This window comes from Copadichromis virginalis, linkage group LG22 (assembly GCF_057382275.1).
Source record: "Copadichromis virginalis isolate Kocher_CV1m ecotype Utaka linkage group LG22, C_Virginalis_male_GT1.1, whole genome shotgun sequence".
Taxonomy (NCBI): Eukaryota; Metazoa; Chordata; class Actinopteri; order Cichliformes; family Cichlidae; genus Copadichromis; species Copadichromis virginalis.
The window spans coordinates 11117229-11189317 of NC_140638.1; the positions used below are offsets into that span (position 1 = coordinate 11117229).

The following is a 72089-nucleotide window of genomic DNA, read 5'->3' on the forward strand; positions in this document are numbered from 1 at the left end:
GTTTGTAGATTACAGCTCAGCATTCAATACCATCGTTCCCTCGAAGCTGGACAGGAAACTGCAGGATCTAGGACTGAGCAGCTCCCTCTGCAGCTGGATCCTTAGCTTCCTGTCTGACAGACGCCAGGTGGTCAGACTGGGCAGCATCACCTCATCCCCCATCACACTGAACACTGGTGCTCCACAGGGGTGTGTACTGAGCCCTCTCCTGTACTCACTCTACATCTACGACTGCACAGCCACTAACAGCTCCAACATCATTGTGAAGTTTGCGGACGACACTACAGTGGTGGGTCTTATCACCAACGGTGATGAGACGGCTTACAGGGAGGAGGTCAGCGCCCTGACCCACTGGTGTCAAGACAACCATCTCACCCTCAACGTCGCAAAGACAAAGGAGTTGATAGTGGACTTCCGGAGGTGCAGAGAAGTACACACCCCCATCACCATCAACGGCGCTGCTGTGGAGAGAGTGAGCAGCTTCCGGTTCCTTGGCGTACACCTGGCTGAGGATCTTACGTGGTCAGTACACACAAACAAAACAGTGAAGAAGGCCCAGCAGCGCCTCTTCTTTCTCAGGAGACTGAAAAGATTCGGCATGAGCCCCCGCATCCTCAGGACCTTCTATCACTGTGCCATTGAGAGCATCCTCACTGGATGCATCACCACCTGGTATGGCAACAGCACCGCCTACAACTGCAAAGCTCTCCAGCGAGTAGTGCGGTGCTCTGAACGGATAATTGGAGGTGAGCTTCCCTCCCTCCAAGACATCTACAGGAAGCGGTGCCTGAGGAAAGCGGGGAGGATCATCAAGGACTCCAGTCACCCCAGCCATAAACTGTTCAGACTGCTTCCATCAGGAAGGAGGTTCTGCAGCATCCGGTCCCGTACCAGCAGACTGAGAGACAGCTTTTTCCATCAGGCCATCAGACTGCTGAACACGTCATAGACACCTCAGCTTCACTACTGGAACTTCAACATTATGCACTCCACACTGTATATAAATGCCACTTGTTTTGCACATATTCAACTCTGTATATTTTATATATTTTATTATTATTATTATTATTATTATTATTATTATTATTATATTTTATTTTTTTACTATTTAATTTGTAAAAATGTGTATACACACACACACACACACACACACACACACACACGTAGGAAAATATTTAGTATACACATCCAGAAATGCATACACTATTATATATTGTACATATATTTATTAGTTTCAGGTTGGCCATTCTTGTATTTTGCTCGTTTGTGTTGTTGTGTTTGCACATCTCTGTTGCTTGTGGGGCTCGCACACAAGAATTTCACTCGCATGTGCTGTGCCAGTGTGCCTGCACATGTGATGTGACAATAAAAAGTGATTTGATTTGATTTGATTTGATTAGTACCAAGTCAAAGGCTGTCTGGGTTACAGGTCAGAGGTTTCTCTTCTTCAAGGAGAATTCCTCTTCCTGTGACATACACAAGAGAGTTTATTCCTGCGAATTTGAGTCATATTCCCACACAAAGGACAGCAAGAGCGTGGCCACACTTAGAGCACCTGGCTGAAGAAATCGCTCCACTGATTGAATGTGACGTAGGCCTGCTCATTGGTTACAATTGTTCACAAGTGTTGGTACCCAGAGAAGTTGTGGCGGGAAAAGATAATGAACCTTTTGCCCAAAGAACAGACCTTGGCTGGACAATAGTTGGAGGAGCTAATCCATGTGTTGACTATGGGGATGCCATAGGATGTAGCCACAAGATCATTGTCAAGGAAGTGACACCCAATCAGTCAGCTGAGCAGTTGGTCAAAGAAGTGCAATACGTCTGTCGCACACAAGTCAAAGAGGTGGTCACATCTGCAGATGTAATTAAAGTGCTCGAGTCCGACTTCAATGAAAGAAAGGTGGAAGATTCACACTTCTCACAAGAAGATTTAAGGTTCATCTCCATAATGGAAGAAGGAGTGAAGATGAAAGCAGATGGACACTGTGAGTTACCTTTGCCATTTAAGGAAGACAGACCAAGTCTGGCAAACAACCGGAGCTGTGCAGAACACAGACTCAAAAATTTGAAGAGAAGATTTGAGAAGGACAAGCAATACAACAAAGACTACACAGAGTTCATGAGAGAGACTATAGAGCGTGGTGATGCAGAAAGAGTTCCCTCTGTAGACCTGGACAAAGGCCCTGCCTGGTACATTCCACACCATGGAGTGTATCATCCTCAAAAGCCTGGCAAAATAAGAGTGGTGTTTGATTGTTCAGCAAAGTACGGAGGGGTGTCCTTGAACGACTACCTGCTTACAGGGCCAGAGTTAACCAACTCTCTAGTGGGGGTCCTGTGCCGATTTCGGAAAGGTCCAGTTGCAGTGATGTGCGACATTGAGCGCATGTTTCATCAATTCAGAGTCAGAGAAGAAGATCAAAATTACTTTCGCTTCTTGTGGTGGGACAATGGAGACTTCAACTCTACTCCATCTGTCTATCGCATGCGCGTACACTTGTTTGGAGCTGCTTCTTCCCCTGCCTGTGCGAACTTTGGTCTCAAGTATATTGCTGCACAAGGTCAAGGCAAGTTCAGTGAAGCTACCATAAGATTCATTGAGCGAAATTTTTATGTGGACGATGGTCTTATCAGTTTCCACTCAGAAGAAGAGGCAATTCGTTTGGTGAAGGAAGCAAAGGAACTTTGCAGCACAGGAGGCTTGCGACTTCACAAGTTTGTTTCAAACAGTAAGCAAGTGCTTAATTCGCTACCGGAAGAAGATTGTGCAGAAACAGTAAGAAAGGACTTGTCACTGGGCGAGCAACAAATTGAAAGAGCCCTAGGTGTCAAATGGTGCATCGACTCGGATTATTTCCAGTTTCGAGTAGTTGTGAACGAGCAGCCACTTTCCAGAAGAGGAGTGTTGTCCACAGTAGCCTCTATTTACGATCCACTTGGCTTTGTGGCACCTTTTGTTCTACTTGGGAAGCAGATACTACAGCAAATGTGTCGAGAGAAAGCAGATTGGGACGAACCACTCACAAGCGATCTGAAGTCACGGTGGGAGTCCTGGTTGTTGGATCTAAAAAATCTAGCAGATGTCAAAATTGACAGATGTTACGTGCCAAAAGATTTTCAAACAGTTCAGAAGTACGAGCTTCACCATTTCTCAGACGCAAGTGTTTCAGGGTATGGTGTTTGTACGTACCTGAGAGCTGTCAGTGAAGCAGGACAAGTCCACTGCGCTCTTGTCTTTGCCAAGTCCAGAGTAGCACCCACGAAGGTTACTACGGTGCCACGATTGGAGCTGTCTGCAGCAGTTGTAGCAGTGCGGATTAGTGACATGCTCAAAGCAGAGTTGGAGCTAGAAGATGCTCAAGAATTCTTCTGGACAGATTCTCAAGTTGTCTTGGGATATATCAACAACGATGCGAGACGTTTCCATGTTTTCGTTGCAAATCGCATTCAGCGTATTAAGGAAAGCACTCAACCGATGCAATGGAAGTTTGTGGTATCAGATCTCAATCCAGCAGACCATGCCTCGCGCGGACTGAAGGCCAAAGACCTCATTACCTCCAACTGGTTTAGTGGTCCAAGTTTTCTTTGGCAAGAGAAACTTCCCCACGAAGAAGTCACGGTGGGGAAACTTGATGCAGAGGATCCAGAAGTACGCAAAGTTGTTGTACTCCATACAACTACAGAAACAAATTCTTTGGCAGAACGTTTTCTGAAATTCTCCAGTTGGTCAAGGTTGGTCAAAGCTATGGCAAGACTTCTCAGATTTGTGAAAGAGTTTAAGGGCTTGGAAAGGAGAAGCAATAAAGCCACTAACCTTGAAGAAAGGACAGAAGCCGAGCTTAAAGTCATATCCATTGTACAAAGATCAATCTTCTGCAAGGAAATCAAGGCACTTCAAACGCGAAAGGATCTACCCAAGGACAGAACAAATAGACTCTATCGACTCGATCCCTTCCTGGATGAGAAGGGTGTTCTTAGAGTGGGAGGTAGATTAGAGCGTTCTACATTGCAGCCACACGTCAAGCACCCGGTCATCTTACCAAAGACTTGCCATATCGCAAAGTTACTGATTGATCACTATCATCAGCGGGTGAAACATCAAGGACGGGGCATGACGATAAATGAGCTGAGATCGAACGGAATATGGATACTAGGATGCAGTCAAGCAGTATCATCCTTTATCTACAACTGTATTAAGTGCAGGAAATTCAGACGTCGAGAAGAAGATCAAAAGATGGCAAACCTACCAAGTGAGAGAATGGAGACCACCCCTCCCTTCACGTATTGTGTGATGGATTGTTTCGGCCCATTCTACATTAAAGAAGGAAGAAAAGAACTGAAGCGTTACGGGCTTCTGTTTACCTGTCTATGCTCTTGTGCGGTGCACATAGAGCTACTTGATGATATGTCAACCGACGCTTTTCTAAACTCACTGCGTTCTTTCATCGCTTTGCGTGGGAATGTACGTCAGTTGCAATCAGATCAAGGCACCAATTTTGTTGGAGCCAGACGTGAGTTTCTGGAAGCAGTAAAGGAAATGGATCAGGAAAGTTTGAAACAGCTAGGCTGTGAGTTTGTGATGAATCCTCCCTCTGCCAGTCATATGGGTGGAGCCTGGGAAAGGCAAATTCGTACGATCCGAAGTGTATTGACAACCATTCTGGATCAGTCATCCAGATCATTGGACAGTTCATCTCTAAGAACCTATCTTTATGAAGTGATGGCGATAGTTAACAGCAGACCTATCACCCCACATTTACTCAACGATCCTACTGGACCTCAGCCACTTACACCTAATCTTCTGTTGACCATGAAGTCATCAGTAATACTGCCACCACCAGGAGACTTTGTAAAGGAGGATTTGTATCTTCGCAAAAGATGGCGTAGAGTCCAGTACTTGGCCAATGAATTTTGGCACAGATGGAAGAAAGAGTACTTATTGAGCCTACAACAAAGACAAAAGTGGCACAAAACAAACAGAAATGCAAAGATCAATGACATAGTGATCGTACAAGATGACCAAGCATCAAGAAACGACTGGAAGTTGGCCAAAGTTGTTGCCATACACCCGAGTGAAGATGAATGTATACGCAAAGTACAACTGTTAATGAGTGACTCATTGTTAGATGACCATGGAAAGAGACTGAGTAAACCAGTTCTACTTGACAGACCTATACACAAGACTGTGACACTATTAGAAGCAGATTAGTTTACATTTCATAAGTTCATAGGTGGAAATCACAAGTGATTTGGTGGGAGTGTAGCTGCCGTCATAGGCAACTCTCGCATTTAAGTTCATTTTATTAGATATGTAAGGTTGAAACAATTAGTAGTTGAAATATTAAGAAATAAATCAATAGTAATTCATGTTTTGTTCATTGGATTTATATGTTTAAATGTGTTATTTTTACTAATTGTGCAATTAGATAGGAACCTTTTCTATAGTTCCGTCTGTTGTTGCTAAGAGGGTATTTTTGGCTGGCACACTCAGCAAGCTAATTGAGACGAGCCACGAGGTTTGCACGTCCACAGTAAGATAGTAAATAGTAAGATAAATAAAAGAGTGCCTTTTTTGGACCTCCCCACGATGTAAGGATTAAAGTTTTATTCCCTTTGAGTGAGGCCAATGAGGTAAATGTTTTCTTTTGTTTATTTTCGTTGTATGTAAATATGCTAGTGTTGCGTGATATTCTAGTGCAATTACCGCAGTGTGAGGTGTAATGTGTATTTTATTGATTGTTTTGTTGGAATGTTTCGCCATATATAATGCTTAGGGGCTTTATTAAGAATATTCATTTAAGTTTGTATTTCTTTTTAGTTCTGACGGCATTGTATCGGCTGTGGTTGGACATCATTACAAGTTAAGGCATGTCGAAGAATCCTCCTGTCCGAAATAAATGTCAGTTAAAACACAAGGAACAAGTTGAGCTTTATTACGACTCGAGGGGAGTAACACTGTCAGTGAATGGGGGCAAATTGGCAGTTGCATGCGATCTGTTTGTAATAACACAAAGATTACCTTTGAGAAATTGGCAAAAATCCTAACTTTGACGCCATCTACATATAATTAAGTTATAATGAAGTTCTTGACAGAACCTTGTAGATTTAAAACAGAAGTTCAGAAATAACCAGAATACAGTGAGCTGGAAACCGGTGGAGAAGAGTGCCCACATACAGTATGTGTCAGATGAGTGGCTCATTGGCAGAATCTGACTCAGATTAATTTCAACATGTTGGCAATCTGTCTGCATTTATGAAGTAGGAGGCATTTATTTGTTAACACCAATCTGTCTGAGAGTAATTACAGTCTGTCCGAGTCAGGTTGGAGGCATATTGATTCCCAACAGATGATCTGTGCAATCAACTGCTGATCAATTGGTTGCTGCAACTACTTGCAAATTGGTCTTGAACTGCAAAAAAAATCCTCACAATCACTAGGCAACCACCAGCTAGTGTGACTGAGCCATAGCTGCCCAGTTTTTGTTGAAGGAAAGAAAAGAGAAAGTTGAAAAGGCTTGAATGTTGAAAGCTTGAAACTTAGCTAAGATGAACTCTTGACAGTTTATCTTAGCTTAGTTTTAAAAATAAAAATCTGCATTAACCGTGAGCAGTGTGGTGTTGCAGTGATTAGCATTCACCTCACAGAAAAAACGTCATGGTTCTGAACATCCAAGTCAGCTGAGACCTTTCTTTATAGAGCCACTGTGCCTCTGTGGGTTTTATCCAGGTGCTCTGGTTCCAGCCCTCATTTTAAAGAAATGCTTGTTAGGTCAGTTATGGATTCTGAAGATAAATCGATAGCTGTGGATTACAGAGCGTGATTGGTGGCTTGTCTCTCAGGGTTACGCCTGCGTTACTTGATATAGATTTAACCCTTAAATCTGTGTCTGCTGGTGCCACTGGAAGCACAAAAACAATGGCCCTCATCCTATAATAGCTGATGGGTTCCTGAACAGGTTAAGGTGGATGTTTAGGTTAAAAAAAGACTCCTTTTTCCTTACCTTGAAGTGTTTCTGTGCCTAAAAGTTACTATTAGAGATGAAAAATATGCCAAATACATTTTCAGAAGTTATTACAGGGAGCTAATTCAAGAAATACCACCAAATGGATTATGTTAGAGAGATAAGAAGTCGTCATTAATTTTTGTTGCTCCAGGGCAACTCTAACTTGATGGCATACTTTAAGAAAGGAAAGCAACATGTAAAAGTAATGAAAAAAAGAAGCCAACAGTGAAAGGAGAAAATATATTCTCTCAGTTACGACATAATCTAAGCAGTAGCACAAAAGAATTTGACACTTTCAGTGCAAATCATGTTTCTCAGAATTTTTTCTTTTTTTTAATCAAACTTTGACAGGAAGTTTTTCTTGTTCTACAAGACAGATGTCCAAGCCTGGAGAACACAATTTCTCCAAAGTTCCACACAAAAGAGCAAATGATTGAACTGTTCTTTGTTTATTTTCCCCACACAGCCTGCAGCCAGTATGTGAGCACTAATGTATCTGTCACCAGAACTATGGACCACACTGAAGCGTGATGACGAAGAGAGGACCTACAGTGCAAATAACACAGTAACCTGCCTCATTCATGTGCACATTCCTCTGACATGTGTAGACCTGTAACACATCTGGTTGTTGAAGCGCGTTTTAAGGGAGAGAAAAAGAATAATATATAAATATATATTAATAATATAGTCTATAGATTTTCATAATGCAGATAGAAAAGGCAAGTGTTACATTTCACACCTAGACAGGGAAATGCTGTCAAAGGCAAATGTTGCAACAAGAGACTGATGATAGTGCAAAGGGAAAGGTCAATGAAGTCTACGAAAAGGAGGCCATGGCTTTTAGAATTTCTGTGCCCTGATTTGTCAAATTTTACAGGTCATTGCCTCATTTTCTAATATAAATTGTTCTTGTTTCCTAACTTTGTACATGTCTCTCCCAAAGTATTAAAGCTAGAGACAAATGCTGATCGTGAGTGTCGGCCTCATAGTCATAGTTGCCTGTAGACATTCTAGGCTCTGGTTGCCCAGGTAACTGATGTATTTACTACCAGATCACATGCCAATCAACGGGATTCTACACTCTCAATGCTAGTTGCTTCAGTTGCTTAGCTGGAAGTTGAGAAAAGCTAATTTAGGGCTTGACCCGCTTCCGGTAACCCAGGTGGTTATTACGCCTGTAGCTGCTTGAAGTTGCAGACTGTACAGTGTAGCGAGGAATGCCCAGACCTCTACAGTGGAGAGACCAAACAGCCACTTCACAAGCACTGCACAATATAGAAGAGCCACCTCCACAGGACAAGACTCGGCTCTCCATCTGCATCTAAAGGACAAAGGTCACTCTTTCGAGGATGCCAATGTTCACATTTTGGACAGAGAAGACAGATGGTTTGAAAGAGGAGTGAAAGAAGCCATCTATGTCCACTGTGAGCGACGATCTTTGAACAGAGGCGGTGGCTTACGACACCAACTGTCTGCCATCTATAATCCAGTTTTGAGGTCCCTTCCCAGACGCCTTAACGGCCACTCACACCCTGGGCCATCTGACCTCAGGAAATCACATGATAGGGTGGGGCTAGGTTTCACAATGAGCTCACCCGAAACCCTGGCTGATTGTGACCCACACCCGTTTTCACACCTTGGCTCATGTGATTAGGTAGAGGATCATCAGGGGGTCCTTTTGTCCCTCTTTGGGGGGATACCCTAAAACTGAAGAAGCTTCTCGGATGAGAGGTGAAACGTCTTCAAGCAACTTAAAGAAGTCCAGACACTTTTCTTTCCAAGCTCCTTGGATTACGATGACCTGGATGACTGAGAACCTTCACAGACAGACTGCCATTCACTTTCTATGGTCTCTGGTCACCACATCACTTTCAATCCAGTGTGTATGTAGCTTAAGTCTAAAAGATTCATGAACAGACAAAGATATTTGAGCACAAAGTGAAACTCAAATCATTTTCAGATTCGTTGCTGCAGAGCCACGTTGCAAATCTCCCGTTCCATCACACCCCGAAGGTCATCTATTAGAGTGAGATGTGGTGGCTGCATAGGGCATTTAGGCACAGTGAACTCATTGTCATGTTAAGGAAACCATCTTGCTGTGAGATTTGTGACATAGAGGGTTATCCAGTTGGAAACAGACAGTAAAAGGGCTGGACATGGTCAGCAGCTACTCAGGTAGGCTGTGTGATTAAACAATGCTCAGTGCCCAAGAAGAGCAGTGCATTGAGATGCTCTTCTACAAGTAGACAGGAAGCACTTAAGATTTGGCAGGAGATTTTTTTTAAAGGGGTATTAAGTTAAAAGTTGTGATTTGGAAAATAATCTTAAGTGATATGGAGCCCGGGTCCAAAACCACGTAGAGTAATCAACTGAGCGAAAGATGACACACTAAAGTGAAAGAACACACAGACCCCCTTAAAACACACATCCCCACGCAAACTCACAGGAGCGGCTGTTTTCTTGTTTTTACTTTGAGGTCCACTTTTCACATCCCAAACATCATGAAAAATAAATACGTCCAAGTCCTTTAGCGCAAGGCTTAGAGACTGATAATCGACGAAGCTGAAGACGGACTCTGCACGTTTCTCTTCTCATCGGAGTCTATTACTCCCTTTTTCCCAACAATTACTTTGACGAGCAGCAGTTGTTGTACGCAATGACACGTTTCATAAAAAAGAGGAATGGAAGTGGAATGTGCTCCTGGCTTCTCTATTGCTAGTTATTCAGATATGTCATAGAGTTCACACACTCTTTAATGGCACTTTCTGTGTTTTCAGGTACCAAGCGCTTCTCTATTTATGATAATGTGTTTCGTAGCTCCCCAATTCTCATATTACCCGAAGCAAGTGGTAACGACTGACTATAAATCACATTTGTAGTGCGAGAAAGAGTGGGTGTTAGGAAGTGAATACTCTTTTTATTCCTATACTTCGGCGAAAATAAATTTTTTCTTTCATTTCGCAGGAACATCAGATAATCTCCTAATGCTCTGCCTCCCTTGTTGCCTCTTCCTTTGGTTTTCTCCATTCCTCCCCCTTCTCTTTCTTTTGTGAAATCAAGGCAGAACACACCAGTCTAGTACTTAGATGCATCTATATTGGGATGCAGACTTGTGTGTTTCTGTCAGAAAGGTTAAAAAAATCGGGATTTTTCACTCCTGTGCTGTCAGCTTCTTATTGGTTGGTCTTTTCTAAAGTAAGCTGTGCTGCACAAACACATCTGGAGATCTGAGATGAAGGTACATTTTTGGAGAACAGCCACATGAATTTATTTTTTTCCACTCAAATGTTTTTACAATGCCACCAGAGATTTAACAAAAAAAACTAATTACACTATACTGTTTATTTGTGCCCCTGCTGAAATCATTTCGCTGTATGATATCATGTTCAATATAAATACAGAACCCAGAGTGACTGGTTTATCATAATCCTTCCAGCAGGAGTCTGAGCCGAGAGGAACTGCTGGTATGATATAACAGTGCGATTAATAATTTTGTGATGGCACTACAGCTGTGGCAACATCCTCAACAGCAATGCTCACAATATTCCTTTAAGGTCTGCTAAAAAGGGCAAGAGACAGTATAAGTACATACAGTGTTTCAGCAATAGTGTGAACACCTTAAATTTCAACATGACTGGTACTTAATTTTTTTTTTAGCTCATTCCTTAGCCATCTAGCCCCCAAGTTTTGCAACGTCTGGGGCCGAAAGTGCCAAAGAGTTCAAGTCTTTAAATGGTCAGTTCAAGCAAGTCAGTGGCTGTAGACCTCCAAACTAAAATAACCAACTTCACAACATTCTCATTTTCCCAATGAACAGTTCATTGGCAAAAAAGTAATATGTCTCACCTGTTTATATTTTTAACAAGGCTGAACGTTTAATTTGAGCATCAGGTGGATTAACAGTTAGGTGCCAAAATGGACGTCTGAACTGTTTGTGTGGTGCTGTGGCCTTTTGAAACAAATAATATGGCTTGCTGTGCATTTAGTTGACCATCCAAGAATTCTGTGCTCTGGTTTCGTTGACAGAAACGTTCTAGTGTTTTATTTGTCTGTAGCTAAGCACTAATTATCAGGTATCTGTGTCTATGCAAAGAACAGATACAGTCTATGGACACACCTTGTTAGCAAAGCCGGTGTTAGATTAGCACAAGTTCAGGCTCCAAAATGAGGCTTCATGAACTAGTATGTGATGTTATGATTTATATTGCATCTATTATTGCATTTTAACAAAGGATACCTTATATACATCTAGAAGTTGACTGTACATTACCCAGGGAGCATTCGCGATTGTTAACTGGCACTCTTAAAACAAAGCTACAAGGTGAATTGATGTGCTGAATTTCTGAAACTAAAGAAAATTTGAATCAATTCTTATGTAACTCTGTAGGTTCTTTACACTGTTCCTAAAGTCCACCAACCACCAAGCTCAGAAAAAAAATCAGTAGTTGCAGCCCTTGTGTAATTCTTTGCTTAGTTGACCTATTTATGCCCAGACACAGGTAGTTTGTCTCTGTTGAAAACTGCTGAAAAGATTATGTTTGGACTTTGACACCACCCTAACCTGTATCGCAAAATCACCCACTTCTAGCCACTCTCCCCACCCTCACACCCATTAGCTACACTCTTCTTAGGGAAAAATACATCTCTAGCTATGGAAGAAAAGCACTCTTGTAAAATTCTAGTGGCTGTTTGCAAGGGCTTATAAAAACAGACAGTGGCCTATTAGCACTAAATTAAGCGTTTACATAGCATTGTGAAACTGGAGCCCATACGCCCATTTACTTACAACACATCCCGCTGAAGTTTAAGGACAGGTAAAAAAATGATCAGTGAAGATCATAGTGTTTGTAGTGAAACAGTATTGCTCAAAAGTTTTGAGCCCCCTGTTAACCATTCCTTTATATTTTACTTCCAAAGACTCAAAAGTTCTTGTAATTTAAGTGTTCGTGAGCAACAGTTACTAGTTAGATGTTCTTGTGGTTGTACAAAGTTTTTTATAGTTTAAACAAGCATGGAATAGTATTTTTGCACAACCAAGGCAATTCCCAAAGAGCTATTAGACAAAAACTTGGGATCTGTCAGCATGGTGTGCAGTGTGCCCTTAAAAACCTGAGGAAACTGGACTGAACTGAAGTACAGTGGCAGACCTGAGAAATATCTAAAGTAGATGAAAGTTATGTCTGTGGAAAATAAAGAAATCAAGCTGTGTAGGCCTAAAAAGGACTTGAGAGCTCCTTCAGTACATTCATGTACTGTTTGCTGAAACCTCAGTAAAAATCAGTGAGAAGAGGCTAAAGTACACTAAATGACACAAGTGCCACGCTGCAAATCAGGTCTTAGTGAGTGTTTACAGCCAATCTGTAAAAGTACAGTGGAGGCTCTGTCATGGTTTGTCACTGGGAATCTTGTCAAAATTGATGAATTTACAAATTTAGAAAAATAATGTCAGTTTTTGCACTAAAAGCGTGTCTGGATAGAAAAACACACTATAGCACACAATTAGGCATGAACTGGCCACCCTGGGAGCCTGGACCTCAACATTACTGAAGCAGTGCGAGATCATCTTGACATGGAACAGAACAAAAGGTAGAAGAAGAGCTTTGAATGTCCCCCAAGAAGAACAACTATCCCTGAAGTCTACTTTTGGAAATGAAAAGAAACCTTGTCTATAAGAGAGTTCAGGCTGTGTCGAAGAATAAAGGTGGTCACACCAAATATTCACTTTAAATCTTGTTTGAATTCAGAATTCAGATTTTTTTCTCATAGCTTGTACTTCCATGTATGTTTGCATATGTTTCAATAAATCACTATTTATTCAATAAATCCAATTTTCCTAACATTTTTGCTCAGAGCATAATTACTGCAGGCTCATGTACTAGGTTGTTACTTATTTTTGAAAAGAATAAGCCTATCAAAGCTTTCTAAAAAGAACATTACTTGATATGAATCAAGTAATGTTTGCAGTATCATCCTTAGATGTAAGCACAATCAAAAAACATCAGCACATTTCCTGCCCTCATGACTCCTGGAATAATCTGGTAAAAGCACTTTGATCTCTCAAACAAAACACAACCTTCACTCTGTTTACTTTCAAAGATACCTCTGGTGTCAGAAATCTAAGAGCGATGTACTTTAACCTTCAATCCAAAATTAGAGCACAAACAAATCAGGATCATAGTTCTAAACAAATGCACACAAAACCCCCGACATAATGTGACGTCTTTTAAATTTGATGCTTCTCTAGATGTATTGGCTCTGTGTTGTATTTTGTTCCTCAACTAGATTACCTCATGCATTTCCATCAATTATCCGAGGCTCACTGCTGTGAGAGGACCTCAGATATACAAACACAGATGAGGGACGTGGTTCTATTGTTACCAGGGTAGGTAAACTGCCCGAGGAGCAGAAAGGCTCCTTTGTTTCTCCTCTAGACAAGAGATGTGGGTGAGCCATCACTTGAAACACTCCTTGTCTAGCCTGCACACCCAACAGTCTCTAATAAAGCTCTCAGGTTTTGTATTACGCCCAATCATCATGCCACGAGGGTGTGCTTCAGACACACTTGTGTGGAGAAGAGGATTGAGCCTTGGATTGTGTCTCTAGTTTTAAAAGGGAGATTCCACTCAAATTAATCCTCTTTCATCAGTGTTTTATGTCAGCACCTTGTGCGTAAAGGGTGAGATTACGATCTTAGGAGAATGTGCCGTTGGCTATAAACGCACAACGCAGGTCCTAAGGTAAATTCTATAGCTGCATTTACTGGAAGAGAAGCAAGAAAATGGTTTTGTGGTAGAGGAGGTGTCAGATAGTACAGTTTACGTGATCTATCTGTGTTGTTACGCAGAGTACAGCTGTGTTTCACATTGAGTAATACGGAAAACTTCAAGTGCGTAATTGAGAATCACTGGTATTCATGACTGTTTGCAAGGAAGGAATACACATTAATCAAGATAAGCACGGCACACAAACACACATTAAGGCCAATTTACAAACACACACAGGGATCTGGGTGCATTTTTTATTCATTCCTCTGTGACAGGCTGGGCTAAGGCGGCAGATGTGTGACAAACAGGCACGCTTTCTAATGAGGATGGATGGGAAAGCATGTTGGATCAAGCAAAAATACAGAAGACTAATGAAGGCTGACATCAGCAAAATCAAACCTGTGTGGTAGTTTTCTTTTTTTTTCTATTTCTAACCTACATTGCAGGTTATTAAACAGGATGTCCTTAAAACCCTCCTCCTCTGCATTTATCCTAATACCATTGTAGACTAACCGCAAATTCTCTGCCTGTCCTTCAGTCCTCCCTACAAAAAGGAACAGGACATTTTTTTTGCCACTTTTTTGTGATTTTCTGTGTTTCTTCTAGCTGCTAAGTTAAAATACTAAAATACTTGAAAGTATTAATTTCAGCTAAGACCAAAGGCTCTGCTGAAAGGAGCGAAAACAGGCAGCAATGCATACTTTTTTCCAGAGAGAGCAATAAAGTTTACCTTTCCCCATGAAGAGATGCTCATTTGGGTAACCAGAATTAGCATGAGTCAAGCTGTGAGTTAACTGAAACCAAACAGTGATCTTTGTTTAAACCTAACCAAGTAGTTGTGGTACCCAAACCTGAACAAATGGCAACTGAACACAAACAGCAAACCAAAATGGAACATGTAAAAATAAAACCAGAGAAAGTGTAAAAACATTGGTACCAAGAGACTTGAACTGGGGTTGTCTGAGCGACACGCAACCGCCACCACCACATCCTGCTTGTTCTTTTTTGTGGACTGTTGACTGGAAGCACCACAGTTCCCCTCTGAGAACACAAATGTATAAACATTGGGACTATTTCACAAACTGCCTGGATAAACTTTAGTCAAGGCTTCACTAACTGCCATCAGATAATTATATGTGTGTCCATGAAAACAAATCAATGGACAAAAAAATCTAAATAGTCCAAAAGTCTTGTGCCACCCTTCATTTTGTCATATTTTGCTTCCAGGGAGCCAGGCTTTCTTGTAATTTTTAAAAAGTGGTCTTGAGCAACACTTTTCCAGGCTTTCTGAAGGTCTTTTAGAGTTTTCCACAGTTTACACGAGCATACTAATAGATTTTTGCAACAGCAAGGTGATTCCCAAACAGCTATTAGCCAAAAACTTAGCATATGTCCGCATGGTGTGCAGTCTGTACTTAAAAATCTGAAGAAATTTGACTGGACTGAAGTAGAGGACAAAAGAAGAAGTGGCAGATTTAAAGCACATTTATCTAAATCAGATGAATAGTATTTAAAAGTCATGTCTTTAAGAGATCTAACTGATCTAACTACTATTTGCTGAAGGCTTATCAGAGTAGGTCTCAGTGGAAGAGTGGCTGTCAGGAAGAAAAGCAGAGAAAGGTGTGCCAAATTACAAAAGATCTGGATTGAAACTCAAATCTGTGGCAACACCAGGTGTTATGGAGAAATTAATCAATAAATGAATAAATTTGACACTTTTGGTTCCAATCATTGGCAACATGTACAATGTACAGTGTGTGATAATCTCCAGAAAGGAACAAAAACAGCCAGAATCCAAAAAAAGAGTGTTTAATGTTCTTCGAGAAGACTGGAGAACTAATCCTAAAGGCCACTTAAAAAATCGCAAATAATTACAAAAAATGATTGCTGAAGAATTCAGGCTGTGTTGAAGAAAAAAGGTGTTGAATTAAAGCTGGCCAGAACGTGTACTCTATACTGCCTTATATGCTGTATTTCTATTTATGGTTGCATGTGTTTCAACAAATCACTGCATCTATTTCCCATTTTGCTAGCAAAATCAAATGAAATCAACTGATGGTGGGTTGAGACTTTTGGACAGTGCCGTATTTCCAAATACAAATACAGCTGTTGGAGGAAAATTCAAGTGTAGCTCAGAGTCTGGGAAATTCAACTTTTCATTTGTAAGAGGATGGCTATGTCATTTCCTCTTTTAAAAGTTACTACTGGAGTTGCTGCCAAGCGAAAGATTAACCTTGCCCTCCTGTTTCCAAGAAGACAGTAGTAGCACAAAGCAGCTAGTGTTAAATAATAAAGCAGGCACTTCTACTTAGGAGCATGTGGACGCATTTTAACTTAGTTAATCTAGGTTAGAAAAATGTGGGGCGTTTTCTTGTCAGCCTATCCATTAAACCTTTTCCCTCCTTTCTTTCTCAAGTCATATTTTCATGTTTGGGCATCTTTGACTTCTTTGTTTTTAATGTATCATCAATGCATAACACATGTATACATTTTCTGCTGTATAACAGATCATTACAAATGCCATGGATTTGGGGCCTGTCCAATTCAAATACAAAGGGAAATAAACCAGTGGTGTTGAGACAGACACGAGACTTTGCTCTGCTGATTTATTTCTGCTGCTGTTTGCTTCAGAAACGACAGCACTGACAGCACTTTGCCGAGCAAGTTCTGTAAGAGACGGGGGGGAAAAAGAGCTCCTCAGCAGAGATGGGTTTTAAGTAGTTTCATAAAAGCAGCTGGAGAAATGCATCATGGGTGCTCAGTGGGTTAAGAAGCAAATCGTGTATCTGCAATGTTAAATTCATGAAAGAATAATGGAGCTGGATTCAGGAATAAATCAGATCTCTAGAGTGCAACTTTTACCCAGGCTGCTGCTGAAACACAAGGAAGGATGACAGTCTGACCTGTCCTAATTAAAGCATAAATAATGAAAGACTTGCATCTTTCGTGCATTGTTTGAAATTAATAAATGTTTTAATTCAGAGGTAGACGCTTTGAGAACTTGAATTCCTTATTAAAGCAGCGAGTCGGTGACGCACAAATATTCAGAGGAAAATGTGGCAGCCCTTACAAGAGGACGCACTTGATCTTGGAGAAGTGAGCAGCCTGCATGTACTCGGCGCAGATGAACCAGACTTGAGCAAAAACTCACCCGCATAACCTCTCATAACCTCTTGCCTAACTCCATTTCACCCATGCACAGTTTTACAGCAGCAGCAGGCGTGATTAGACCAGGATGCATTTGGCTGAGCCCAGCTGTGGAGAGCCAGCCAGTGGATGAAGAATATCAGTCTCTCATCCCGCTAAATGAAAACTAAATGAAAGGCTCTCAGATGGTGTGAGAGTTGCATAAGGAGGCACCGAGCGAGGTCCCGGGATAAGCTGATTACGTGGCAGACTCATATTCATTTCCACAACCAATCCGAGTTGAGCGACAAGGCTTAGAGAGCCCCGCTCCCCGTTACTATTGCACCCACTCCACTCCTCTCCTCTCTTAATACATATCTTTTTCTATTTTGTTGTTGTTGTTGTATGTGGCGAGTGTTTATCTGTGTGTTTGTGTGTGTGTGCTGCAAATGATCCCACATGCTTCTCTGACCGCAGGCGTCAAAGGCAACTGCTAAATCTGCTTCAGATAGTTGTGGTTACAATGCCACTAACAAAATGTACACACACGGTTGCTCATACATGTTCATGCACTTACACACACACAACCAAAGCACTATACTTGAAACGGCTTAGCCGAATGTAAAGTAGACACTGAGGCTTAGCAGCTGTGAAAGTGAAAGTGACAGGACAGCTGGGGATGTTATCCAATTGTAAGCATTTGTCCTGTTTGTTATTTTGTGTGCGTTTGTGTGGTTAGTTCAACAGTAGCGGTGCTGTCAGGAGGTCAGAGCTGGCTTCAGAGGAGAAAAGGTGGCAGTTTAATAAAGTGTCGAAGCTCAGCGTGACTTAGCAATAGTTGTTTTTCACCACGTGATGAGTGAGGGGTTGATGAGAGAGGCGGCGAGCAGAAACGATCTTCAACAGGTGGCAACGCTTGGTCTGCCTTTTTCTCTCAGTATATGTCTAAGCCCACGTGCCTCGCTATGTGTGTATGTGTAACACAGCGTCTGTTATTGTACAGCTAATCCTCCACAGAGGCCACAGCATATAAACAGAACAACTGTGCTCACCATGTGACATGCTCAGAGGACCAAGGAAACACCAGCGCTTCCTGGTTTACTTTTAAACGTTTGGGAAACAATGCCTCCATTTTGAACAGAAGAAGCAATTTGTCCTCTTCAGCAGCTGCTCTCCTAACATTTTGCACGTGTACTGATCAGTATATAAAAGTGACTTTAATTCAATTCAGTTTTATTGTGTAATGCCAAATCACAACAGCTATCGCCTCAGGGCAGTTTACATTGTCATGCAAAGACCCTACAATAACACAGATAAAAGGCCAACAATCAAATGATCCCATTTGAGCAAGCACTTGGCGATAGTGGGAAGGAAAAACTCCTTTTTAACAGGAAGAAACATCTGACTGAATCAGGCTCAGGGAGGGGCGGGTATCTGTGGCGACCAGTAGCCAGATCTCTGGCTCTCTGTGGAAGAGAGCCAGAGATTAAATTCCGTAGAATCCGTACATGCCTTACTTTTGTTAATTCCCTTAAATTAAAGCTAAAAATCTCCGCTTAGCTCACAGTTAACAAAAGTAGGGTCATTGACCACATACAGTATTTACAGACATTTGACCAGGTACACCTTGCTAGAACTGGACTGGATTCCTTTTTGCCTTCAGAATTACTTTAATTTTTCATTGCATTGATTCAACAATAAGCTGGAAATATTTTGTAATTTCTCAAATATTTATTTAGAAATTCTGGACCATATTGAGATGACAGCTGCAGTTTCTTCACCTGCACATCCATAATTACAATCTCCCGTTCCAGTATAATGGACTGAGATCAGCTGACTGTAGAGATTGTTTGTGTACAGTGAACTCACCATCATGTTCAAGAAAGAAGAAGTCGTACTTATACAGCACCTTTCTACACAGCACTCAAAGCACTTTCTACTACAAGTCTCAGTTGTCCAATCAAACACACACAGTCATATAGTGCTTTTATCTACACCTAAGCACTTTTTAAAAATGTATCATTTACAGACAAACTCCAATGACTGCATTACAGGCAACTCATGTTCACTATCTCGCCAAAGTATTTTGGCACAAGAAGTGGAGGAGCTGAGAATGGATCTACCAACCTTTTGATTGATAAATGATCCCATCTGCCACCTCAGCAACAATAATCTAGGTAGGTTTTAGCATTTAGAAGCAACTGAACTGGTACTACAGGGCCCAAAGTGGGCCAAGAAAATATCCTCCATGCACTATACCACCACTAGCATCCCAAATTTGACCAATATCTTCAGGTCTCTTGGTGAGCCTACGTGGAGTGTAGATTCAGTTTCCTGTGCTTAGCTGACAGGAGGGGGACCCGGTGTGGTCTTCTGCCGTTGCAGCCCATCTGCTTCAAGGTTCGATATGTTATGCTCTTCTGCATACTGTTACTGTTGCTTTCCCATCAGCTCAAAGCAGCCTGGCCATTCACCTTTGACCTTAGCCATCAACAGGCATTTTTGCACGTAGATACTCTAGTAAGGAGCAGTGCTATCATCCCTCAAATCGTCTCCAACACATGGTTGGTTTCATTTTAGTAGATGCATTTCCTCTTGCTCACAAGAACGTAGTTACGCTACAGCTGTAACCACAGTATATCCTGTTTAGTGAACGAACAAAGAAAACAGAGTAGATCAGAAAAGAAAAAGGGAAAGTTAATTAGGAAATGTCTGTCGCACAGATTAAGATTGTAAAAAAACAGAGTATTAAAAACATTTTATCAGAGGGCAATAATAAACTTCTGGTTTATTGTAAAGGAAAATTTAGATGCATTCAAACTTGGGTCTTATTCAGCCTTTAGTTTGACATTAATGATATTAATGGCTGAGATCAGAGCATGTGTGATTACTACATAGCCAATATTTTGGCAGTTGTTTTGCATGATGGGCTTGGACTTTTTTCAGAATTGCATTTCATGTCATCTGCATACATTTTGCAAAGAAACCCCAAAAACCAAAACCAAAACAAAATAAAGCACAAATCAAAAAAGCACAGATCAAAAATGCTGAAGAACTGGTTGTTGTGACTATATTCTCAGTATGAAAAGCAGGTTGTGTAAAACTGTATTTTCCTCATCATATAGTGGTTGAATTATTCAGTCCGCCTTATTGTTATGATAATTGAAGCTCTCGCTGTCACTTTTCTGATGCCCTAAATTCAAATTCCTCCGCATCATCTCTACTTGTTGAATAAATATTTAGGCCCACTCTGATTACGGTGCAGAGAAAATACTTTTTCCTTCCCTTTTTCAAGGTGTTTTCACAGCAGCTGACATAGTGTATGTGTTTTCTATTTGTAACCTGCCATGGAGCTAGCTTATTATCAGAGGAGTGACCACAGTGTCACAGTAACTGCCCTTATCCCCACATTCAAATCAAATCAAATCAAATCAAATCAAATCAAATCAAATCACTTTTTATTGTCACATCACATGTGCAGGCACACTGGCACAGCACATGTGAGTGAAATTCTTGTGTGCGAGCCCCACAAGCAACAGAGATGTGCAAACACAACAACACAAACGAGCAAAAACATTCACGTTCACCTTTCCATCTATTACCATTGCCCTGGTCTTGTTCCATGCCATCTGTGTCCATAGCAACTGGACAGAATAGGTTACTTATTATAGGACAGGGGCTCAGCTGCCAGGTAGTTTACAATGAGATTTGTCATATCCTCTTCCAAACAGGTCAACAGCACATGAGGTACAGAAGGTCGGAGGTAAGAGCTGTCTGTTTCAGAGTGTGAAACCTTTTCCACTGTTCGAATTTAGGAATATATGAATTCCAATAAGAATTTTTTTATTGATTTTATTGATCTCATGATCTCAGTTTAATCAGAGCCTATTATTTCCAACTATTACTCTATTGTTCCAAAATAAAGAACAATATTAACTAAGGTACTGACTAAGCATCATAACTGTTATTCTACAGAGAGGTCTATAAATCAATAGCGATATGATATTTAACATAAACTATTTTGTCACACAAACAAACGGAGAGTAAAGAATCATGGATATAGGCAAATCTGCCCAGTGTAGTAGTTTTTTTAAACAACAAGCAATGCAGTGTATGGAGTATGCAGTAAATACTTACCTGAGATAAAGTACCTCATAGTTAACAAGAGAGCTGAATGCTAATGATATAATGTTAATTATTTTTGTACCAAGTGTTTTAATAGCTTGTAGTGCTGAATATCAATGTGTTACTCACTACATATGCCTAAAATAATTTAGTGCTGAGAACAGCTAGTATCAAGTTAAAAAAGGCACACCAGTTCACCATAACAACAAGTTATGGATTTAAAGGGAAATATATCTTAATGATTTCCAGCTCTTCTCGACATTTAGTCAATATCTTCATAAGCCATTTTATTAGGTGCAAGTAGTTAGTATTTGTCCCTTTTTTGCCTTCAGAGTTGCAGTAATTCTACACGGCATAGCAAGTTAACAAAGTCCGACATCGGGTGGGCTGTCCCGGGCTCTGTGGGGCCAGGCGGCGCTGCTGTACTGGGCCCCGGTCCGGATGGGCCTGGGCCCCCTTTCCCTGGTGGGTTGCAGAGTATGGGGGTGCCCACTGGGGTCAGCGTGGGAGCTGGTCCCAGGGAGGGGTCACTTGCCCCTCCCTCCCTTCCCTCCCCATCTCCAGCTGCCTCCCTCTTCCCGCTCCACCACAATCACTCACACATGCAGGGCCTTGGGGTAAAGGTGTGTCACCAGGGTGCTGGGTGCAGTTTCCCCCTCCAGGGGCAAGGGTACCTAGACCCGGGGCTTAGAATACGCGTGGGGAGTGTGATTGTGTGTACAGTGTCTCTTTATGTCTGTCTCCACGTTGGGTGAGTGCTGAGTAATTGCATATGAGAGCATGAGGGTGGGAATGGATGTTTGTATCTGTGTGTGGCTGTATGTCTGTGTCCATATGTCAGGTCGGGTATCAGACGTCACCTCTCTGGGGACATCTCAGGCCCTCCAAGGTATGGAGGCCTATCTCCCCCTACCACCACTTCCCCTGCCGGTGGCAGACGCCCTCAGACATCGGTGCGTTGGTGGTTTTTTGTGTCCGGGGATGGGCGTCCAGGTACACACCGGCTCACTCCTTGGTGGCTGCTTATCGGGGCCTGGAGCCTGGGGCTCGCTCGGGCCACTCCGGGGGTGGGGTGCCCTCGGCCTCTCGGCCTGGGGCTCGGTCACTCTGGCACTCTTGGGGGTAACGAGTGCCACTCATGGGGTATTTTCTCTTTTTCATTCCAGTTTCTGAAATACTCAGACTAGCTAATCTGGCAACAACAACCATGCAAAATTCATAGTCACTTTAATCACCTATTCTGATGCATGCTTTGAACTTCAGCTGGTCTTCTTGGCCATCGCTACAAACCTAAATCTGTTGAGTTGCTCATTATTAGATGTTTGTGTTAACAAGCAATTGAACAGCTGTTTATAACAAAGTGGCTGGTAAGTGTAAAAAATCAAATTGTTCTTTTAATTTGTATCTGACTTTCAATTCTCTTTCAATCAAAGACAACTGTGTTTTTAATTTCATGAAACCCAACATGGTTTTGTACATATATAATACTTCTCTACTGTTGCTCAGCATTCAGTGCTTTTCCCCCCACCCCAATATATATATTCATAAAGTATTACTTTATCATTTATTCTATTAACAAAACAGCCATTATTTAGATGATATAAATCATTTGCCAAACACTACTCATATTCTCATGTGTCCAAAATATAGATAACACTACAAACGTGTGTTTTGTTCGAAACACGTCAGTTGGGTGTCTCTTTGGAAAATTCACAGACTCACAGAGAGCGAGTGAGAGAAGTGAAGGAAGAAGGGAAGTCTTTTGGTAGCAGCTGCGGGTGCAGATTGAGAGATAGCGTTGCAGATTGTCAAATTCCTCGTCTCTGCCCCTCTGTCCTCTGAAGCACATCCGTGTGGAAGCAAGCAGACTGGGACCTCAACAATGGAGGACATTCAGTCAGCTCAGATAAACTCTTCTCCTGTTCCCATTCCGTACCACCATCACTGCTCTTATCTCACTCCCTTGCCTCTCACTCCTCCTTCACTCTCCAACAGTACAATAACTTTTCTTCACTTCCCTGAACCTCCAAATCTCACCACCAGCTTGTTAGTGTCCCCGCAGTTCCTCCTCTTCCCCTGATAAACTACGGGCTGCTCTCCCCTTCACCGCAGCCCACCCTGTCATCACCCCAGTTGTTAACCTGGACCGTGACGATATTAACAGATGTGACATGTTGCAGCAGTGCTCATTGTGCGGTGCTCAGCATTTTCATTTCTTACACTGCTGTCTCCAAAAGTTGGTTCTGTTCATCTGGACGTAGCGTTTTGTGGGAGAAACGTTTCGTCACTCATCCAAGTGACTTCTTCAGTCTCCTGGATAATTGAGAATGCATCAAGACGTTACACTGCTGTCATCTTTCTGAGTTAGAATTTTATTTTAGCCACTTTAACTTTGCCTTGTTTCCTTGCACTGAAAGCACAAATATGGAGTATTATATTGGCTATAGTCATTTTACAAATGGGTTTACTCAGTGCTAGAGTTTTCTGAGGCGAAAGCTCTTCTCGTTTAAAGATGCACAACCCCTCTGTAGACATTTTGCTTTCAAAAATTAAAAGATTGAAAATTAGTCCTAAAAGGGGAAAGAATAAATAGTCAGTGTGTGACCAGAAAATACAAATTTTAATCATGTCTGCTTAGAACAACATAATATATCAACTTGTTACTGCAAAATTAAAATTGTATTGCTAAAGGCAAACAAATGAAAAGAGGTATCCCATCCTGCCAAACTCATGGATACAAATATACTACGGCCAGTTTGCACAGAAAGAAACAGAAATAAAATAGTCAAAACTAATTATTTTCAATGTCATCTATCCACCCACCCATCTATCAGTCCACCCATTTCTAAAGCAATTTATCCCCCCGCATGGTAACTGAATCTGCTGTCTCTTATATCAATTGAGAGATAATAGGTTGGAGAGCAGGACAAGCATACTCTTCATTTTAAAATGAACCACGGTTACCAAATAAACTAAACAGTCCAAATATTGCATTCAGTTGTAACAATGTGTCTAACTTTTCATACAAATAGATGAAAAGCTTGGTCATGACTCTCTATGTGAAACTGAAAGTCTGAGGATAAATCGATCTCTTCTCACGACTGACCACAATCGCCCCTCTTTTATTCATTTGAAAACATACTGTATTTCATTTTTAAATATGTATACATATTGAATATTGACTGTCACACAGCAGCAAGCTTTAGGACACGGACGATGTCTTGGCCCTGTTCTGTCAGAGCACTTAAAAGCAACCAATGAGGAAGCTTGTAGCTCCATTACCAAAATGCTGGATTACATGTATCAGTGTCAAAACTGCAATGAGCCGAATCCTCCCCATAATGAACGCATTAATCCACCCCTCCACTCTCACGTCCTCTGTCTCTGTGTTAGCAGTGATAAACCTGCAGAAACAGATAGAACAGAACCCCCTGCCTACTCTGAATTTATTCAGAGGATGTTTTGTATAGATCACAACTGATTTTTCCCTCAGGTTTGACTTATTTAACATTTGAATTTGTGCAGCACGGAAACAAAATCCTCCTGATAGTCATGCCTATAGGTTAACAGTCATGTTATCATGAAGGGTGACTTGGTTTTGTAGCTGCAGGTTGTGGAAGTTGAACTGCGACAAAAAGAGGAACAGATTTATGGAGAGTTTTTTCCCCAATGGAATATCTATAAAATTCCATTTTGATAACATACTTTTCGACTTATTACATATATGTATATATGTATATATATACATATATACATATATACCAAGCTTTAGTTCATGGTGCCCTGCTAGGCTCAGCTACATGGTCTTGCCCTCCTTTCAGCCAGCTACACGCAGGAGAGGCCATAGGGGTTTGGACTGGGTAGAAGTCAGGTGTGGAGAGCCTGGCAGGCCCATAAAAAAACAAACACCCAGCACGCCCCTGCGGGCGGTTTATCCTTCAAGCTCGGGTCCTCTACCAGAGGCCTGGGAGCTTGAGGGTCCTGCGCAGTATCTTAGCTGTTCCCAGGACTGCGCTCTTCTGGACAGAGATCTCCGATGTTGTTCCCGGGATCTGCTGGAGCCACTCGCCTAGCTTGGGAGTCACCGCACCTAGTGCTCCGATTACCACGGGGACCACCGTTACCTTCACCCTCCACATCCTCTCGAGCTCTTCTCTGAGCCCTTGGTATTTCTCCAGCTTCTCGTGTTCCTTCTTCCTGATATTGCTGTCATTCGGAACCGCTACATCGATCACTACGGCCGTCTTCTTCTGTTTGTCTACCACCACTATGTCCGGTTGGTTAGCCACCACCATTTTGTCCGTCTGTATCTGGAAGTCCCACAGGATCTTAGCTCGGTCATTCTCCACCACCCTTGGGGGCATCTCCCATTTTGACCTCGGGACTTCCAGGTTGTACTCGGCACAGATGTTCCTGTACACTATGCCGGCCACTTGGTTATGGCGTTCCATGTATGCCTTGCCTGCTAGCATCTTGCACCCTGCTGTTATGTGCTGGATTGTCTCTGGGGCATCTTTACACAGCCTGCACCTGGGGTCTTGCCTGGTGTGATAGACCCCAGCCTCTATGGATCTTGTGCTCAGAGCTTGTTCTTGTGCTGCCATGATTAGTGCCTCTGTGCTGTCTTTCAGTCCAGCTTTGTCCAGCCACTGGTAGGATTTCTGGATATCAGCCACCTCCTCTATCTGCCGGTGGTACATACCGTGCAGGGGCCTGTCCTTCCATGATGGTTCCTCGTCTCCCTCCTCTTTCTTGGGTTTCTGCTGCCTGAGGTATTCACTGAGCACTCGGTCAGTTGGGGCCATCTTCCCAATGTATTCTTGGATGTTCCTTGTCTCCTTGACTGTGGTGCTGACACTCACCAGTCCCCGGCCCCCTTCCTTCCGCTTAGCGTACAGCCTCAGGGTGCTGGACTTGGGGTGAAACCCTCCATGCATGGTAAGGAGCTTTCTTGTCTTGATGTCAGTGGCTTCTATCTCCTCCTTTGGCCAGCCTATTACCCCAGCAGGGTACCTGATCACGGGCAGGGCGTACGTGTTGATGGCCCGGATCTTGTTCTTACCATTCAGCTGACTCCTCAGGACTTGCCTGACCCTCTGCAGGTACTTGGTGGTTGCAGCTTTTCTAGCGGCCTCTTCATGGTTCCCATTCGCCTGCGGGATCCCCAGGTACTTGTAACTGTCCTCTATGTCTGCAATGTTGCCTTCTGGTAGTTCAATCCCCTCAGTTCTGACTACCTTCCCTCTCTTTGTTACCATCCGACTACACTTCTCCAGTCCGAACGACATTCCAATGTCATTGCTGTATAGCCTGGTAGTGTGGATCAGTGAATCGATGTCTCGTTCACTCTTGGCATACAGCTTGATGTCATCCATGTACAGGAGGTGGCTGACAACTGCTCCGTTCCGTAGTCGGTATCCGTAGCCGGTATCCGTAGCCAGCCTTGTTAATGATCTCACTGAGGGGGTTCAGGCCTATGCAGAACAGCAGTGGGGACAGAGCATCTCCTTGGTAGATCCCGCACTTGATGGTGACTTGTGCTATGGGCTTGGAGTTGGCCTCTAGTGTTGTACGCCACATCCCCATTGAGTTCCTGATGAAGGCTCTTAGGGTCCCATTGATCTTGTACAATTCTAGGCATTCCAGTATCCAGCTGTGGGGCATTGAGTCATAGGCCTTCTTGTAATCAATCCAGGCAGTGCACAGGTTGGTCAGTCTGGTCTTGCAGTCTCGGCTGACTGTTCTGTCTACCAGTAGCTGGTGTTTTGCGCCTCTGGTATTCTTGCCAATTCCTTTCTGTGTCCCGCTCATGTATTGACCCATGTGCCTGTTCATCTTAGCCGATATGATGCCTGACAGGAGCTTCCATGTAGTACTGAGGCAGGTTATTGGTCGGTAGTTGGAGGGGACCGGTCCCTTCTTGGGGTCCTTGGGGATCAGGACCGTCCGACCTTCGGTTAGCCATTCTGGGTGTCTCTCGTTAACTAGCAGCTGGTTCATTTGTGCTGCCAGGTGCTCGTGGAGTGCAGTCAGCTTCTTTAGCCAGTAGGCGTGAACCATGTCGGGCCCTGGTGCTGTCCAACTCTTCATACTGGAGACCCTTTCTTGGATATCTGCCACTGTGATGGTTACTGGACCCTGTTCAGGGAGGTCACTGTGGTCTGCCCTCAGATCCACTAGCCACTGAGCATTGCCGTTATGGGTTGCGTCCTTCTCCCATATGCCCTTCCAGTATTGCTCCGTCTCCAGCCTTGGTGGTGCTGTTCTCTTATTGTTCCCTTGCCACTGAGAGTACACCTTTGCTGGTTCTGTGGAGAACAGCTGGTTTATTCTCCTGCCTTCTATCTCTCTGGTGTACCTCCTCAAGCCAAGGCTGTGAGTCTTTGCTTGGCAGTTTCCAAGGCCTCAGGTATGGACAGCTTGCTGTATTTCTTAGGCACCTTATTTGTCGCACCTTTCTGCAACTCCGTTAGTTGGCTAACCTCCCTCCGTGCTACTTTGATCTTGTCCTCTAGCCTCCTTCTCCACGGAGGGTACTGCCCCTTGTGGCTGTTCAACTTGTAGCCAAGCATCTCACTGATCACTGATCAGCTTGTTAGTGTCGGTAATCGTGGTTGTAGGTATTGTCCGTAGTGCTGCATTAACATCATCTAGCAGACCTTCTGAGGGTACTTCACGTAATCTTGGTAACTGGCTACGGGGGATCCAGGTTTCAAGCTTGGCCATGATCCTATTTTTCAGGTCAGTTCCTCTCGCACTCAACGGTCCTTCTCCTATCGCTATGTACCCAATCTCGGGTGGGGGTGATGATATCTCCCCCCTGACCTGGCATCCTGACTCCTCCTTGCCGTAGCATTTGTGTTGTACCTCGTCAATCTCTAGCTGTGAGAGCAGTCCCTTCTTTCGAATGTTGGAACACTGAGCTACTAGTTGTTTCGCCGTCATTGTGGATGTTGGGTATCGAAGAATCCATAGGTCCATCATCCTATTCATGTAGCCCCTGCCGCCGGGATATATATATATATATATATATATATATATATATATATATATATATATATATATATATATATATATGTGTGTGTGTATATATATATATATATATATATATATATATATATATATATATATATGTATGCCAGGCTCTCCACACCTGACTTCTACCCAGTCCAAACCCCTATGGCCTCTCCTGTGTGTAGCTGGCTGAAAGGAGGGCAAGACCATGTAGCTGAGCCTAGCAGGGCACCATGAACTAAAGCTTGGTTCAAGGTTGGCCTGGTGGTAAGATGGTCCCCTGGCCTTCTCCTCATTGATTTAGAGGATTTCTAAATTGCTCCTGGGATCATTCCAGTGGACAAGGGTGCAGAGGGTCTAAAGAAACATAACATCCTGCAAACTGTTCAAAGACTGGTGTGGCATCGGTGGTAATGCAGAAATTAAATTATCAGTTGTGGTGACAGAGAGCTCAGGATGAAAGTGAAGTTGTCAAATTCCCAGTCAGTCTCACTCCTACCCTCATGCATGGTCTCAAGCTTTGGGTAGTGACTGACAGAAGAGGCACAAGCAGTGGAATGAGCTTCCTACATAGGATTGTGCTCAGATCAAAGATAGGGTGACAGTGATTTAGAGTAAAGCCACTTCTCCTCTACACTGAAAGAAGGAAGTTGATGTGGTTTGAGGATTCAACTAAGTTGCCTCCCGGGTGTGTCATAGGAGATGTTTTTTGGTCATGTCCTAGAAGGTGGCATCCCCAGGATAGTCTCAGAACACACTGGGAAGATTCTATCTCATGGGTGGCTTGGAAATACGTAAGTGTCTCTGAGAGCTGGAGGAGATGACTGGATAGAGAGAGGTCTGGGCTTCTGTACTTAGCCTGCTGCCCCTGGAACCTGCAGCTGGGTAAAGGACAGAAAACAGACAGACAGTATTTATATTCCATGCACTGGTTAAATGAATTCTGAGAAGGAAAATAACTGAGTGATAGGTGAACTAATAGATGTGAATTTGAATTTAATGTGCATTTCATGTTAACTTATTTTGAATTAATAATTCAGTGTTGAAGTTAAATAGATTTTTGTTATGTAGCAAAATATTTTATTATAATTAAAACTGAAATGGTTTATAATTATCAAGCTGCCACATTTTACAAGCTATACAAGATCAGAGTATAAATACAAGAGAAATTTCCATCATCCTTACATGTGAGAGCAGGTGTAGTTTAAATAGGCATAGACGCACAATGAAAAAAAAGCTGAAAACAACCTCATAAATATGCATTTTATCAAAACATGTTATAATGCACATCGCCTTTCGGGCATATTTCTCCTCTAATCATTTATAGCATTAATATTCCTCTTCTTCAATCAGCAGCTATTAGTGCAGAAGCCTTATGCTTAATTCTGTGCTCTCCATTCACAGATGGAGAATAACTCAACAGCACAGACGTTTTTCTGCAGGTAAATAGAGAAATGTTAAGGCAATATCTATATATTAGATACATATTATATATAGGAATATATTCCTGGACTATATAGACTGTGGAAGCAATTAAACTACTCCTTTAGGCTCATCTGGCATGCAAAGGCCGTTCTCTACCTGACGTTGATGACCAAACCTGTTTCTTATTAGTTGTGTTCTTTGTCTCAAACAATATCAATAACATTCACCCAAAATAACAGTCATCAGTGAAAAGTGCATTTAAAACACAACTGTAATGTAATTCTTTCACAAGACATTCCTTCTATGACATTTGATGATGGCAGAGACAAAAAGCCCCTATAGATGTCCAGCTGGATTAAGATCATATGACTTAGATCGTTTTCATCCTCATCACATCGTTCCTGTGCTCTGTGGACGGAGACGTCGTCATCTAGGAAGACTCCAATCTATTCAGCATGGAAACTTTATTGAATGTGATCACTCAGAACATCAGATGGCATGGTGAACCCAAACCATGCCAGAAAAACAGCAGACCACCCTATCCCCTCGCTGAAGGGGCCATAGGTTCATGCTTTAATTCTTAACTCATTTGTATTTAAAATGTTAGTGACAATATTTACCAAATTCATCATCTAGGTTTAGCATGTTAGCATGCTAATTAGCATTAAAGTACAGCTAGGGCTGTAAAGAACATAAAGTATTGGTAACATTTAGCTTCGCTGTTAGAAGGAGCTCTCAAGATATCTGTTCATCAGTGTTAATAAACTTAATAAACACATACATGACCATCAAGCTAAATTAACAATGCAGGCTATGGCATATGGATCTGGTTGGGGATAGCAAATTGTCGGGAAACCAGAAATGTCAGGTTGTTCTGTGACTAGGTTGCTGGAAAGCGTATTTCAAATGATTGATGTTATGCTTAATTTTGTAGCTACAATGACCCAATCAAAACTGTGCTGTGATGGTGGTGATGAAAAGAAGAAAGTCAGGAAATTATTCTATTAAATCCAAATTGGTCCTTGACTGTCTGAATCAAAGTGTATTACATGGCAATTCAACTGGCAGTTTTAAGTCACATAAACTAACGGGTCTCAAACATACTGTCAAGTGCTTGTTAAAGTGTTCGATCTCATGCCTGTAAATCATAGGAAAAGCCTGTATGGCCGTGCTGCTTCACCCTGAATACTTCTATAGGGATCATCATGTAATGACAGCACCTCTCTTAACCAGTGCATAGATCTAACACTCCCCCTCCTTTTCCTCCTTTTAATCCTTTCATCTTTTCTTCTCCTCTGCTCATCTGACTCTGATCTGCCTTGTTTATCTTTTTCAGGGACTCGTTGAGCGATGTGGTCCTTTTGTGGAATGGATAGATCTAAAGATAAAAGACAAGTTTAAAATGCCGGTGACTCAGCCGGGGTGTTGTCAAATAAATTGGGACGACACCTCTTTGGTCCCAGCAGATGCTACGTGCTTCGTTATGGCGAGCTCCGGTGAAGGTGTGGTGTTTCTTTCCTTACAAATCTCACAGTGATTTATGTAGCTTCTTCTTTACTCTCAGTCATCTGTCTTTTTTTTTTTTTCAAATCTCAGCCGCTCTTCCTTTAATCAGCCTTTGGTGTGCTTATTTGGAGTAAGTGATTGCTGGTAATGTGGTCTGGCAGTGAGAGGCCAGGGCCCGGGCCCTCATTGAAATCCATAGATTTTCTCACACTGCTATTGCTAGCTCTCTAGGTGTGAGTGATGATCTCCATATGCCCAGGCTAACCCAAATTCTCACCAATAAGGCTGTGTGTATTAGTCATGCCTGTGTACCATTATCACCATGTGTCAAGTGCACACCTGGTATGTGGTGGGTGTGCGTCTCCAAATACTTGCATGCTTAGGTATGTGTGACTGAGATGGTTAGTGTTCCAGTATACATGTGTGTATGTGCCCTGTAAGGCTACAAGACCTGGAGCCTCATACATCACCGCCTCACCTTCTTAGTTATGTTAGCTTTTTGCCACAGCTGCTCACCGCTGGCTGTTTACACTGACCCTGCTGCATGTCAAGACAGCAATTCTTGCCACACACAACAGCTGTAAATGTCACAAACTGCTCAGACAGAGGCGGCTTACAGGAAAAGCAAACAACACAGGCTTTAAAGATAAACACAGAAACTCAGCTTCTAGTTTAGTAGGTACACCTAGTGTAGGTAAACAATCCTGCAAAAAATGGTGCCTTCATGAATGGGTCTAATGTGTTAGTTCTTCTATCTTGTGGGGTTCCCCAGGGATCTATTTTGGGTCCCTGTTTTATTTATTAACTACATGCTACCCCTCAGGAAAATCCTGCTGAGACATGGCCTAGATTTTCACTGCTACATAGATGATACAGAACTCTATGAACCATTAAAGCCTGGCACTACCGATGTCTCAAATACTAGACGTTTTTCGTCTGAAGTTTTGGTAAATCCATTTCCTGTCTAAGATTCAATGACTCTAAACAGTCTATAGTTATGCAGTTGTGTTTCGTTCAGCTTAGAGACATATCCAAAATCTGCTCATTCCTGTCTCATTCCCAGAAAAGGTTATCAGTGTTTTTATTTCTTCCAGACTTGACTACTGTAATGCACTTTTCTCTGGCATCAGTCGCTGTAATTTACACAGACTACAGTTATCTCAAAATGCTGCTCCAGGCTTCCATAACACATTGAAAAAAATACCACAGTACACCAGTCCTTCCAGTCTATCATTGGCTGCCTGGTTTTAGAATGGATGTAAGATTTTATTGCTTGTTTTTAAATCTCTACAGGGTCAGGCTCCTGTTTTAATTCTAAGTGCTGTCTAATGTGAGCTTTCTGATATGGCTTCATAGTGGTTCCAAAGACTCGTCTGCTCATTAAAGGTGTCCAAGCCTTTACACCTCGCACCCCACGACTGTGCAAAAGGCCAATTAATGCCTTGTCGATGCTTTTATCTATTTTTCTTTTGTTGAATGTGTGGAATTGATTTTGTCGTTTTTTCTCCTTTGTTTTCACTAATTTGAAATTGCTTTTAATTCTGCAGACCTTTTTTATTTTTCAAATTTCCTTTTCAATTTTGAACTTGCTTTGAAAAGTGCTGTAAAAATAGGAAAAATACAAGTGAAGTAAAACATGTAAAAATCAGCTAAAACATTCACGTAAATACATTCAGGTTTCAGGGTCAAAACTGGCAAAGACGAGGGCTACAAAGGTGAATTCCTCAACCGCTATTGTTCCTTGGTCCTAGTCTCTCTGTACTGTCTATTATCTTTGTAATTGATGCTTTTTGGCCCCACTGCTTCTGAAAAATTAAAAATAAAGAAACATCTTCTTAATTTACTGTAACTAGAAGGCTAACTAGCTATCAAATCAAATCAGTTTTATTTATATAGCCCTTTTAAAAACAACAAGAACTGTACAATAGAATAAAATTCTATAAAATTTTAAAAAGACAGTAAAAGTAAGAGAAAAATAAGAATAAAAGGATGACAGACTCATACAGAATTAAAAGCCAAGGAGTAAAAATGGGTCTTTAGACGAGTTTTAAAAGTATCCGGTGTTGAAGAGGTCCTGATATGTAAAGGCAGTTTATTCCAAAGTTTCGGAGCAGTCTCAGCAAAAGCCCAATCTCCTCTGTGTTTTAATCTAGACCTAGGGACAAGCAGCATTTGGTCCACAGACCTCAGATCTCCCCGGATTATACCAATTTAAAAGATCAGAAAGATTAATAGGAGCTAGTCCATGCAATGATTTAAAAACAAGTGTCAAAATCTTAAAATCCATTCGAAAACTAACTGGCAACCAGTGTAGCGAGGCAAGTATAGTATAGTCGGCCAATAGATCACAAGGTAACACCAGAGTAGAGGCTGTTGCAAAGCTAATAGTAGCATCTCAAAACACCCAAAATCTGAAGAAGTAGGATGCTCAAGCTACTTCTAAGGTTCATGTACCTCGATCTCACCCTTTACCTAGCATCCTCTTGTGACACAACAACCCTTTGCACATCCTCCTTCACTATATTCATCTCTTTTTATTGCACATGTTCAAACCACCATAAGCTTGCTTACGTTGTATCCAAACCATTCATCCAAACCTCAGCTGTTGCTCTGATACACTCACATCAAATCTAATCTATCCTGGTCACTCTCAGTAAAAATCTTAGCATCTTCAGATCTGCTTCCTCCAGCTCTGCCTTATGTCTTTTTCATAGTGCCATCATCTCCAAACCATACATCATAAAAGGGGCTCACTGAGATCTTGTAAACATTTCTTTTCACCCTTGCTGCTTTCCTTTTGTTGCAAATCACCAAATCAGGCACTCTGCCTGTATGATCTTCTCTTCTACTGTGCACTCTGCTGCTTTGGATTTTCCACCTCCAAACACAACAGTATAGAAATCGTCAAACTACCAAAGTGAAAAAGGCTTTTCTGAAGAATCTACTCCATTTCCCAGCGATTCCTGACACTGGTGGTTTGTGGAATAAACAAAATGGGCAGTGTATCAGGAAGTGGAGGGCTAGACTAAACAGTGGTAGGTTAAACAAATCCCTAGCTGGGCAGCTTTCCAGTCCTTCTTTATTGACACTCATGTGGTCATCAATTGCAATTTTTCCTAATAACATTCAGCATTTCACCTTTTTAAAATATTATATAATCGGTCCCATGATGCTTCACAGATGTTCACATGATGTGCCATGGCTGGGCAGCTTTCCAGTCCTTTATTGAGACTCATGTGGTGATCAATTACGATGCCTTCCTAATTACATTTAGCATTTCTCCTCTTTAAATTGTTATGTAATTGGTCACATGATCTTCCACGGGCGCAGCAAGGTTCATAACTTTGCAACAAAAACCTGCTTTCTCTATTTTGATATCAGGTATCATATAAAAGTCTGCTTTTATATGATATCATTGTTAAGTGATGTGCCTGACCAAGAAACACTCAGATCACACTGACTCATTTAAGACTTGTTTATAACCTAGAGTAGTTGCAGATTTCAACTGTAAGAGAAAGAGCAGTGGCACTCTGTCCCATCTTGTGTGTGTGTGTGTGTGTGTGCATGTGACTGTTACAGGCCATACTATTTCTTGCTTTCTGAGAGCTTTATTCTCTTGCTGCTCCAGACATCACAGGCCTCTGACACCCACGGCTGAGGTTGTGTTTTGTCAGATGCTCCCACCAAGTAGCGCCAGAGTGGCAGTCTCCACACCAACACACGAAAATCACAAACCTCTACTGAGATGAAGCAGCCGCGGAGGTTACGAGAGAAGCAGCACAGAAAAATGGAAGGCAAAGCAACAGAGACAAGGGCAAGGCTTTTTAATTAGCATGAGCTGGAAAAAATAACACAAGAGCTATTGAGACAGATGCTCACGAGAAGGATAAAAATGTATAAAATAATTTCCTCTCTTCCAGCAATTCACAAGGCTTCCAGACCAAAACTGCCTTTGCTGTTTTTTCCATTTCTTTGTGGCAGCATTGGTTTATGCTGTGGTTCAGAGACCTTTTCAGTGAGCTGTACGTTTTATTTAAAGACCTGTGAGTGTTTCTGTTCCACATATAAATGCGCGCGCACACACACACACACACACACACACACACACACACACACACACACACACACACACACACACACACACACACACACACACACACACACACACACACTGCAGCAAATGCACTCATATGGAGTCTGTCCGAAGCAAAACAAAAGAAACTTACTTGCGTATGTTCAACTTATAAAAACCAAGCCATGTGTTCGGTGTGGAGGGGCAATCAGTGGATGTTTATGGGATCAATCAGAATGGCAACTACAGCCAATAAGCCAAACACACTCTCTACACACTTGGAGTCAAACAAACATGTTCACATGTACACGCATTCATAGAAAAGTGAAATTTAAGCCAGCTCTCACCACCACACCCTGAGAATGTGCAGCACTACACTCCCTGCCAGAGACCGCATTTAATGAGACTGCAAGGGACCACTAGCTGAAAAGAGTCTACCTTGAGACAACGCATGCACACACATGCGAAAACAAACATTAATTAAGGGCGTACATAATTCCTCCAATGGAAAACTATTCCAGACGGGATGCATATCACTACAGAAACGCTTGCCCACAGAGATGCCGCAAAGTATTCCACTATAGAATCCATTCAGCAGGTGGGTACACATCCTACCAACTAAACTATATAAATAAGAAGCTGCACTCACACATGTGCCTTTAGTTCTTTTTAATGCAATTTCTTTTCCTGCATAAATATATATCTATTTAAACAACAGGCTTCGGTTCCACTTGCACGTCTGTTTATATCTTTGTACTGCAATGCATGCACTTGGTGCATCCCAAAAGGTTGATTCAGCGGGAGAAACGTTTCATCACTCATCCAGGTGACTTCTTCAGTCTCAGCTGACTGCAGGTTTTCCCCAATCTTATAAACAGTACATTTGCACAATGACTGAAACTAGCACCACTGAAGGAACAGCTCCTTGATCATTAAGATGCAAATTCTCATGATCATTAATCAACACCCACTGATCAATGGCCATGAGCACCATTGGCAGAGAGTTGGGAAATGGCTGCAATCACAGCATTTTAAGATGCTGTGAAGATGCTGAAAGATGTACCCTTGGGCTCCCTCCTCGATTCAGAGATGGTTTTTCCCTTTTCACATAAATGGCCTCCTTGACTCCCTGCTCGAACCAGCGTTCCTCCCTGCCCTGGATGTCACTGCCTGTAGGTGCAAATAGTCACTTAGATAGTGACGAAATGTTTCTCCCACTGAAAACGCTACATCCAGATGAATAGAACCAACCCTTTGGGATTTAATTACCTGGATGATTGAGCTTGCATCAAGACATACTTGGCATTTGGCGGTAGCTACAGTATGCGAAAGTGGAGAAGTCTATGCGACAGCAAAAAGGTCGGTTAGTTTGCCCAAACTACCTGCAGTTACTTTCTACAAAAGACAACTTTCCTTTGAAAACAGATCAGAGACGTGAGTTTTGTGGCTCATCCAGAATGTGACAGTATATCCCTGCCACCAGTGTCACACTCTGAATGAGCCGCATACAGTTCTTTGCAGTTTTTAAGTCTTTAGTGTTGCCTCCTAACTTGACATCAATTCCCCCTCCTCCGCTCTCTTTTTCTTCGTCTTTATCCTGTTTTAAATTCCTGTCCCTGAAGTCATCAGAGGTTTGGGCAGACAGCCAGGACAACGAGCAGTGTTTAAATCTGTCTAGTCTCTTCCTGAAGAAGAGATCTGGACCTGCCCTAAAGTCAGACAGACACCAATAAAAATGAAAAAAAAAAAAAAAAAAAAGAGTCGAGAAGTTTCCGGAGTTGACAAATGACGACAACTCAAGAAATGACTCTGAATACAACCAGTATTATTTATGAAGTACATAGAGTTTTTGGATCATTAATATTCATATACCTGCAACTATAGAGCCTCTGATTGTAAAGGAGAGGAAGCATTAAAGATGCCCAAGAATACGCAAAGCAGTACTGCAAAACTACTGTGATGTGTATGCATTTTAATGAGATCATTATGGATCCACTGACACTTGTTAAAAGGTGCATTTTGGCGCATTCTCACTTAACAAACACTCCGGCTGTGAGTGAATGCTTAAAAAAGGGAGTGTTACTACACTTCCGGCAGAAAAAGACGGGTTACTATGTTTCCAGTCACAGCTTCTCCTTTCCCAAAAGACTTGACAATACAGTGAAAGGTTCCAGGCAGACAAAGAAAACTTAAACTGAGCTGTAAATTAGCTTGCAGGACTTATGGTCAGCTTAGCCACGGGGACTGATTTGTGCCAATAAGTCGAAGGCCCGACAGGCCCTCTGCGGGATACTCGTGTCATTTTCTTACCGCACTGCTCTCTCATTTCCTTCTACTTTTATCATATTTTTTTCCTCCCCGTGTGTTTTAATACTGTGGCTTTTGGATCTTCACTCTTATTGCGGTTTATATTTGGCTCCCGCTGATATTTATCATGCCCCAAACACCATCTCTCTCGCTCTCTCTCCTCATTTCCTTGATGAATTGGCAGTCCACTGTAACCTGATCCCTGCCTCCTCCCTGCATACCTGAATAATAACATGAAATGTAGACAGGTCAGTGGGGCTGTGACCTGCTGTGTTCCCTGGGGCGCGACCTCTGTATGACTTCAAGTTATGATCTAAACATAACTCGTGGTGGCACCTTGGAATAAAAGGAGGTCACTGGATTTGCCAGAACACATTGTCAGAAAGCGAAGAAAAGCGTCTGTACCGTGTGGTATTTTTAGCCGTAATGTCCCCAAAAATAACCATCTGTTTTCGGCATCATCCTGCAGCTTTCATTTGATCATTTATGCTTCTTAACACAAAGCACAAGAATGACATCACCATGTGCCTGGCTGACCATTTATCTCATTACGTCACTGTTTTGATAATGATGCTTTTAACTGATTTCTTCTCCCAGACTGACAAATGACTCCTTTGTGTCTTTTAGCTCTTCCTGTGCTGTGACCCAGAGTGTCTCCTCAGCTCCGGCCAGGATAAACTCTAACCTCTGTGACATCACGGTTAGTGCTATGTTCTCATCAGCTGTTATAAAGATATTATATGAAGATATACTAAGATCAAGGTTTTTTGGTGTGGCCTATATTTGACCTCATGTTAAAGAAAACTCATTAGTGGCAAAAACAAGCTGCTGAAATGCTGCACAGCCGTGTTTCTGTTATCCTGGTGAATATAAGTCCAATACTCACTCTCCTTTAACTCTGTATTGGACTTATAGGGGGAAATCTAGGTCTTAAGGTGCTAAAAGCTTGACTGAGTTAGTCTAGGTAGACAATTGGTACATTGATGGGCAAGCAAAACAAAACATAAAAAACCCCCAAACCCAGCAATTCAGTCCAAACCTTACTGATTACAGAAGCATTAAGCTGAAAACACATAACACACTCATGTAAGTCCACTGGGGGCCACCTTGCACTGTCGTATTGCACTTACAATATCCCCCATTTTGTTGTTTATGTCTGAGGACGTGCTATAAATATACAAACAGGTGAAGAAAAAGATTTCTTCTTAATCTACACTTTTAAGCCTATAATCTTAGCTCTGTTCTCCTCATCGCATAGCAACAAAGCTGCAAAGCTGCACTCCTACTCCGACATTTTTTTCCCATTTAAAGTAAAAGGCTGTTGTCATCAACTCTTCGTGAACCACAGATTTAACTCCTCGCAGTTTTTCCCCCCTCCGCCTGTATCTTTCCATCAGCATTTTTAGCCGAACACTTACTGAAGTAATTGTCCACAACTGTCAGATTCAATTGATTTAATTTACAAGGACTTATTGGAACACACAATAAAAACAATGAAAACCATCATCATTACTGGCTTTTATTCAACATTTATTCTTTTTTACCCCAGCTATTTAATAACCATGACGGTTTTATTGCCCTCCCTGCAATCTAATAGTCCTCTCATTGTTCAGAAGCCATGTGGCCTTGGGCTAGTGGGGAGAGCGGTGGGCAGATTTAAAGATGGATCTGGTTGATGAGCGCTGGTAATATAATCTTCTGACGTGCGTCTGTGAAAATGTCACTATGGCCTGGAGCGGCACTGTGTGTACTCAACCTCACAGGTAGTAACTGACAACTCTGGGCGTAATTCAAAAGCACATTTTTAGATATACATGTTTATTTTTCCAACTTAGGGCTGCGGTGTAAAATTTAACAGCATCATCAAAAAAAAATGCTATGTGATTTATTAGCAAATGTATGAAATCTTTTACGATACTGTATTTTTCTCCGCGTGTCAAATTCTCATAGAGCATTGTGCTTGGAGCAGTTCTCCATCCTTCAAAAACACTCTGCAGACAAAAAACAACAAAAACTAGGGTACATGCCGGCTAAATGTGTTGCTGCCCTTGACAAATGGCGAGACATTTGGGTTAGCCTCAGAGAATATAAGAATGACAACCTTTAATCGATCTGCGCTTTCTCCTGCAAACATGTGCAGTGAAGCGAATGCTCAGAATAGATAAGCTGACTTGTCCTGAATAAAACACATTCGCCACCTTGTTCTGACCGAAACTTTCACCTCTCTTTCCAGAGTTTTGTCAGGGTTTACTTTAACGGGGCGCTTACATCAACTTTTGACTTCAGCCATAATATAACCTTTGTTAGGCACACCTGTTTAATTACACCTGCTCATTAACGCAAAAATCTAATCAGCCAATCAGAAGGCAGGAACTCGGTGCATTTAGACAACCTGGTGAAGTACAAACTGATTTAAGCGACTTTGAACGTGTCATAGTTGTTGGTGCTGGTCTGAGTATTTTAGAAACATCTGATCTGATTTTCTCTCAGCCTTCATCCATAGAGCAGCAGTTCTCTGACTGAACATGTCTTGCTGATGTCAGGTCAGAGGAGGAGGAGAATGATCAAGACTGCTTTGAGGAAGGCAAATCAGTACCTCAACCACAACCAAGATATGTAGGAGAGTGCCTCTGAACATACAACAAATTTAACTTTGAAGCACAAGACCACACCGGGTGCTGCACCTACAGCTAAGAACAGTAAAATGTCAAAACAATCCCCAAGGGACCCTGCAATTCGCCTAGTAGGATGGGAAACTGGTCCCGGGCCCAGTCTGGTGTGAACAGATGGTTTGGATCCATCCTGCCTTGTATCAATTGCTCAAGCTGCTTTTGATTGGTGGTGATGTTGGTGTAATGGTATGACCATCAGGGTGCCCATCTTCTGATGGCTGCTTTCATAAGGATCTGTCACAAAGCTCCAAACAAACTGGTTTCTTGAACATGTCAGTGAGTTCATTCTACTTAGATCTTATCCCAGTAGAGCACCTTTGGGATGTGGTGGAACGGGAGATTCACATCGTGGATGTACAGCTGACAAATATGCAGCAGCTGTGTGATGCTATCATATCAACATGTAATGGACCAAAATCTGAGGCATGTTTCCACCACCTTGTTGAATCAATGCCACAAAGAATTAAGGCAGATTAGAAGTAATGTATGAGTAAAGAAGTATCTGGTGAGTGTTTCCATTTTGCTGTCTCTCAGTTCGATTACTGTGTCGTTTGTCATATGGCAAGCTGAACTTTGAAAATAATGCCCAGTTTTAATCCAACAGACAAAGGAAAGTGCAGAGTTTGAAACTATATAGTCCTGAAACTGGGGTCTCTGGGTATAAAAGAAATACTAGACGCAGTCAAGTGTGCACTCAGTGGCTCACGCAATGTCAAGTGTTGTGATGTACTGCTATTGTCCCATGAGACACAGGACAGTCAGCTCAGTTTGAAGGAACAGGTCAGAGTACATTGTGTGTGGGTGTTAGTAAGTGGATGGTTTGTGTCTTTGTGTGTGCTGCTTGAAAAAAGAAATCTAAAACAAAATTGTACAAAAGCAAGACAGTTTTTCTCTTATGCTGCCTTGACTGAATCTTATATGTTATTTTGAGGAAATTATAGGGCATACTGACCTCAGATGAAAAATGATTTAGGAGAGTGGCTTGATGCAAATGTTTTGAAATAGACATGACAGATTTCAATATCTGAAATACAACATTATGAAAAAAATCAGATTTAGATGACAAGATTTGCATTTTGTTTTAGGGGTAAAAAACTTTAAAAGAAGGCAAAGACGTTTAAAAACAGTAAAAGGATAAGTATGTTTGAGCATTTACATCAATATGTTCAGTTTCATGGGAACTCCAAGTGATCTGTATGAGAATCATGATTTTATTAAAAGCGTGAGAACATCGCTGCTGTTCTTTTCTATACGGGAAAACAGGAGATCTTATGAAAAAAAACGAACATCTTGAGCTTAAGAAATTTGTGTGATCACAGCTTTTGAATATGGCGTACTGAATATGTGCTACAACACATTCAGTACTGCCATGAAAAAGGTACTTGCTGAAAAGAGTGATAGTGGTTTACTTCAAAATAGATATCAATACGTTTGTTTGCCTAACAATCACCATATGCATTATTAAAGCAATCGCATAGTTTATCAAAGGTATTACGTGTGATGTTCGTTAACCAGGCAGAGTCGAGTAAAATATGTGGGTGGTTATTCCCGCTCTGATCATTATTATTTCAAGGCTGTCCTGATGTCAGACTGAATCACTGAACCCTCTTTGATCTAGGCTCTCTGAAGCAGCCCATATGGCTTAACATTCAGGCCGTGTATTTACCTTTCTAACTGAGTTGAAAAATGTCCTCATTAATAACAGTGGATTGTTTTGTCTCTGAGCTGTCTGCCTGGGCTTGGCTGGCTGCTGGTTGCCGAGAAGAGTGTAGTGCATCCACCCAGAGTAGGCCGCAACAGTACACTGGTAGCACATTTAGCAGCGCTGTTAATCTGAATATCAGACGCAAACATTCAGCTTGCATAAGTAGCAGCATGAAAGCAGCTTATATTTTGAAAGAGAAGGAGTGAGTGGGATTGAAACGGTGATCGTGCATTCGCATGCAACTTCTCGTGTGCGTGCATGAATGCGTCCATATGTGTGCGTTTGGATTTGCCTCAAACATGTGTATCGGTATCCGCGCACAGCTGAGGGAAGGGGAGATTTGTCGGCTTGAATTTCACCGGTTGAACTTTGGAGTCTGATACGTTTGGGTGAGTGAGGTAAATCACATAGAGGGGTGACTGCTGTCGGGAAGGTGACACTTTGAACAGCACCAAGGTTCATGAAGGGAATTCAAAAGGCATGCGGACTGCTCTTTCTCAGTTGTACATAATCAAATCATTTGTATCTTTTTGGTAAATCATCGTCCTCTAATGTATGCTCTGTAATCTCTTCTGAATCAGTGTGAAACCTCCTGTCTAATCTCCTGGACCTATGATTCATTGACTTACTGCTCACTGCAAGGCAGCTTTTTATTATCAGATTTTTTTTCTTCACTGCATGTTGCAATGGGAGGCTTAATGTGTCTTACTTTGATTAAAGTGTATTTATATCAGCGTGGAATTGAGAGAGACTGAATATGAATTTCAATACAGAGAACCGGCATCTGATCTGTGATCTGCAGCTGCATGCCACAGTGGGATGTAGGCTTAATGCAGCGGGAGGTGCTGGCTTATGAGTTTGCCACGTGGATGTGTTGTCCTCAAGCCACACCATTCACTTTTTTGTATTCATTAAGCTAATATGCGGTGGCCTTCAACTCTCACACACACCCAACCTCTGAAGTTAAGTGTCATTGAGTGTCAATAGACACTGGCATTATTGTCTTTTTCAGGCATGAAAAATTCTGAGCATGTTTCATAAACTTCAGTGTCATTAGTCCCGCTGTGTTTAGATATAATTAATTTGAAATCTGATAGCATGTGACAGCTATTCACCATTTGCATTTACTAAACAGCTTCTATAAATCAGACACATTATAAAGAATAGCGATAGATTTTGTTTTTTGCATGCTAAAATCAGCAACATAAAAGATGGATGGCGCCAGGGTGCCATCACCCATCAATTTTCGACTCTACTTTTTGAAGATCCAACATTAGTATTAGTTTTATTAAGCAACAATTTATCTTGGATGCTAATTTATCAGCTAACACTCATTAGCTAGCCAAGCTAATAAGGGTTAGCTGATAAATTAGCATTAGTTTATTAAGCAAGAATTTATCTTGGATGCTAATTTATCAGCTAACGCTTATTAGCTAGCCAAGCTGATAAGGGTTAGCTGATAAATTAGCATTAGTTTATTAAGCAAGAATTTACCTTGGACACAAAGGTGGAGTGTTAATTTATCAACTAATGCTTGTTAGCTTGGTTAGCTACCTACATTTATAAATTGTATGGGTGCACATACACATATCAGATAATTAGTGCCTATAGCACCAGCTAATTTCTCTATAAGACACTTGCCAAGCACAAACAGGTTTGCTTCAGGTCAAACAAACCAATGTCAGTATACATTTTGTATTTAAAACAACATGTAATAAGGCAGGAGTTTAACAATGATCTCAGCTCCGTTAGAACTTTTGGATCTCTTTGCTTGTGGTCTTGGCCTTTGGTAATGATTTCCAACTGTTATCCATCACTCGGTCACTCATAGATATTTCCACTCAGTGTGATGTTATAAAGTAATTGCCAGTGTGGCTGATCTTCTGACTTGTTTTCTTCAAAACTAGTAGGTGCTATTTGGATTCAAACTGAACGCCTTTTCCAGAATCTGCACTGATTGTTTGACTATAAATGCTATTATACACTGGCTTCAACAGTACTGCTGATGGCTGCATTGTCTGCCAATAGCACTTGCCAGCTGTACCCCTGCCCAGTGCATTACGTGCAGTGAACATTTAGTTCACTGCTGACAGAAAACAATAAATGCAAATCTTTTCAGCACAATCGTGCACAAGGCGGCTATTTAGTTCAAGAAAAATGCTGTTTCTCTATAAAGGAACGCAAAACTGAGTGTGAAATAAAACGATGATCTTGTACATCAAAGTCATGTTTTGCATCCACTCCAAACTTCTGAAAACTGCAGACACTATGGCTCTGTGTCCTTATGTGCTCTTGATTAACTTTAAGCAGCATTTACATTTTAAACAGACACACATCATAACTGGGCATTTGCTGAAATGACTGATAGTGGTTTTCTTGGACAAGCTCATTTCAAGGAGGATGGCAACTTTACTGCAGTCAGCTTGGATTAACAGCAGCTACAATGAATCACAGCAAAAATGTCAAAGCATATCTAAACCACTCTCAAAACTGCTTAAACCACTCCTGCAGCACACTATCCATCAGCAGCTCCTTCCGATGGTACAGCATGGAAATAATGCATTTAGATGTGCTACACACAAATTATGATCAATGGGAGGAACCAATAGCTGAGAATTAGTTAAATAAAATATCAGTTTAAGAAGTTGCTGTGAAAAGTTTAGATAAGTTTTGAATTTCTGGTTTGTGTAATTTATTATACCTGATATTAATCCCTCCCTTTAAGAAAAAAAACTAATGAGTGAAAAGGAAAAGAGGGCCTGTAGATAATGCTGGCATTCATTTGTTGCACACGTTATACAATCTGTTTACTGCCTCTTTGTGAATGTTAATATAAATGAACTGATGGCAGGAACAGCTGTAGTTACTTAGCAATGAGAAGCGAGCTCCTGCAGTCACTTACAGGCCTGTTTTCATTCTTGTTGGACATTCAGTAGATACTGTGTCGGTAGCCATTATAGACAGCTGAATGGAAACGCATTCCACCAGAAGGATTTAGTGCTGCGAAATATCCCAGTGTTGATATGAGTGAATAAAAAGATTAACTGTTCTAAATAAATAGATGGATAATCAGTTAAACTTGATGCAGTGCTGCATGTGGGGCACGCTTTATTTAACCCAGCAGTCTCCAACCTTTTTTGCGCCACGGACCGGTTTATGCCCAACAATATTTTCACAGACCGGCCTTTAAGGTGTCGCGGATAAATACAACAAAATAAAACTAGTACCGGTACCGAAAAAAGAAGATTTATTTATAACACACGTGAAAAGACTCAGGAAAACCGAGTTAACGATAAAAACGATAACAAAATAACGCTGAAAACCGATAAAAACCCTGAAAACCATACATTTCACACCTGAGCCTCAACTCTTGCGGCCCGGTACCAAATGACTCATGGACCGGTTGGGGACCGCTGATTTAACCCATTCCAAATTAGCATCCTTCTGTACGATCACCCACAGAGCTGGATGGTTTGCAGGCAACTGCATCAATATGTAAACCAACACTTCATACACTTTCTTTTGTTTTGTACTTTAAGCACTCAGATAGCAGTTTAAGACGCTGCTCATGTTAGTATTTCATCTGTACGACCATGTGTGTTTATTCCCACGGTACAGTGGAAGTGAAAAGGAGGACGTCTGTTGCAGTGAAACTGCCATAAAAAAAGCAGAGCTCCAGACACAACATGTCTATGTCGAGCACCCTTGAATGACCCGGTACACAATGAGCCACAAGTGTGTGTGCGTGGAGCTTGCCCGAGTCTGTACAGTCACTTTATGTGTGGGTGTTCCTGAAATGGGACTTTATTGGTGTCCCTTGGGTACCCATTGGTTTCCTTTGTCTGATCCTTAAGACCCCATGGGACCTCAGAAGCTTTAGAGTTTACGGTCTCCTATACTTGCACACATACACAGACTCGCCTGTATAGCGCTGCCATCCACCTCTCGCCCGCCTAATAGACACTACATAAAAGGAATCCCAGTGGGGCCTAAGTGGGCCTCACTATTCATTCACTCCGCGTCTGACATCAATAAAATGACCTGCAACCACTCAAACACACCTTTCTGTCACTTCCAATTTCCTGCTTCCTTACCGATGGAACACAGATGACTATATCAAGACCGCTGCTCTCTGTAGCTTACAAAATATGAGTGAAAGTGCCTGAATTTCAGTTATTTCTTTGTCCATTTTACCTGCAAAATACAGCAAAGGATATTGTGATATTAGGACAACAAGTAGTATAAAAGTGAGATCTTAAACCCAAGAGTTATAGGTATAGATAAACCATGGCGTCCCACATCAGATGGTACAAACAGTATTGCCACAGGAAGTAATACATTTGCTTGTTAAACGAGTGAAACCAAAATGCAAATAAGGGAATGCACTTTTGTAAGGGGGAAATAAATCCGTTTAAGCTATTAGGTAGGGCTGTTCAATATAACGATATATATCGGATGATGATATAAAAACGTCTATCATTTCATTTTACACTATCGTTTGGTGTCGTAAAACAAACTGTTTACGGCAATATTTTTTCATCGTTTTGATGGTCACTGTAGTGGCACCTGTTTTTATGCGTTGTCGTTAGCAACAACGACGGTAAAACCGTCACATGTCCGCTTATTTATTTTCCACATAAACCTTTCACAATAAAGCTCAAGATCCTGTTGAGACTTTTCAAAATAAACTGAATCACGTAAAAGAGAATGCAGAGTGTTTACGGCCGTCAGGTGCTAAAAAAATAAACCTTAGACTCAAATGTTACAACAGGCTTTTCCCCGCAGCACGCCATGTAATAAATACTCACAACTTTACAACTTATGTCTAAAAATGTATAGTTTCATGCATCGGTTTAAACCAGGGGTGTCAAACTCCAGGCCTCGAGGGCCGGTGTCCTGCAGGTTTTAGATCTCACCCAGGGTCAACACACCTGAATCAAAGGATTAGTTCATTAACAGGCTTCTGGAGAAGTTCAAGACATGTTGAGGAGGTAATTTAGCCATTTAAATCAGCTGTGTTGGATCAAGGACACATCTAAAACCTGCAGGACACCGGCCCTCGAGGCCTGGAGTTCGACACCTGTGGTTTAAACACTCGAGTCCAGGTACATGAGGCCCAGCTGGAAACACTTCATGCAAGTCGAGCTGCCCGAGATTCACAGAATTTTCAGAAAATGTAAAATTTTTGTGATTTATATCGTTATCGGACGATAGATGTCTTATACTGGGATATGAGATTTTGGTCATATCGCACAGCCCTACTATTGGGTAAAGGTGAAGGGCCAAAAGATGCCAAGTGAAATGCCTGAAAAAAGTTCAACTGGTCCTTTTTGATCAGTCTGTGCTTTTTATTTAGCTTTTTATTTTATTTTTTAAAGGCTGGTTAATTTCAGTTACCTCCTTTTTATGAACTATAAACTTACATGAGAGCATATGTGAGGCTGATTTCGCATTAGTCGCTTGAAACCCGATCACTTGAGAGCCAATATGACGGCATCTGGCATTTTCCACACTGGCCTGACAGAGCAGGTAGATTCGATTTAGCAGCTTTTCCTTCTGGATGATCAAAAGTTACTAGTGAGAACAGATGGGAACAGGAAGAGGAGACTCCAATAAATCCGTTTAAATAGACTGCGTTTTTGGGGGGATTCATGCAAGTAGGCAGCGAGCGCCTCAGCTGCCACCTGCCTTGATGGGGCTTCTTATTAAGGACTTGGCTCAGTTTGGCAGGTGCACTGAAGAAACAGACAGAGGGCTAAATAATAGTGAAAGGTGTTTGTCTTCTCTCCCACCCACCCCCCTTTTGGAGCATAGCTAAAATTCATAACAGGAATCCCATTATGTTATCAGTGTTGTATAACGTCGACAACGCCATTCCTGTGACAGGTGTGTAATCTCACCAAAAGTGTTTTGACAGTCCATCAAACCACAAACGCCAGCTAGAGCCTGATCCTTTCGGCTTCATTTTGAATGTCATTCTGTTTTGATTTTAATCTGGTATATGAAAGCCCCGCCTGCACCGCCGCCACACACCAACGTGCAAACACCCAACATTCAAAAGCACACAAACACTCATATCCCTCCTACCCCGCCGTCACAGAGGCTCTGTCTCCCTCCCACCAAGCATTCTCCTCCTGGAGATTTTATTGCTATCCTCACCTGGCAGGGCGACATCATGATCTATTTTCAGGGAAGACAGAAAAAATGGCGGCGCGGCAGTAGCACGCAGCGGCCACTCCGGAGCCAAAACTGGTGCTGCATTGTTTATTGTTTACGTTTTTGTGTGTAGCGTGCTTATTTTGCACTATGTATGGATAACGTCGCAACTGGTGTCGGTGTTCGTGCATACAACAGCCAGACACTTTTCAACCTAAATAACCTAGTTGACGACATCCAGGAGGGGCTGCGGGAAACGCTGCGTGAACTCGGCTTGCTCCGCGAACCAGGCCTCGAAGCCTCGGCGTTGCCTGATGCCGGCGGACGGAGGTGGAGACATCGGAAGCGTTGCGCGAGGAAGCGGAAGCGCGGCAAGCGGGCGGGAGTCTGTGCTAGGCTAAAAACAAACCCTAGCCGGCCGGCTCTACCGTCCATCATCTTATCCAACGTCTGCTCCCTGGATAACAAACTGGATTACATCCGACTCCAGCAGGCCACACAGCGTGAGATTAGAGACTGCTGTGTCTTTGTTTTCACGGAAACATGGCTCAGCGAAAGAGTACCGGACGCCGCTATTCAGCTAAACGGGCTGGCCTCGTTTCGCGCCGACAGAAATGCAGCTCTGTGCGGTAAGACTCGCGGTGGCGGCTTGTGTGTTTACATCAACGAGAAATGGTGCAAGAACTCTGTGCTAGTCTCTAGTTATTGCTCATCGCTGGTGGAGTTTGTGACTGTTAGATGCAGACCTTTTTACTTACCACGGGAATTCACCACTGTTTTCATTATCGGAGTGTACATTCCACCTAGCGCTAATGCTAAGGAAGCGCTATGGGAATTGTATACAAAGATCAGTGAACTGCAAAATACACACCCGGATGGACTGTTTATTGTTGCTGGGGACTTCAACCATGCAAATCTCAAGTCAGTGCTTCCTAGATTCCATCAGTATGTGGACTTTGCAACGAGGGGAGAAAACACGCTGGATCTTGTTTACACAAACATCCCCGGCGCATATCGGGCAGAGCCCCGCCCCCACCTCGGCTACTCAGACCACATCTCTGTTATGCTAATTCCAGCATACAGACCACTCGTCAGGCGATCAAAACCGGTTCTGAAGCAGGTGAAAACCTGGCCAGCAGGAGCCATCTCTGCTCTTCAGGACTGTTTTGAGAGCACTGACTGGAACATGTTTAGAGAGGCTGCAACTTACGGCGACTTCACTGACTTGGAGGAGTACACATCATCAGTGTCCAGCTATATCAACAAGTGCACCGATGACGTCACTGTCTCCAAGATCATCATCTCACGACCCAACCAGAAACCGTGGATTACTGCGGAAGTGCGTGCACTTCTAAGGACCCGAGACTCTGCCTTCAAAGAGGGAGATAAGGTGGCGCTTAGAAGAGCGAGGGCTGAACTTTCTCGGGCCATCAGAGAGGCGAAGCGCGCACACGCCCAGAGAATCCACAACCACTTTAAGGACAGCGGCGACACACGACGCATGTGGCAGGGCTTACAAGCCATCGCTAACTACAGGACGACACCACCTGCCTGTGACAGTGACGGCTCCCTCCCAGATGTGCTTAACAACTTCTATGCTCGGTTCGACAGGCAGAACGACGTGGCGGCGAGGAAGACCACCCCTCCTCCGAACGACCAGGTCCTGTGTCTCACTACAGCTGAGGTGAGGAAAACTCTACGCAGAGTCAATCCACGTAAAGCTGCTGGACCAGACAACATCCCAGGCAGAGTGCTCAGAGAATGTGCTGATCAGCTGGCAAATGTTCTCACCGACATCTTCAACATCTCTCTGAGCAGTGCCGTTGTCCCCACGTGCTTCAAGGCCACCACCATCGTCCCCGTGCCCAAGAAGTCTTCTGTGTCCTGTCTCAATGACTACCGCCCTATCGCACTTACACCCACCATCATGAAGTGCTTCGAACGGCTCGTCATGAGACACATCAAGACCCTGCTGCCCCCCTCACTGGACCCAATGCAATTTGCATACCGCCATAACCGCTCAACGGACGACGCCATCTCCACTGCACTCCATCTTGCCCTGACACACTTGGACAAGAAGGACTCACACGTCCGAATGCTGTACATAGATTTCAGCTCAGCATTTAACACGATCATCCCCCAACAACTGATCGGAAAGCTGAGCCTGTTAGGCCTGAACACCTCCCTCTGCAACTGGATCCTGGACTTTCTGACCGGAAGGCCTCAGTCAGTACGGATCGGGAACTGCACCTCCAGCACCACCACACTGAGCACTGGGGCCCCACAAGGCTGTGTGCTCAGTCCTCTGCTGTTCACACTGCTGACTCATGACTGTGTAGCAACACACAGTTCAAATCACATCATTAAATTCGCTGATGACACGACCGTGGTGGGTCTCATTAGCAAGAACGACGAGTCAGCGTACAGAGAGGAAGTGCAGAGACTAACGGACTGGTGTAAGGACAACAACCTGTCTCTGAATGTTGACAAGACAAAAGAGATGGTTGTTGACTTTAGGAGGACACGAGGCGACCACTCACCGCTGAGCATCAACGGCTCCTCTGTGGAGATCGTTGACAGCACCAAATTCCTGGGCGTACACCTGGAGAAGGACCTCGGCTGGTCCCTCAACACCAGCTCCCTGCACAAGAAAGCCCAACAGCGTCTCTTCTTTCTGAGAAGACTGAGAAAGGCCCGGCTTCCACCACCGATCCTGACCACCTTCTATAGAGGAACTATTGAGAGCATCCTGAGCGGCTGCATCACTGTCTGGTTTGGGAGCTGTGCCATATCAGACCGCAAGACCCTACAGCGGATAGTGGGAACAGCAGAGAAGATCATCGGGGTCTCTCTACCCTCTATTGAGGACATCTACACCACACGCTGCATTCGCAAAGCCACCAGCATTGTGGCTGATCGGACACACCCCTCTCACACACTCTTTACACTCCTGCCATCTGGAAAAAGGTACCGAAGCATTCGGGCACGCACATCCAGACTGTGCAACAGCTTTTTTCCACAAGCCATCCGTCTCCTCAGCAAAAAGGGACTGACTGATAAACACGCACACACACACATACACTAACATTATCACTCAGCTTAACTCAAATACCTCAAAACATTGAGACTGGACTGACTAACCAACACAAAGCGCAAACACACTGACCTACACCACCAAACCATCGCACACACCAACCTGTAAATGCTCTTTTGCACACACAGCAAATTCAAAAGTGTTAAATTTTTTGGTGTTAATAGTCTCCTTGCAAAAGTAGAGTTAATTTTACTCTAAGCAGAGTCACATTCTTTTAATGTAACTCTGAGGTGTAAAATGATAGTAGTTAAAATCGAGTGTTAAAAATGAGTGTTTCTCTGTCAAATCTGGAGGTGTTACAATGGAAACATTAACTCCTGACCTCTTAACTCTGAACTCCTACAGGGGCTATGACACCAACAGAGTAAATTCACAGACTCCGCCCCCAGCACGGCTCCAATCGAAGCTGAAGTGAAGCCGTTTCAGAACATTTGCTCTACATATTTGAGTTGTTTGCCATGCTTGGTAAGTCATTTTTTCAAAGATTGTTTCAATTGTTATTATGAGCTTTTACTTCTGTGGCTCTTTGGAGTTGAGACAAAGCTGTGTGAAAGGCATTAGCCATGTTGCTCGCTGATAGCATAACATTCTGTTTTAGCTAGCTGAAAGGTATTGTTTGCGGGCAAATACCACAGCCTTGAAAAAAAGCTTGCATGTGAATTTTCAGTCAAACTTTTGGTCAAATACACCTAAAACAATGTCTAGAATGTGAAATGTTGGTATAATGGTGCTACTTGAAGCCTGAAAACGATCGCCCATAAAAATAAAAACACGAGCAAACAGCAGTAGCTGACGTCCTGACTGGATTCTACGTTAGCATAGATCCCTCCAGAGTTTTGTGCACACGGTTTAGGTAAAAATGAAAAAGGTTGAGGTTTTACATTTAGTTCAGTATTACCTGTTGCCTGCGTCCTTGTCTTTTGGGAAAATACTTTACACAAGTAATGGCTCAAAGAGGATTCCTTTTTTTTTTTTTTTTTTTTTTTTTTAACTGTGCTGCAATTGTTTACTGGATTATTTGTGCCATTAATTAGTGTCAACTAATTTTTATTCGATCTCCGCACAGGATATGCTTGTGAAGATGGAATATGGGGGAGAGCAGAAGTGCGTTGAAGTTCCACAAAGGGATGAATGAAGGACATGCATATTGTATTGAAGAAATAAGTGATGAGATGCTGTTATTTGCATTTACCATGTCAGACCTTTTGATAAACAAAATTCTAATGAAAGTGAGAACATGTATACTGTTACGTCTTTCAGAAAATGTTTTGAAATTGTGGTGCACAGTTCAGAATAAATGTTTTTCAAAAACCATTGCATCTTTTTAGTAAATGTTTATTTCCAAAAGAAATTTCTAGAAGTTCAGAACAGTAAAATTCCCGCTTTTTAGAATGAATTAGAAGATAACTCTTACGTAGTTAAACTAAAATACTCTTTGAGAGTTAATATATAAACTCTTAACACCAAGTGTTAAATTATCAACTCCAGACAGATTTGGTGTTTAACACTAAATCAGAGTTAACGTACCAACTCTCCAAAAAGAGTTAAATTAACACTTTCTGGTGTGGACCCATATAGACACTTTAATAGTGTTGAAATCAAATCCGACAGTGTTAATTTGGACATGATGGATTTGCTGTGCAATATTATTACTAGATATATTATATATTATTATTTTTTTTGCACTAACTTGTCTTGTAGCACCTTGGTTCCTGGAGGAACGTTGTTTCGCCTCACTGTGTACTTTTAAACTGTATATGGTTGAAGTGACAATAAAGTTGAACTTGAACTTGAACTTGAGTATTTGTCCATCTCCTAGAGAAGTAATCACCTTAGCTCTGCCGTAGCAAACACTGCTGTCAGATGAATGACATTGAAGCTGTAACAAGAATCTGCAATGGCTATTCAACAGCTGAAGCAGGAGCCTCCGCTGCTTTAGCTTTGGAGATTGCATTCAGAAATGGTCACATACATCTCATTAAAGAGTTCTCAAACGGAACAACAACCCTGTATTTACAATGTCGAATGCACCGGGCTGCAGCTTCTCTTTGGAAAATATTCTTTAATGAACAAAAATGAGGCAAGACTGCAAAACAAACCCGACCTCTGCTCTCTTCGAGGCCGACATCAATACGGATTTGTCCCTGAATACTGGCTCACATACTCAAACTCACTGTATTTTCTAATAGGAGGTTGATAAATTAAACGTTACATCAAAATCCAAATATAAAACATTTCAATTTAGGAAACATGTTTGTTCATTACTTCTGCATTAGCTGAAAAATCAGCTAACAAACTGTGTTAGCTTCACTTCAATGTGAAAATTTCCATTGCTCCGTGGGCCTACTTGGACATGTACCACCCAATTAAAAATTGTTTCTCCCCAAGCAGGCCAAATCCCTTCACCGCACTGCAAAAACTACCTGCAAAGAGCCCAAAGCAATTACTTGGATTCCAACCTCCCCAGATTCCAATCTGCAGAATGTGCCGAAACAAGCCTGATCCATGGAGCATCCACCCAGAAACCTACAGGACCCAAAGGATCTGCTGAAAGGAACATTCCAGAGCCACATATCAAAGGACACCTCACCTCGAAGGGCCCTGTGTCGACACCACAAGGCCTCAGAGACGTTTTCAGAACCTGAATCTGATTTTGTTTCGCCAAGCATGTTGCACAAACAAGGAATTCTGTTCCAGCTGTTGGTGTGCACAAAGGTTATGACAACAACGTGCATAAGACAATTTTCCATAGACAAAATAGCATATATTATATATAACAAGCACATACATTTTGCCTGGACAATGGGAACAACAGGGACGTATAAGGCAGTGATTTAACTGCTGTGTCTTTTTGGTGTAGATCTGGTGACAGAAGTGAAGCCTGGGAGATATTCAACCCACCTAAAAAGGTTGATTTGTGGTCCACTACTCTCAGGCTTGAAATGGGATGTTCTTCTGTAATAACCTGCCCACCACAAGATGACGCAGGTAATGATTCACATCTGAGATGAGTTATATAATAAAGGCTAAAATGGCAAAACCTCCACAGAAGCCAATAAGAAAAGTTTGGACCTGGTATAATTAGTTGGAATTATTCCAACTAAATATACTTCAGGGCTGGATATATGCAGTATGTATATGTTTGTGCATGTATGTCTGTTTTACAAGTCTAATTACATGCCTAACCTCACTTAGTATTGGTTCTGTATACAGTGGCCATGTTTAATTACATCTATAAACTTAAATAACTGTGGTTGCAGTTGCGTTATGCAATATTTTCCTTTTTTCAATCCTAGCGTATAAGAAGCTTTTTAAAAAGGACTGTCTTATTTAACATCTCAGTCATTAGAGATAGTTTAGTGTTAACACCTCAGTCCAGTGAAATTAGAAAAAAAATGCAACTAAATAATGAAAAAGATTGTTTTTCTTTTGCAATGTTTGCTCCCACAAGGCTGTTTCTTTTTTTTCTTGCACACAAAGACACATATACACACACAAAACATATCCATCACCCACTATGTTATTTTAATGGTGGGCTCTGCAAGGCCCTAAATAGCCTTCTCTTTCACTGGTCCATCACTAAAGGATACAATGTGCACTAGGTCCAGTGAGCACGTTGAATGATGGCATATTTGCTTGCGATTCTCATTCTATGCCGGAGTTTGAAGTTTCTCTCCTCCCGGGCTGCGTTTGCATCTTCTGTGTTGTGGCCAAGGTAGATTAATCATTAATCAGTCCCCCTCCCCGTCTGCCCCAACCTATCTGTTTTTGGGCTCATCCTCAGCTGAAAACACCCTAATCATCCCTCCGTCCTTCCGCTCTTTATTTGGTCGCTTATGCAGCAGTTTTTGCTTCCCGGTGTTATACAAGCAACGTTTTTAATCCTCTTTGGATTGCAGACATTTTGAACCAAATGATGAAAATAATATTAAATGTGTTTTAAATGTAATGGGATTCACGATGCAAACCAGTCTCATAGTTATCTTGCTTTAGAGAGTCAATGTTTGCATAAGTGTTTACTTTTTAAAAATGTGGTTAATGAAACTCTTAAGCTTGGATTTATTGCTACAAAGTCAAATAATCCAATTATCCCAGCCAGCAATGCATGTCTATTTTTTTTTTAACACTCTTGTATTTTATTTCGACTCTTGTAAACCTGTGCCTTAAAATCTGCCCCACGGTAAGCTGGCATCGACTAAATTTAAGCCCCGGTGAAACTTTGACATTGGTATTGTTTATTTGCCAAGGTTAGGCCACTTGGAGCATATAGGAAGATGGAATCGCAGTGTAATCAGCACTTAGTGATAGTCTGACACTATAATTTTATGGATTCAGCCATTAACTGTGAAGTGGTGTCAGACTGAGAAGAGTTGGTCTTTGGAGACCTTGGAGCAAGCAGCCCCACAGCTGCTTTTCGCATTCTTCTCTCTCCAAGACTGTTGACTTCATTTCCTGCGAGCCTCACCCCAGGACGCATGTGTCTGCTTTCTCATTCCTCTGTTTTTCTCTTTCTGTACTTTTCCTTCCCATGTTCTCTCTGCATGCCTCTTGTTGCCGTGTCCATTTTTCTGACTTGCTTCTATTTTGTTTCCCTCTCTCTCACGGTGACCCACCTTCCAAATCTCTTGTGCTGTCAGAACAAAATGCATTAATGATACACTGATGATGTAGTTCCTAAATCAAGCATAGCAAATGGCTTTTTGAATCAAATATGAACCACATGACTTTTGGCAAATCTGCAGCCAGCTCACATACAAGCCCTGTTTCAAATTCTGTCTTAACCTACTTCACTGTTGTCGAGCCACTGCTGGTGCCAGAGTTTTATTGGCTTCTCCAAGTAGCTGCCTGGTTACAGTCGTAAGGTATTATTAAATATTAAACTTCTGACCTCAGAGAAGCATATGCATGTGTGTGGCCGCTGCTTTAAATGCCATTTAAATGACTTTTTTTTTTTAAGTGAGTAGTTCATCGGCAGGTCAACCTCGAAGAGAGAGAGCAGATATAGAGTGATTTATAGTATTTGGAGGAAAGTGGGGGACACAGGAAGGAGGAAGAGGGTGAGAGAAGTGGGTGCGAGGGGTGGGTGCATATAACACCCCATCCAAAATGGGATGTTTTGCAAGCCTGCATACTTGTAATCTGTGTCAACTGTGTTGACGGCCAAGGTGCTTTCAGGAACAGGAAACTAGGGACAAAAAAACCAACACACACACATTTACACACCAAACCACCTCCACCCATTTTTTTCTATATGTGACATTTATTTTTTAAATAAATCTCCTTTCCAAGCAGCTAATTTCAGAATTGTTAAGAGACATTGCACACCTACAGCTTAAAAAGCTTTAATAGGATTTTATTATTATTATTATTTTTTTATTAGATGGCATTAGAATGACAGCTTTGACCAACTAGACAGGTCGTTTGCTCCCTACTGTTCTCCCATCAATCACTCACGCATTTCCTCCTTTCACCCTGGGCTTGACTCCAATCACAATCACCCCGATTTCCTCTGTTTCCTGCTTTCTCTTCCTGTAGAACTAGCCCTCATACTATAGCGACACTCTGATTAAAACCACTCATGTCATGCAAAGACCTATTAATTGTGACAGTTCAGCTCATAAATTAGAACTTTTGTATATTTTGTTCAGTAAATACTAAAGAGGTGCCATGCAACTTGCACAGTAAGTAAGCAGAGAGTTTATTCAGGCGACACTGGAGTTCTTTAAAGAGGTCATTTGCAATGTGGCAACCGACAGTGGGGACCACCTGACAACAGGGTGCACTATGGGAAGAGGGTAAGCCTGCAGAGATAGTGTGATGTTTTGGGTGGTGTTCTGCTGGGAAACCTTGGGTTCAGCCACCCATGAGGATGTTACTTTGACACGTACCACCTACCCAAGCATTGCTGCAGACCCTGTACACCCTGGGCTAGAGTCTATCCCAGTTGCGAGAGGCAGGGTACACCCTGGGTAGGTCACCAGACCTACACAGAAGCAGACAGACAATTATTCAAGTTCAGAATATTCAATAAACTTAGACGCATGTCTTTGGACTGTGGGAGAAAGCTGGAGTACCAGGGACCTGCACACAGCCACCATCGAATATGTGGATTTGAACCCAGGATCTTCTTGCTGTGAGGCGACAGCGCACAGAAACTATACTTTTTAAATCTTGTATTTCACAGCAAATGAACAGTTCATACAGGTTTATTTTCCAATTGTCACTTGGGAAGTTATTCGCTATTTAATCAAGTATATTTTCTAAATCATTGCTTTGGACTATTTAACAGAGAAAAACACAGCTGCTCTGTAAAATGACACAGTAGTTCTAAGCGCTTCTGCATATTTTGCCAAATTCAAATCCTGTTGATTTACTTTTGGTCCAAATCATTTCCCTAAAAACACAATGAATATATCAGTGTATATTTAGCGCATAAATATTTAGATTAATTTTGGTTTTCACCCGTGGTCCAGTTTACCCTTTATTTTTGTTTTCATCTCTGGATGCATCAGCTCAGTGCTTTTCCTATGGGTCTACTGTTTGATGTGGAGTAAAAGGCTCCAGGAGTTTATGAATGAATATTTTAAAGGGATTCAGTGAGGCGGCAGGGCACAAAATGGCTCTTCTGTCCTCCCTACAAGTCGGTCAGTCATTCTGCCGCAAGCCCAAGTTTGGTATCTCATAAAAGCAAAGCTGCATCACTCTGCTGGGAAGGGGAGTTGAGTACAGGAAACGGCTTGTTTGTATACATACATATATAGAAAAAATGTTAGAGGAAGCAAGTTTAGAAAAGGAGTGAGACAGAAAAACAGAGGTGCAGGGTGTGGGAAAAGAGGCGAAGGAAAATGTGCGGGCAAGAGTTGCTAAAATGGGAACTTGTGCTGTTGGAGCCTGCAGGCTGTCAGACGATGTGTTGATCAGTGCAGAGCACGAATCAAACGGCTAGTGGGGAAGATGAAGTCTCCTCTTCATTTTCTAACAACTCACTACATAATTTTTTGTTTGTTTTTATTTGACCTCCTGAATCTTTGAAAGTTGCAGCAGAAATAGAAAGCAGGCATTTTTGCTTTTGAGCGAAGTACAACGCTTAGGAAATTACAGAGGAGACTACTAGTGCTGCACGATACTGCAAATTATGCTATCAATTATCAATAGGGCCAGTATTGCAGATAACAATACAAATAATTTTAAAATATAAAGGCAGTTTATGAAGGGAAACCAGTGTATAATGATTTAAATGTGTCTGTTCTAAAGCACTTTGGGTCACTTTCTGATGTTTAAATGTGCTACAGAGCATAAATGAAATACATGAGACAGTCAACGAAAGAAGGTTCTGATATTATTAAAAATGCACGTATGAGGTGTATTTTTTTATTTAAAAAAAAACTCTGAAAAACCAACTCAATTCAGCGGGCTGTATACTGAAAATGGAGCATATCAAACCTAGGATCGATACAATAACAATGTAATTGCTGGCATTGTATCAATATTTGGATCAATCTACGCACCTCTAGACACTACAGGGGGGTGATTTGACCCCTTTCGAATGAACAAGAATAAAAGCAAAATGGAAAGGATTCAGAGAATAACACTTCGGTGGAAACTCACAAAAACCATCCTAGAAATATCCCAGCTAAGTGTTAAAAGATTACAGTACCACACCCATCTACACCAGAATTCCCTGTTAAGGTGTGATCTGCAGCTTCCTTTCTTAACTTGTTGAACTGCAACTTATACACCAGGGCTGCTATGTGTGATATCCTGCAGTTAGAAGACACTGAAGAAATCTTACATGCACGGTTTGTTGGCTTTGCAACAAATTGCGCGCTGATAGATCTCAGTAAACGTAACGGGATAGCCTCATTCCCTGTACGGGAGATTTACAGTCGTGTGCAAAAGAGGGCAATGCGTTATGGATGGTGCTCTGCAGGAAAGAAGCAAAAGTCTGTCATCGAAGCATTTTTCTTGCAGCAGAGTAGTTCCCTTTTTTATTGACAGTATATTTTGCCATGAAGCAGTTAGATGTCCAATTTCTGATTTCTGATTTTTATTACTGCTTTAATTTTCTATACAAGCAGTAATAAATAACTACTCCGACATAGTTCGGAGTATGCACACATCATGTTGGTGGCTGATTTTCTGATTGGGTGCAAAGCAAGAGTCTACTAGAAAAAAAAAGACATGATGTAAGCCTCCTTTGTCCTTTTAGCAACATGAGTGACTGATGCACTGACTCCAGGAGACCTCAGCTATATATGTGTTCCTCTTGCAGAAGCAGTGGATATTACCCAATCCTGTGAAAACCTGTTGTCAGTGTGAGCCTGGTATCATTGTGAGCTCAAAAACTGCATCGACATGCAGTGTGTTCTCTGCTCTAGTCTCAGAGTTTTGGCCACCTAGCTGTGTGTGTGTGTTTTTTTTGACTGATTCTAACCACTCAGTCTCTGTTAGTATGAAAAAAGAAGAGACAGGGAGGTTATGGTGGATGGGAGCTGGGATAGTGGCATAGGGGTTTGTCTGTCTTCTAATCTTTCGCATGCATCTTCAGTTAAAATTTCTCTTGTGAAAACAATTATATTAAAATAAAGAGAGCCACAGTTTATAATGTCATCTTCAGCAAGTCAGCTTGAGCCTCGTTAGTATGAGCCGCTTCGACAGAATGTGTTTTTTTGATTCTTGTGTAGATCACCAAACACAAGCGCTTATGCTCTGCCTTCCTCTGCTGCCTCTGATTATCTTGGGGAAATCCCATCCCTTAGGTCATTTTGTGCCAAATGTTTTGAGACCGAGTCGAGTCTGGGAATGCTAACATCTCGGCATGCGTCCGCTCAGACATCTCAGGAGAGGCCATGGCCACCGAGCAGGCAGGTGTGATAAACACATATAATACAGGAACGCTACTTCGTCAGATGCAGTTCACTGGCTCTGTGTCATGGTTTTGAAGTGATGTAATGCATTATTCTTTGCACTCGCTGAGACATACACAATATTCATATATCTGTTGACACTTACTCCTACACATTTAGTACAGATGAACACTTTTACACACGTTTGCAAAACTAAAACATTTCCGAAACATTTTTCTTCATATCTGTATTTCATGAAAAAAATCCAACATTAAAAAAACTATGAGAATCAAAACATGTGCACTTTTTCCCCCACAATGACACATTTTAATTGAGCAGAGTATATAAATGTCTTTGCCTGAGTTTCTTGGCAATACCCTGTGGCACCGTTTTGAGGCAAAATCAATAAGCAGCACGACCTTCAACATGGACAGAGTTTGGCAAAAAGGACAAAATCGATACCAGCTAGATGCCTCTGAGCAAATCTGTAATGAAAAAGTGCCATTGCTCAAAATGTGTCACATAATTTGCTACAAAAATTGCAACCTGCCTCTAAAATGGTAAACAATATTCATGTGCTTGTGAAACCAACGCACTACAGAAAGCCTATTACCCGTGAGTCCGGTGTAATCAAGGAGAACTGATGGATTTTTGTGGATTCAAGAGGTACAAAATGCTGCCCACCATGTGTGACAAAAGCAGAAAAGTAGATATACCTGCAGAACCATTTAGTATCAATTTGAGCTGCTCAGTGGAGAATGCCTGCAGCTGTGATTTGTGGATGTGTGTATTAATTAATGAAAAGACCATGACAGAGAAAAGCTGTGATTGTGTGAGCTCTCCAAATGTGGAAGATTTCTTCCAGCAATCTGTTGCCTGGCACACGAACAAGAGCGTGCAAGAAAAGAGAATTCTCTGAAAAGCTTTACTGGATGACTATTTTCTTCTACATTGTTATAAATAATCACCTCAGGGATGTAACCAGCAGAATAATGGATTCAAAAATCGAACTGAATTGAATTAAAATGTTAAATCAGAGCTATCAACCGCTGACAGGTCTAAGAGAGCCAGCTCTTAGTCACTAGAGTTCTTTTGAAATGACTGTATATTTATCATTTGTAGCTCTGTTCCTTTTCAATTTGATAAATTATATTTTGTCATTTTTTCATAAAACCTGAGAAAGACAGAAATGTGATAGTTCCACAGACTGTATATAAATGATGTAAATGGGCTCCTTAAACAACCATTGGTTTGTGAGCACTAGGGTTGAAACTTTGACTAATGCTAGCTAGCACAGTTAGCAAGTCCAAAGACTTGCATCTATAGGCTGCTTGTAAAGACACAGATATTGGCTAGTAAGTGCCAAAGAACATAGAATACTATAACTTTACTGAGTAAAAGTGGAGCATTGTTTTGTTTGGGCTCTTTAACTGTACACCAAGCTAATTATTTTCAAAGGATATTATGTTAGGTTTGCTTAATGGCCAGCCTCAAGTGACCGTTGAAGGAACTTCAGTGTTAGGCACTGTGCTGGCTTTATTTTACAACTCTCCGGGTTGCCACCTGGATAATCCCTGCCTCTGTGAATTGAACCGACTTTTCTTCTGATTTTTATCTAAGAGTACTTGAGGTACTGTTTTTCTCTTAATTTAGCTAATGAAGCCTTGCAAAGAGTCACTGAATTCTTTCAAATGTCTGTTGATTGCGAAAACAGGAAAGCAGGCCTTAGTTCATTAGCAAATAAAGCTTTGGGTAAAGCTTCCCAGGGGTAATTTCACTCAAGGCACACACTGCATTTCAGTAACATGAACATATTCATACACACATGTTGAATCAAGTAAAGAAGCAGGGAAATGCATATAGTACATATGCATGTTTATGTCCATGCACTTAAATATGCACAAAATGTGGATGAATTCACAGTCTTTGAGAGGATTCCCAAACACATGCGCAAACAGCCAAACACACAGAGGTGTGATCTTCCGGGCAAGGCTGCGAAATGCTGCTATGTGAGAAAACACCTCGCAATGCAAACAGAACTTCACAAGGCAAGCGCTTGTTCCAAGGCTAGAATCCAGGGCAGCGCTCCTAACGTGTCCTTGAGAAGAGGAAAGAAGGCGAGGGAGTAAAAGAGAGCGAGCGGTGAGATGAGACCAGACCGGACGTGATGAGAGGAATCGAAAACTAGATGAGAGCAAGAATCAAGCTCGAGCAAGAAGAAAGGAAAATATTAGAAGAGCACTGCAGGGATGATTGAAGATAAGAGTTTTTAGAGAGGTTGTATAGAGGGTGGGAGAAAAGATGAAGGTGAAAAACTAAAAGACAGCTTGAGATTGAAAATGGTGAGCAGCAGGGAAATGTAAGGCACAAGAAAAACTAAGATTTCTTCCCTTTGTACTCTTTGTAATCTTATTTCAACTCTTCAAAGATAAAAATAAACCAACGAGCTCACACCTCACAGTAGTAATGCAGCATTACTTCCAAAGCAAAGCGTTAACATTTGAGTACCAAACTATATTTACCTGTAGAGTGTTGGGACAGGTTCGAGTTTACATAAACCACATCCATTGTGTAGTACCTCCGTATCCTGTGCACAGTGTGTAGTTTCTAGCCTTTAAGACTATTGGGTCTGTAGGACTAAAAGCTCAAAAAAAGCGCCCTCTGCGTGCATCAGTAAGAGTAAGGTCGATGACCTCATGGCAACCTCAATTATGTGAACCTTAACAGTTGCTAGGGGGAAATGTGTATTCCCAAACTGGTTGGTGAGTGAGTTGCTGGCTGTTGCCAGGTGAAATCGGTTGCAAAGAGGGTGCTACACCAAAAACCTCCTTGTGCTTTATTTGGTTGCTATCTGTTCGCTGTCGTCAAACACGGAAAAGACGCCGACTGTCCAAGCAGTAGTGGAACACAAACTAGAAATGCAGGCTGTTTGCCTTCAAAGTAAAAGTTGCAGCTTTTACTCTGAATGCAAATATTCTTCATTTCCAGCTTATGTTCTGCTTGTAGCCACTTTTTTATGTTCTATTACTGCTTGGCATGTGGTTTGCAGACAAGTTAGCATTGAAACTAGCTGACCGTGGCAACCTGGTAGTAACCAAAGCAATCACCTAAAGAGCTTCCACACATCCAGCTTGTGTGGAAGCTGGAGTACCCAGAGAGAACATGTGGAGAACAGGCAAGGTCCACCATAAACCTCTTTGCAAGCAAACTCGCGATAGCGTGTCCAGCAATCCTCCAGTAACCACTTGCCAATCCGCTTGCAATATTCACATTCAACTAGCAACTGGCGTTTACAAGGTCACCATTTACCATTCTCTACTGCTTTAGTAGCTGATTTCAAAGCAGTCTCATCAGCGTCTCTTTTGTTTTGTTTCATACAAGAGACTGAATAGTGCCGGAAATCTTGCTACACTTTCAGCAAAAATAATATTCAGTTACATTGTCTGGAGTCCAACATCTATCAGAATATTTTCACTTCCTCTTTTCTCTCACATGAACTTCCTTTTCCCCCTCAAGCTTAAAAAGACTGTCTGGAGAAATGTGAGCTAGTTATGCTTTATGATCTGCAGTCTGCTATCTTATTGACATTTTGCCTGCCCTTCAACAAAAAAATTCCTTCAATAATATAACTCAATGTCGCGTGCAGCCTCAAACATAAAAGGCTGGTCGAAGCTGGACATGTGTTTTCAGCTGGTTCTGTCTGTTTAAAAGAGGATAATCCCAGTTTACATCATTGGGAATTAATTAATGGGTAAATTTGCTAATTTGATCTGGAAAAGTCACTCAAATTAAGCCAATCTTTCGACAGCCAGCAAAATACTAAACTTTACAGTAATAACAATAATCCTCTAGTTCTGCAAGGTTGTATTTTCCTTAATTTCTTGTTTAGTCTGTTGCTAAATGCCTTTACCCCACAAACTAGTATAATTATCCCAGACAGTTTTTCCAGTCTGGAAACCTTTATTCTGATTGGACAATGAGTGACCCAGCTACCTGTGTTGTGTTCTATTCTACGCCCATATACATTTTGGAGTTCTGTGCTGCACCCAGTTTGCAGCACTGGTTATTTCATCTATCAGTTCTGGAGGCCAGTGGTACAATATAAACAGCATTTATTAAAAATAAATCTAGAAAGTCTACCTCTGTGTTACCATGCAGTCAGATGCTTGCATCACTAGCAACCAGAAGTAGCAAACAAATTGCTCAAAGAGCGCTTATTGTGATGACGCACATTAAATAGACAGGGTTGTTTCGTTTTGACAGGCATCCAGTTTTCGGAGCTTCCTGTGTTCTCTATCTGTATCCTCTATTTCAAAGCATCTGTTAACTATCAGCAAAACACCACTTCAAAAGCAACTGTCTAAAACAAACCTTTAGGTAAAGTGGGATGAATAAATAGTAATCAAAGACCAAAACAGAAAAAAAAAACATAAATACTGACCATCTACACAGTGTTTGGAAAATGTGACTTCTTCCTAGTAAAAAGAACTCTCTTAAACACAAGGAAGTTATTCCTCTTGTTAACAAAAGCCATGTTTGTTATGTGTCCTAAAACACGAAACAGAAGAATACCAAGAAATTGGGTTTGAAGGAGTGTATGAGTGTGCCAATTGTTTTCAGTCAGTGTGCTTTTTTCTCAGAGTATCAGTGGGTGTACTACAGAGCCAGTTCTGAAGCCGCCACATTGTCTCTGAACTCTGCCTTTGCCTTTAAATAACAATGTACACGTATTTATTGGTTAAGTATAATACATCTTAAAGTACTCAGCTTTTGTCTATTTTTCAGATTTAAACCATGCCTGTTTTGAGACGTTGTCCTAAGTATTAGTGTGTGTGTGTGTGTGTGTGTGTGTGTGTGTGTGTGTGTGTGTGTGTGTGTGTGTGTGTGTGCAATGCCCAGGTGTGCGCTTCTACTTAGCATTCACACATGCAGGGTGGTTACAATCTGGAAGTGGGAGCTGACTCTTCAGCGTCTGCAAGACACCCCCTTTCATTGACATCCAGTAGGACAGATTATCTCTGGCATTCCACATGTGGAAGCAGTTGAAGCCAGAGGAGCTGCTTCTGAGAAATGTACAGTAAAAATATGTAGGACAAAGTGCACACAAATGGAGGGGATACGGCTCCTTTGGCCACTGTATATTAGCTGCATCATTATGGGCTTCAGGATTTGGACAATAATATTCTCTTGTTTTAGAAAATATCTCCAAATATAAATGTAGAATATTTAGAACTGTAGTTTAATACAATAAACACTAGATTACCTAAACTCTTTATTTACTCGCCTTAGTAAGTCATCAGAACTGATGTTTACAGCTATGGTCTGCAAGTTTACATATGCTTTGGGTTTTAAAATATTTCTTTACATTTTTTTTCCAGGATGAAAAAAAAAGAACTGGGTCTGCACAAATGAGATTTTCTCTGATCCACTGAGTCAAAATGATACATTTGCACTGTAACCATTAAGTTAAGACATGGCTGATAATAAAATGATATTGTTGTTGGCACTAGGCAGAAAATGTTAACCATCTTGACCACCATTAATCGTGTTAATTTGTGTCTAAAAAGTAAATAAAAGTCCCAGACTGAAGCAATGTTAGACTTCTTAATTTGCCATTTCTCACTGCGGTATTCAAATGATAGTGAGGATCAAGCATTTTGCTAATTATCACATCAAGTTTGAAATGCTTGTATAGGGACAATCACATTCAGTTATATGTAAAGAATATAGGTTCTACTTCTTTTTAAATAAAAATCATGAGAGGGAGGGCATCACCTCTGTCACACCAAACTTCTCACAAGAAAGTGAAAAAATTGTTTTAACAAAAGTCTACAATTGTAGCATCTTATGTTGTGGCGCATTAACCTATGCAAAGGAGGTTGTGTGCTTAGTAGCATTTGCATGCATGCATGTCCTGCTGTCTGTAAACCTAATATCTTGACATTTTGAATAAATTCTCATATCATTTTGTAGGGGTGCATAGTGGGATCATGTTAACAATCCATATAAACTTGGTTTACATCCATTAAGGACTTCAAGGCCAACTTAATGATTTACTTAAACTATATTTCAAGGATATCAACAGGACCTGGAAAAACTAGTCCATGCATTCATTTTTAGTAGGCTTGATTATTGTAACAGCATCTTTACAGGTCTAGCTAAAAAAATCAGTCAGCTCATTCAGAACTCTGCTGCTCGAGTCCTCACTAAGACCAAAGAAGTGGACCACATCGGTCCAGCTCTGAGGTCTTTACACTGGCTGCCTGTCCGTCAGAGGATAGACTTTAAAGTTCTGATGCTGGTCTATAAAGCTCTGAATGGTTTAGGACCAAAATACATCAGTGACCTCCTGACCCAGTATGAACCTTCCAGATCCCTCAGGCCATCTGGATCCGTTTTTTTTATTAGTTCCCAGAGTCAGAACCAGACACGGAGAAGCTGCATTCAGCTTTTATGCTCCTTATATCTGGAACAAACTCCCAGAAAGCCTCAGATCAGCTGAAAAATTCAGTTTATTTAAATCCAGGTTGAAGACTCACCTGTTCTCAGCTGCATTGTGCTTTATTCAAATGCAAATCCGCACTGTTTTACTTTTAAGCTTAAATTTCAAAACTTACATTTTAACTACTGATTTTATCTACTGTTCCTTTCTTTTTTTTTCATTTTAAATGCTTTTTATTTGCGTTTATTTTTTAATGTCTCTGTAAAGCTTGTTGTTGAATTGTGCTATATAAATAAAAAATAAATAAATAAACTTGCCTTGCCTTGCCATATGATTATTACAAGTGTGGTGTGTAATGTCAATTTTACTAAAAAGTGAAATTACTTCTGCAACTAATTATACTCAAAATGATACCAAGTATATCAAAATGGGTTTAAACAGGGCAAATAACAAAAGCATGCATTTTGCACTTTTCTAACTGCACTAGAAACTACTTAAAAAATTAAATATATATACAAAATAATAAAATTAATTGCCCACACAGTGAACTGGCTCAGTGGAGTTTTGCTTCTTGTAGACTATGTGACCTTGAAGGACTCTTGGTAACTAGGCCACAGGACTGGTTTATTGGTTTAAAAAGGAAAATGAATGAAACAACACAGTCTGTACTTAAAAAGTAAGAGGAAAACCTTCTATGATCGTCTCAGTTTCACTACTGTCCGACCTGTTTCATGAATGCAATTATCAACTTTACAAAGCCTTGTGAGCTTTTGTGATCATTCACTCTGAGTTCGCTTGTTCATCAGTCTTGGGAGAAACCATTCCTCTGAGACAAAGTCTATTTAGGGACAAGAAAGAAAATTGCAGTTTTTTATAAAAACAGTCAGAGTGTGAAGTCAAGCGAAGAGACAAAATGTTCTGACAGGAAACTCTGCGGTTATTACACATAATGGACCAGCATATTCACAAAGACACACCTGCGTGAATGCACACACACACACACGCTAACACACCATCATGATGTTAATATTCTAACATCTGTGGATTCATTAACGCCCTCCCTTACATGTAAATTTTTAATCCATGTTCGTCTGCTCTCTGGAGTGTGAGGTATGGCTGAAATCCTTTTTTTTAAATGTGAGATGATTCATATGAGCACACAGCATCGTAATCACCAGCTAGTTGCTGTGCATCAATCAATTAAGAGAAGCTGTCAAAGCCCCATAATGGTTTTAATGTGCTGCTTCTTTCACTCACCCACTGAATCGCCTGAGTAATTGCTACATAATTACCCAGAATCATCTTAGGTAGCTCTCTACCTGGTTAAGTCCATGCCTGAATATAAATGTGTAGAAAGTTAGTTTCGGGCGACTTGTTTGAAAGCAAAGCACTTCTCGTGGGAGCCATCAGAGGAATACATAATACAACTGAATTGATAAAGTGATGATTAGCAGTGCACCTGCAACAAGATGAGATGAAATCAGAGAAGAGCTTCATAAGGCACATTTGATTTGTGAGGGAGGGAAAAATGGAAACAACATTGCTGGTGGAAACACTGAGATCATTTACTTAGTAAAAGTACTGAATGTGTAAAGAAATTTCATTGCAAGTAAAATATGGTAATAATTATGATTATTGTCCTAATTAATTAATTTAATGATTGATATAAATGAAAAATAGATATATATAAAAATGTGAATAATGCCAGAACTCATCCAAATATCTTATCTACCCAACTAAAAGTATTAATCTCAAAATGAATGTGAGATTTGATCAGCTACATTACTTGTAATAAATTATTCAGCTGGCAGAACTACACTATTAAAATATTCAAATAATTTCCTGTTTTAAATTTCTGAAAGAATGTATCATGTTTTAAAAGTCTTGTAAGACTCTGGAACACTATTTAAAATTAATACTACAGATGGCAAATAGTCCCAGTGAAATGTAAATTGCAATGGTGGCAAAAGTACATTTATAAAACATACTTGAAATTTAGCCAAGAAAGTGTGCATTATGGTATTTTATTGGATTATGGTTTCATTAACCGTCGTATATTTTACTCCTGTTGCTGACAGATGTTCAGATAAATGTAACCATTAGTATCATCTATAGCCGTACATGGAACAAAAACTCCCCCCTGTAATATAGTGAAGATGATGTACAAAGAGTGCATTAAAAAGAAACACTCTGGAAGAGAATAAAAAAAGACCGTAATTGCAAATAAAAACCCAGTAGACGTAGCTTTAGCTGCTCTTCACCACTGACAGGCCTTGACAGCAAAAAGCCGTAAATGGCATTCATTCTAAATAACTACAGTTAAAAGGAATGACTGTAGCAACAGATTATATGACTCATTTAAAGCACTACAAACTATTAGCCAGGTTGCTGAAATAAGAAGAGGCTTGCTATGTAATTACTGATATTAAACACAAAAACGTGGGGGAGATGGGGGTTAAGAGAAAAAGAAACAAAGCTGGTATTTCTGACATCTTTCAGCATCTTTTAACTTATTTTAGATGAAGGCGCTGGGTGCAATCAGCTCATGAAAGCCAGGAAAGATCCAAAGTTAGCAGCAAATGAAGCACGAGATTGTGGTCAAAAATCTTCTGCTGGTGTTGTCACTTTTGCATATCAGAATTAACAATGCAAGGTATATTCCCATTTTTCCCATATTACTCCCATATTTTGAGTCCCCTCCCCGAGGCCTTCTGTTTTTAACAATGTTTCCTGGGAAACTCCCAGAATTTACAAGACCCTCAAATTTTATTTAGAGAAACGGCACTACACAAACGAGTGCATTTTCTGCTTTGTCCAAGTTATCAGATTTATGCACTAAAAACAGTTTCAGCTCATTTGTCAGAGCAGCCTCAGGCTACTCGCAGCTTGATTTAAGAGGTGTGGGCAGCTAATCATATGGTTTTTGACTGAATTAGCTGTCTTCTCAGGCATGTGACCGTTTTAGCTATCTTACTGCAAAGACACAGAAACAGCGAGACTTTAAAAACACATACTGGCATGTTATATGAGACTCTTTTGGTATTTGTAAATGGGAATTGATGACTTCAGTTTTTTGTCCTAACTGGACAAAAGATTGTAATAGGTTAAACAAAGTAAAAGTGAGGGCATATTCAGAGTCACAGAGAGAGAAAGAGCATAATGGAGACTGACTGATGTAGTAAGGAGGAGATGCAGAGGGCTGGTGTGAGAATTATGATCTGCTGTGGTGATCCCTAAGTGAAGCAGTCAAAAGAAGAAGAAGAGATCAGTAAGTCGGAACTGAAATGCTGCAAAAACACAAATGTTGCTTTAGCTGTGGCACAGGAAAAATATTTTAGTACACCGGTTTTGTGGTACGCTTCATATTTTAGCATTCCTTCTGGTAGGCTAACAGCCAAAAAAGCTAAAGGATCCTGACCAAGCATCAGTATTTTACGAGAAAATATTATTTAAGTTGATAAATCACGACGACTTTTTTGAACTGACAAACCAACAGAGGAAAATTTTCCCGGGAATGAGATCCTCTTTGAGCATCACTATAATCTTCATCTAAATAGACTTAAGCCTGTTGAAATACGTCAATGAAGCATTTCACACACACACACACACAGAACAAACTGATTGAAGAAACCGAGCAGCTTAGGTTGATGAAAACAATCAAAAACAGTGCCTAATTTACCGTACATCAAGAAACAACACCACATTTGGAAGTGCTCGAAATATGAATCACAGCTTTTGCAATCTAATAAAAAGGCTTTGCATGAAGCAATATAGTGACATTCAATTTAGTCCTATTTGCCTTTCAAATGAGCCTATTGATGATTTGAACGTCTCAGCGGTCGCAATCCAGCTGTGTCAGTGGGAAACGACAATGCCGTGGTTTCTACTGAGGAGTAAAACACAACAAGCAGGGCTGAATCTTTATTCCTCTCGCACAGTAAACACCTCTTCCACCTACTATACTTTCATCTTTCCTTTTCAACATGCTTTCAATAGATATGACTTGCCAGGACAATAGCGATAAACAAATATCATTGCTCATTGTCTTATTTGGAGAGTTCAACCGCCAGTGAGCCCCTGTTGGTGCTGCTGATTAATGCTGTGTAGTGTTTGGTGCTGACAGCGGTGCCCACATTCAGGGCCCCTTGGTCTCTAGGCTAATTAAAGTCATTCTTCAGTAATATTCCTAAATCAACTGTTTCCTCTTGCCTATTTAAGACCTAATTGGAAGCATGTGCACTCAACCCAATGGGTTCCTTTTAACTCTTGACACTTCAAGAATGTGTCTGATGTGGTTACTGATTTTCTTTTGCTGCTTTCTCTTTCTTTATTCTTCCCAGATGAAAAGGTGTGACGATGAAACTTTCACATACTTTCCCCCCCCTAACGTCTGAGAATCAGACTGTAGATGTGGCGATGCTTTCGGGACCTCGGTGCTATCAGCATGTGTTTAATGTCTTAGAGAGCGATAACACTGACAACAAACAACTGTCTGGCTCCACATCAGATCCCGTGCTTCTGCACTGTGGCAGGAAGAGCAAATACTTACGAACACGGGATTTATCCAAAATCTGCAGATCTGCTCCAATTCTACATCATTTCATTATCATAATCCAGCCACGTACACACTGTCCGTCAAATTTAACACTCCTTGTTTACAATGTTACCTTCCATATTACATCCATTATTATTATTAGCACTCTTTGGAAGGTTAATTTATCCAAAAATGAAATAATGGCATGCGTGTGTGCACACGTTAATTATGCCCTCACCCATGCTGGCGTTATGGCTCTAAAAAGTAAGCATTCTGGCTTTACTGGAAGAACAATGTGGGAAAATTATTCTGTTCAATTATTTCACATTTCTTGGCAGTTCAACTCACTTTGTTATTTCAATATTGTTCTTCATTTCATACAGAATGATTCCCGCCTGAATTTACAATAGAACAAAGCAGGCTGCTGCTTCAAACCCATTACCAACAGAGACAATGCGGACTTCTCTTGTAGACTCTACTCTCTTTTTTCTTCCTTCTCTTTTTAGAGTCCAGGGCATGACGAAGACATCGCCTCTCTGCCTGCTGCAGCAAACAATCTGCTGTTTATCTGCACAGACGGTTCAACTGTGAATTTGCTTTAATCATTCATGTTGCTCCATTTCAGCGAGATCTCCAGGTTGTTATGAGATTTCGTAGCCGGTCGGGTGCACACATAAAACTCCATTTGGATACGAGATCATTTCCAAAAGAAACGGCTATGATGTTTTCCACCATGTAGATTGAATGAAGTGATGAGTAATTGAGGCGCCCAAGCTTGTCATTCTCATGCAGAAAGCAAAAATACAGATGGAGGATCCATTACACTTTACTTTTCAGTCCTGAACTGCCTAGCTTAACAAACCTGCTTTCTTATGGAACGCTAGGTGTGCTACCTCTCAGCCTCGGTTTGTCAATGCCTCAAACTCATGTTTACAGCTGCTCTGTGAACAGAGAGCTATGGTACCCGTGCCAATTGTTGTTTGAAGAAAGACTGACATTATTGCTTTTGTTCACTGGAATATATTCCAAAATGTGGCTGACCCAAAATAACCCAGAGAGAGAGAGAAAACATAGACAGCAGCACAAAGCAGAATCAGCTTAATGGCTATTGCAAACGGGAGGAATTATTATAGCCATAAATGGTTGGCTAATGCTTTAAATTGTGAACCATTATTTTAAACAGGCATTAATGGTTGGAAAATGTAATAAAAGTCAAAGCATTTTTGTTGAACTTCGAGCTGTAGGTCACCAACTTCATTTTGAATATTGATACACAGTACATGGAGCTAAGGAT

General features: G+C 41.4%; 1 protein-coding gene across 3 annotated transcripts; it reads left to right on the top strand.

The window, feature by feature from the left end:
* Window positions 1–20617: 20617 nt before the first annotated feature.
* LOC146682776 (putative RNA-directed DNA polymerase from transposon X-element) lies at window positions 20618–52754 on the top strand. 3 transcript variants are annotated; one of them, XR_014917520.1, is made up of 5 exons: window positions 20618–20660; window positions 30798–30963; window positions 37974–38046; window positions 51319–51438; window positions 52040–52754. XR_014917520.1 is itself a non-coding variant. In XM_085446205.1 (2 exons), the coding sequence occupies exon 1, from the start codon at window positions 48034–48036 to the stop codon at window positions 50962–50964; it is 2931 nt and encodes a 976-aa protein (XP_085302331.1). In that variant the 5' UTR covers window positions 47910–48033; the 3' UTR covers window positions 50965–51438; window positions 52040–52749. The 3 variants fall into 3 exon arrangements, 1 of the variants encoding a protein (XP_085302331.1); XR_014917521.1 differs by lacking the exon at window positions 30798–30963 and having other exon boundaries at window positions 20623–20660; XM_085446205.1 differs by lacking the exons at window positions 20618–20660; window positions 30798–30963; window positions 37974–38046 and having other exon boundaries at window positions 47910–51438; window positions 52040–52749.
* The last annotated feature ends 19335 nt before the right edge of the window (window positions 52755–72089 follow it).

Bases quoted from the DNA above. Each gene is read 5' to 3' on its own strand.
- LOC146682776 (XM_085446205.1), top strand. From the start codon at position 48,034: ATGGATAACGTCGCAACTGGTGTCGGTGTTCGTGCATACAACAGCCAG.